Here is a 72,089-nt window from a genome sequence, read left to right on the forward strand (position 1 = left end):
TGGAACCTTGGAAATGTAGATTGAAAATCTTAAATCAGTGTCTCAATCTCGACCCTTCTTTATATGCTAAAAATGTATATTGAAAAACTTAAATCTTGACTGTCCTTTATGTGTCCCAAATGTAGATAACCGTCCATATGGAAAAACAACATTGTCCCTTATAGTATACTAGGATATCACGGCACGGGCTTTGGCATGTTCTTGCTACCTGGTTTCACGTATGCATCTTAAATGAATCCAAATTTTGTACGCCCTACTATTCTAGAAAAAAAATACTATCAGTTTGGCTTGTTTTTAGGATAAAATGAAAAGAGATAACATCTCTTTTCAATTTCCAACAAAAGAGTTACTATCAATTCAGCTTGCTTTTACGATAAAATGAAGAAAAAAATGATATTATTTCTTTTCCGTTTCCAGAGATACTATCAGTTTATCTTGTTTTTTTTGGATAAAATGAAAAGTGATACTATCTCTTTTCGGTTTTCCGAAAAACGAAGGGAGTAACTTGTACCTGGTTTCACTTATGCATCTTAGAGGAAAATTTGTTGTTGTATCTTGTCTAGCCCAGCCAATCAAGGGCCTGTTAACTCTCCGAACCGTGTACATCCTACGTGGGATCATAATTTTTGGGGCAAGCATAATATGGAAGTCGGTCTCTATGTCCACTATTCGGTAAAGCATTCCATATATATTCACTGTTCCTTCCTGCATTTTATTAATGATAAGTTTCTAACGCACATTTTCGTAATAACCTAGAAAAATAAACCTTCTAAGATAATATTATACAATTATCTGCTTTATTTTGAGTATTGATTCTGAAGTCCAGTGGACTAAATTCTCCACTAGTTCACCAGACGCTTCGAACCATGTTTTTCCATAGTCGTTCTCGACCTCCATCCAATCCATAATCTGTATATATTAAGTGATCGTTAGTGTTATACTTGAAGTCTATAATTATAATGTGCGAACTGCAACATATACCACAACAAGTGATAATGTATTTTCTTGGCAGATTAGACTATAGTGATCGGCATCCATGTACTTAACTCCGGAGCAACATATACCACAACAAGTGTGGCAGAACTTGTTTTCGAATTTCCATATTCTCGCCGGTATAGTGTAGATTTCAGTCTCCTGCTAGCTAACTTTTTCTTTCTCTAACTCCATGATGTTTCTCCTTTGTGTATTTTCTGCTCCATAAACGGATGATGGTTTTGCAAGGTAACTTTCGCATAATGTCTCTGCACGGTAAACACAACTTATGATCTGGTTTGATATTTTTTGAGATAGAGATGTTTAATTTGCTATATGAATCTTCTTCTAGTTTTTATTGATTTCAACTATATAGTGTGATTTTCAAATTTCACAATCATTGTAGGTGGAAGAAAGCACACCATGCTCGCAAATCTGAAATGAAATTTGTTATTTTTAAAATACATTTGGGTGCAAGGGAGAAATCGCAAGTAACATCTGGAGGACGTATAACCCTACAAACATCTCATTTACTCAGATTAGAAGAAAATACATCAACATCGAGTGTGCTTCTCTCCCATTGGCACAGTTTCGCATTTTTTTTTGTTGATAAAGAATGTCCCTGATGTTACTTGAAATATCTCCTTTACTTGAGTCCGAACCAAACAAAGTGGGATAAGCCTAAAGTAGGGCTTGAAAAACAATACTTGGTATCTGAGTAAAAGACGTAGAGCACAGCAGTAGGTGTGGTCACCAAAGATAATTGTGGTATTGTATTGTTTTAGTTTGTGAATGAGAAATATGAGAAACGAATGTGATCAGAAGGGAAACTATCGTAAGTTTTATATAAGCCAAACCTTAGGAGTTAGCTATCAATTATCATAAATATAAATATTTTAGTAAATCTTGGGAATCTTTAATGGGTATGAATGATTTTTGCTAGTGAATTTGTAACGGTTCTCATAATATTTGTAACCGTTCTCATAATACATGAGAATCTGTAACGGTTTTAGCATTAAAGTTGAATATTAACTCCAGAAGAAGAAAATTTGTTTTAAAATTGTGCGATCTCATCGTGACCGTCCTTTATGTGCCTAAACTGTATATCTCAAAACACATATTAGTTATTCCATCTTGACCGTCCTTTGTGTGTCCAAACTGGTGAGAACCGTCGATACAGGAAAACACCATTGTCCCTTATAATATATATATATATATATATATATATATATATATATATATATATATATATATATATTACTATAGAAATTAATCAGTATAACGAAAGTAAAATGTGAAAAACTGGCTAAAATAAAGACTTTTTTTGGAAAAATGCATGAAATATGATGTATTGTGCTGTATTTTCTGCATGATTTGGCGTGCTGTTCCGCGTGCTTTCACGTGCCACATGATGTGCCATGCTGATGTGCCTATTTGTCTGGCACAACACAACCTATTAAGCTAACATGCTATGATGTGTCGTGTTGTGCTCGAATTTTAACGTGTCGTGTTGTGCGATAAACGTGCTGGCCCGTCCCAGTTTACACCTCCACGGCTACCTAAAAAATGCCTTAAAATGATTTCATCATTGGTTGTTTACATAGTCAGAACAGTACTTTCCCCCATGTTCCAAAACATTATCTGCTTAACTGTAACACAGTCTTGATCAATCAACTTCCACCAATACCGTACTGTTGACTACGTACACCTTACCTACCAAGTTATAAACTATATATATGTTTTGAAGGAGTTGGCTGCTCGTCTTGGAATGTTTACTCTTGCATTGTTGTGTTTAGCTCATCTGTTAGATGTAGAGCTGCACAAGACCCGTCCAAGTTACCCGATTTCGTCCGTATCCGTTAAACCATGGGTTTTTAATCCAAACCCGTCTGTTGTGGGTGCAGAGTTAATTATGAAAATAAGAACCTGTTGTTTGTCAGTGTAAGGTTGGAATTAGCTAGAACCCGTCCGAACCCGCCATAAAAACCCGCTAAATATACACCATTGGTTAAACTAATCCTAACCGTCCGTTATTAAAATCCTAGTAGTACTAGTAGATTGTAGATAAGATAGATAACCCTCTTTCTCTCTTCTTCTCTGTTCGGTGCCTCCTCAGTTCTTCTTCTTCCTAGTTCCTCAGTTCTCTTCACCTATGACAACAACAACAACTGCTTCGACTCGTCACCAACAATCGACAACAATCGAACAACAGTTAATCTAAAGAACTTAAGTAAGAAGTATGTATGTTTAAACTTTAAAACATGTGCGCGTGATGATCATTGAACTACAGTTGAAAAACTTGCAGAAAATATTGAATTGTAACTTGAAGCGGGTTTTAGTGGGTATAAACCCGAACCTGACCGACCCGTAACGGGTGGGTAAAAAAACCCGCCCGGTACTTATGGGTTCGGAATTGGTTATGAAAATAAAAACCCACTGTTTACGGGTGCGAGGTTAATATTAGCTAAAACCCGATCCGTCCCATCCATGTGCAGAACTAGTTAGATGTATTATAGTTACCCTTTGGTTCAATATACCTTCTCTCTAAAAGTTTTATAGCTAAAATTTTTGTACAATGCCATAATTATGGGTAATTCCGTTGCATGTTTACGTGGTATTGCATCTTAACAACCTGTTACTTGTGATTTAACATTTTCGTACTGAAACGTAGACGATAAGTCTCTTTCAAAAGACCGTAATTCCTCTTTATATCGTCTGCAGACTCGACACCCTCACATGTGTTCTGAGTTGGACCATTTTATCCTTTACCTAACCCGACAATTCAACTATGATTAAATTAACTAAGAAGCTATTTTTTAATCACAACTACATGACAGGCACAGCACTTCCAGTGCGATACATTCAAACAGTTTACTAAGTTTTCAACTCAATGGTGGTACTATAAATACATGATGAATTGTTGTCATCTTAATCATCATCATAACCAGCATTTCATTTCACTGCATTCCATTGAGGAGTTTTTACCTACCTCCTTGAGCATCAAGCAGTCATGGGTAGCACTCTAAAGTGTCTGTCACTTTTGGTTCTTGTTTTTCTTGTCATAGACACAACTAACGGGCAGGGACTGAAATTGGGTTTCTACGGAAAGTCATGCCCCAAGGCAGAGTCTATTATTCACAAAACTGTGGCTAAATATGTTTCCTTTAATCCTACATTCCCTGCTGCGTTATTGAGGATGCATTTCCATGATTGCTTCGTCAGGGTATGCACTTATAATATGTTAACGCGTAATTTGTTTGCGGCTACCTTTGATATTATGAATATGAGTTAATTATCATGTGCGTTCATAATGAAACATTCATGTGTGTTTATATACAGGGTTGTGATGGTTCAGTTCTTCTTAATTCGACAAGCACAAATCAAACTGAAAAAGCCGCAATTCCTAATTTATCCCTTAGAGGCTTCAATATTATCGACGCTGCAAAGGCTGCAGTTGAAAAAGTGTGCCCCGGAGTTGTTTCATGTGCAGATATTCTTGCATTGTCTGCAAGAGATTCAATATCTATGGTAACTAATCGACTAATTTCTTAACAATACTGGACAGATTATCCATATGCATAGTCTAAATGGTTTTTCTTTGAACTAATCTACGCAGATTAAAGGACCGTGGTGGAAGGTACCCACTGGACGAAGAGATGGACGAATATCTACTATTGGAGATGCTTTTATCCATCTACCACCACCATTCTTCAATGTCACTCAATTGAAGGCATCATTTGCATCAAAGGGGTTGAATGCGAAAGACCTTGCAGTCTTATCAGGTGCATATGCATAATTTAATTTGTAAATGACTTGGTGGGGTAAAATCTAGCTAACACCGGTATTCATGAAGTTTAAGGTCAAAAAACTAATTACTTTTGTATGCATATATGTATCAACAGGTGGGCATACAATTGGTATTGCCAATTGTGCAGGATTTTCACAAAGGTTGTACAACTTCACCGGCAAAGGAGATTCAGACCCAGCACTGGACAGCAGATATAAACTACGATTGAAGAGCAAATGTAAGCCAAACGATTTCGTGACTACAGCCGAGATGGATCCAGGAAGCTTCAAAACATTCGACTCAAGTTACTACAAGCTTATTGCTAAGAGAAGAGGATTATTTACATCTGATGCAACTCTTCTAGACGACCCTGTGACGAAGGCTTACGTTAGGAGTCAAGCAACAACCAACGGACCAACTTTCTTCAAGGATTTTGCTGTGTCTATGCAGAAAATGAATGCTATTGAAGTTATCACTGGTAAAGCCGGTGAAATCAGGAAACACTGTGCCTTAATCAACTAAGTAGCATATTTGTGACTCCTGAGATGATATTGTTGTGATATGATTTAACTATTTTTGAAATGGTTGTGATTTATGATTCAGTTTTTCTGTTATAGTTTGAACTGTAACTATTTGTACCTTATGAGTATTATTTTGCATTTGTATTACTTGTAATGTATTAATTTACTTTTTAAATGAGTTGTAATCTCCACTTCATTTTTACAAAGTCAGTTGTATGCTCCATATATCCCTTTTGTGTCTAAGGTATGGAACGTAGGAATTGCATTTATAACTGCCTCCCTCGCAAAAAAAAAAAATACAACACTTGAGAAGTGGTTTTTGAGTTCCATGCAACTTTCATTTTGATATTGTCTACCGCATCATCCTGTGACATTCTTTGGTTATACCGACCATTCTTCCCATCACAGTTTTAGCTAATCATCGGTGTAGGAGTGAAATATCGCACATTCATTATATATGCGAAGTAAAGATCATCTAATATAAGCGAGGACCATCACTCATGGCTAAATTGAGACGACGTACTTAGTGATGTCGGCACAGTTACGGGTAAAGGGTGAAGATCTATGTGAAGTATAAAGTGTGCGAAGTCCAGCGAATGTATATGAGCGATAGTAACGCACAGTGATTCCGAAAATAGGGGATCTGTTAGCTGTCATCCATTATGTAAACACCTATATAAAGGGGAGAGTAACCATGTAATAGGAGGCATCTTTAGAGTGTGTTAGACAAGAAATTAGGAGAGAGAAAGTTTATTTGGAGAGCAAGTTAAGTCTTTGTATAATCTTGTATCAAATTCTAATGAATAAATGAATGATTTCCACCATGATTTCTTAGAATATAATCTAGATTCTTGTATGGATGTGGTTGTAGGATTTCCTGCAACTACATTTTGGCGCTAGAAACAGGGACGAGTGATATACCTTGTTGGTGAATTCGTTTAGAAATCAAATTTCCAGAATTTTAGATCTAGCATTTTTCTTTAAACATTTGAGATTTTCATCATCAAAGCCCTTCAATTCTTTTAAAAGTAGTTTTTCCTTTGTTAATAGAAGAAACTAATGGTAAGAATCGGATCTACTGTTGAACAAGCGGCGGCAGCCAGAAGGTGTATAAGAATTGCTGAAAGAAGAAGAGGTGCAATTCCTGAACAACCAGAGGTAGGAGAAAGAGAATATCAAAGAAATGAAGTTGCAATTGGACCTCAGCGAGCACAAGAGTAGAACAATGATATTGATTACGAAAGAGTGAGTATTCATACTGCACATACGAATTCTACCGAAGAAGAGGTACAAAGAACTGGAGAGGCAGGAAGAATTGAAGGAAACGAAGAGAATATGAGAATTGAAGAACTTAGACAAAGATTGATTGCAGAACGACGAAGAGAGGATGAAGAGCGTGCGAACTTGATACATCAGAATGATGATTTAAGAGAGGAGAATCTCAGATTGCAAGAACAGAGATCAAGAAGCGCTACACGATCAAGGTCAAGGACAAGCAGAAGGTCATCAAGACAAAGTCAATCTAATCAAAGAGATGCAAGGCGAGAGCAACGTTTCGGTAATATTGAAGAGAACTTACAAGTATATGATAATCTACAAGATCAACACGATGAGAGACGCATAGAATACGACTGATACAAGCAACCGCGCGAACATCATCTCCGACAAGAAGGTCAAAGGAACAACAGACGTCAAAATGCAGGAAAACGTCATCGCACTCACCATGAGTCAGATAATGATGAAGAAAATTATCCAGAACAAGGGAGAATTATATTGCATGGTAGAGAAATATTGAGAGATCAATATGCACGCGAAGAAGAGGATGAAAGAAATAAATCCATTCGTGAACGTGCGAGAGATGAAAGAGAAAGGCGTGGGAGAAGAAGAGAAGAAGCTGAAGAAAGAGAGATACAAGAGGCCATGCGTCAGAATAATCATGAGAATAGATTGAGGCAAGCGAGATTAAAAAGACCTATGCGACATGACTTCGATCAGACGATGAGTAAAGAAAATCTTAAAGAAATGACAGAATTAAGAGAAATGATGATTGCGCGAAGAAATGGTGGAAGGAGACAGTTAGAGGAAGCAGTAGAGGAAGCTGGAAAAACACCCTTTGCAAGGAAAATTCAAATTGCAATAATATCTCCTAAGTGAAATTTACCATTATTCACTAGTATATTTGATGGAAGCACATGTGCAGTATGGTAGGTAAGGAAACCTACAATAATATACTGCAAGTGCACAGCGTCTAACTAGTAGACAATGGCAAGTACAGGTCGTTCCCACGAAGAGTGTGAAATACTTTACAAACTAATACCAAAAATTAAGTAATCAACAAGATAATGTTTTAAGTATTTTTAGAAATTCGGAACAAAATGAAATGATAAATAATTTATAGATAAACAAAATGAGAATGGGTTATTAGGGTTTTCGGTTTCCACCAATTAATTATGCAAATTCTACTATTCGTTAAAAATAAATTCCATGCATTTTCAAATATTGTTTCTCCGCTATAGTTTTCTTCGCTTCATGGATAGCGATTCTAAAGCATTACCTATCAATCCTAAAGCATATCACGTCAAGGGATTTAACCAAAGCACGCCATATCAATTGAAAAACATAAATAATTAATGAAATCACATGAACAATAAAATACCAAGCTATATGAAGAAAAACTACTAGTCATTCAAATCACTATTGAGCATATGAATATAGAGTTTACACAATTTATTGGTTTATCCCTAAACTCTAACATAACACTAGCTAGAAATGGCTTTCCCAAAAGCCATAAAGATATTAAAATTAAACTCTAGCTAATGAAAAATGAAGAATCGAAAACAAAACTTCAAAACCCTTCCTTTGTTGCGGCACTGTGGCCGGGTGCCCCCCATTTTCATTTATCCGACATCTTTCTTATACACCTTCCCTTTCTTTTATTTCATTAAACAAAGTATAAAAAAAATTATTCTATGAAATACTTGCACACAAGTTGATGTCGTCATCAGTATCTTTCCCCAAATAGTATTGCCACCTCGTTCTTCCAATGAAATAATAAACTCTCCTTATTTCCAAAATCTCCCAAATGAAGAAAGAATTATTTTATTTCCAAAATAATCTCACGTGTAAATATTCCTCAATTAATTCTTCACGTGGCAAATAAATTATCTTTCCCGGTGGAATATATTTGTAATAAAGTAAGAAAGATAAAATGCTTCTCATTTTCAGTTCGCATGTGCCAACCCCATTTTGATTTCAATTCCTTTGTTGTGTTTGTGCCTCGCCTATGAAACAATTTTATGCTGCTGATATATATGGAGATACCATGAAAGCTACATTTTATCATTTTTTTCATTGTGGTTGCTGAGGAAATACCAGGCCAACCATATTTTTCCATTTTCGTCGAAAACACCATTAAGTCTCACATTTTGCTGTTTATTCGTTGGATGATCAGATTCACTTGTACTTTCTACAAAAGCACTAAAATAGTATTAGTAACTAAAATATTGTATCATAGCTAATATAAATATGAGTATAAAATGTAGCATATACATGCTTATCACAGTACAACACATAAAAGCTTACAGGCGATCTCTATTTCAATGGGAAAAGAATGATGCAGTGTTGTGTAAATATTTTCCTGCGAGCTTGACAGGGGAGGCTCTGCAATGGTTTGAAGGGTTGCCAGTAGGGACCATTAGATCATTTCATCATCTATATAACGTCTTTTTAGGACAATATATCAGCAGTAATATGTCAAAACCAGGGATTGAGATGACATTTGGGATTCGCAGAAGGATCAATGAGAGTTTGCGTCATCTAACCACGCGTTTGAGAACCATGTGTAGTGAAATGGCAGGATGAGTAGATGAACGAAATCTTATATTAAGTCCGCGAACCGATGGTAGGTTTCGTCCGAGAATTTCTGCTTGAGTTTGTGAACTCCTTCCGTGAACTTAAGTCCGCGAACCCAGTCCGCGAACTTGAGTAGGTTATATCTAAAGATGATGAACGTGAACTAATACTTATAAAGACTAAGGAATGCAGTATGAAAACCGTGGCTATAAAGTTCATGAACCGGTTCAAGTGAATCACATCATCTTTGCTTCAATTGTGTCTTGTGTAGTACATGAGATTTCCTTGCAATTGAAAACTCTCTAACTAGTTCATCTGAAGCCATTTGAACTAGTTATGGTGAAGAAGAACATGGTTGATATGAAATGCTCATATGTATAAACATTTGGTTAACTATTGTTGAACCAACAAATGTACACGTTTGGGTACGGTTACACAAACCTAGAAATGTACATGTAATTTGTGTGTAACAAGCTAAGTTTTCGATCTAACGGTTGAAAGATATTAGCTTGAATCTAAATCAGGTTTTCATCTAACGGTGAATATTGATTTCTTTGTTACTAAGCTAACATTGATTGTAAACCCTGATTTGAAAGACTATATAAAGGAGACATCTAGCATTGTGAAAAACTAATCCCCACACCTTACGTGTGATACTAGTTTGTGTGCTAGAGTCGACTCTCCTTTAACCTTTGGTTTTCTTCTTCTAAAACCAGGTTAACGACTTAAAGACTTCATTGGGATTGTGAAGCCAGACCGATACTACTTTTATCGTAGTTGTGTGATCTAATCTTGCGTCTTCTATTGTACAAGTACGATCAAATTGATTGGCTTGAGATTAATATCTCCAATAGGCAAGATAAAAAAGTAATCACAAACATCGTCTCATGGTTTGTGATTCCGCAACATCTTTTTTCGTTACCATATGATTAAGATTGTTGTGAGGTGATTGATAACTCTAGGCTGTTCTTCGGGAATATAAGACCGAATTATCAATTGGTTCCTGTTCACCTTGATTATTATCAAAAGACGGAACAAAAACCTTTAGGGTTTATCTGTGGGAGACAGATTGATCCTTTGATCGACTTGTCTGTGTGAGACAGATTTGTTTAATATCAAGTCTTCTACTTTGGGTCGTAGCAACTCTTAGTTGTGGGGGAGATCAGCTAAGGGAATCAAGTGCGCGGTATCCTGCTGGGATCAGAGGCGTAGGGAGTAAAATTGTACCTTGGATCAGTGGGAGACTGATTGGGGTTCATCTACAGTCCAGTCCGAAGTTAGCTTGAAGTAGGCTAGTGTCTGTAGCGGCTTAATACAATGTGTATTCAATCTGGATTAGGTCCCGGGGTTTTTCTGCATGTGCGGTTTCCTCGTTAACAAAATTCTGGTGTCTGTGTTATTTCTATTTCCGCATTATATTGTTTTATCTTTATAATTAAAATAATATTGTTTTTGCCTTTAGATCATCAATTCGTATATCCAACATTTGGTAGTTGATTAAGTTGATTGATCCTTGGATATTGGTCTTTGGTACCATCCAAGTTATTCCTTGTGTTTCATTAAAGACTCACTGATTTCTATTAGCTCGAGTAAATCAAAACAAGAGACAAATATTAACTCCTTATGATACTTTTACCTAGATTGAGTCTGATTGTCTAGTTGATTCTCTAGAAAGTATTTAGGGGTTAGTCCATACAGATTGCTAAGCAAAATATTGGGTGGTGTTCTTAGACCTCTGCTTTTTCAATTGATATCAGAGCAGGCAAACACGTTTAAGACCTTACAATTCTTGTTTTTAGCAATATGAGTCTGAGGACAGAATCTCTTACGCATAGCAATATGCCTCCTAAAGCTTTCAACTATGTCAATTGTCTCGGGAATACCTTAAAGGATTATTCCTTAGATGATTCTTCCGAATCCCGAGGTAGGAAGATTGTTTCAAATCCTTTGGTAGGATAATTGTTTAAAGAAGAATTACGGTGTTCTAAGAGAATTTCCTCACCAGGAAGGTTAGATGCCTCATCAGAAAGGTTATAAATATCTGCGAATATAGAAGAGTAAGAAGTGCGAATTACCACATAAAGCAAGGAGAATGAGAATATTTAAGATTACGTACCAATAAGTTCATCATTGCTTTCTTGAGTCTTGCGGATTAAGTTTGGTATTTTCTTTAGCTTTAAGTTTGGTATTTTCTTTCTCCAGCTTGAGAAGTTTCCTTTGGTAATCTCATAAGAGAAACGAGCTACCTGTGAAAATATAAAGAAAGAATTATGTAATGATAAGAAATAATAGAAATAATATTAAAGAAAGTGCAAATATATGAATATTACCAATGAGCCAATTGCATATTGGAAACTTGGATTTATTGAAGAAGCAGCTCCGCGAAGAGATGAATCATCCAAAATGGGATCATCGCAGACTTTTAAGATCATCCCAAAAGTGTGATGTAGTTCATTATATTAATAGGTGATATTGGATCGGAGAAAAGGTTGGATAATTCTTTCATTGAAGAGGAGATTGATGGATCTTCAGAAGCAAGAATATCGTCATCACTGGATTCAGGACTTGAAGAAGTGTAGAATTATTTACGCTTCTTGGAAAGGTACGAGGAAGAAGTTTTGGATACATATTTAGACACGGGTTTCTTGGGTTGCTTCTTGATTTTCCCTGTAGTCTTAACACCCAAAGTTTCAACCTGCGTGAATAATTAAGATAAGAAACTGAGACAAGAATATTGTTTATTAGAGAATTAATGTTTCTTACTTCATTATCCTGCGAGGATAACACATCATGTGATGTCTTAGCTCTCTTAGATGTATTCTTTGGCTTGACAACCTGGAATCGAAAGAATGAGAAAATAAGAAATAAATAAAATAAAGTTATGAGAAATTTAGAGCATTTCTGCGAAGATCTCATACCACTTTTTTATTCTCATTTTCGGACAGAGCAAATTTCCAAGGTTGGTAAGAAGAAAATTTCTCAGGAAGGGGAAGATCGGAACTGTCAGCAGCTTTTCCAGACACATAAGGACCCTCTAAAATAACAGGACAATTAAGCCAGCACGAAACATTAGACCTCCGAGCAGTGCTATTGGATTTGTCGTTCCAATCAACATCTCGCATAATCTTCTCGTCTTCAGAAATACCATCTTTCCTTTTTAAGCGAATGGCCCATTTAGTTGATTATTTTTTCGTGATTGCAACGTAGTAGTGTTTGAAGAATTTATCAAGATTATACTCAACAAGGTTGATGGCTTTATCATGGTATGTTTCATTCACACTTCATAGGAATAAGAAGTTCTTAATCCTGTTGCACGACGAGAATATTCCAAAGCTATTCTAGTAGCATCACCACTCAATTGAAATATACCCCTTGCAAATCGATCATCAGATAGAATTTCGTAGAATAAGGGGATTTCTGGATTATATAATGGGATAGGAAGATTGTTCAGAACTTGTCCTAATGAAACAATGATCTTCTGATTAGTCCATTGTTTGGAATTAATCAACTCAAGATTGAGTTTGGATGAATAATCATATTCGGAAGGAAGAGAAAGTGAATAGCCTCTTGCGTCAAATTCTTCCTTTAATTTAGTGAACTCTGTTTCCATCTTTTTACCAGCTGGAGCCATTATAAGAATGGAAATGACAGATGTATAAGTAAAAAAAAAATGTTTTAATTTTGATCAAGATAAAATTAATAAGATTATGATCAGATCAATGAAATAACAGTTAAGGTGCAGTAGTAGTGGAAAAGAAAGAAGAAGGTAACAAGAAGAAAGAAGAAGATAAAGAAAGATATATAAGAAAAATTCACTCTCGTTTTCCGATATTTTATCTCATTAATGCGTAGAACGAATGGATAGAAATAGGCGGTTATAAGGACGTGTCAGATAACGAGTGGTCAAAAAGACACGCGTAAGTTAGGAAAGCTCAAATTCTGGAAGTGTGTCGGCAAAAAACAATATGAAAAGATGAGCATGTGCGATGTTATAGGATGGAGATTTCTCATATTGCTCACTCTATAAAGGGAACGACATGGGAAGAGGCAAAATGTAGGAGTGAAATATCGCACATTCATTATGTATGCGAAGTAAAGGTCATCTATTATAACAGAGGACCATTGCTCATGGCTAAATTGAGATGACGTACTTAATGATGTCAGCACAGTCACGGGTAAAGTGCGAAGATCTATGCGAAGTATAAAGTGTGCGAAGTTGAGCGAATGTATGTGAGTGATAGTAAAGCACAATGATTCCAAAAATAGGAGATATGTTAGCTGTCATCCACTATGTAAACACCTATATAAAGGGGAGAGTAACCATGTAATAGGAGGCATCTTTCGAGTGTGTTAGACAAGAAATTAGGAAAGAGATAGTTTATTTGGAGAGTATTAGAATATAACACGGATGCTACAAGTCAAGGTGACCACGAAGAGAAGCTCACCGAGATGTCCGTGCAGTGTACGTGAAGAGAATAACAATTAAAATTGCAGGATAAAAATATTGGATGTAATATTTTAGTTTCCATAATAAGCATATACTAATGTTAATTAGTAATATATTTTCATCCTATCAACTCTATAAATAGAGTGTAATTGTAGTTGTAATCTCATCCTAGAATGATCGCACCCTTAGGGGTTTTTCCGTGGACGTAGGTCGAATTGACCAAACCACGTATATCGTCTGTCTCCTATTTCATTTTGGTATGTGGAATTATTTATTTTGTTATCTCGGTCCTTAGACGGATGATGGTAGAGATTTAAAACCTGCTGATATCCTTGTTCTTAACTGGGAAAATGGGAAAGACGTTTGTATGGATGTTACGGGTGTCTCTCCATTCACTGACGATGGTATTCGCTCCTTCGCTCCCGGTAAGGCTATTTCTGGTGCGGTTTCACGTAAACGTACCAAATACTCGGACAAATGTGCTGCACATGGTTATGGTTTGGGTGTTTTAGCTTTCTCTACTTTAGGGGAACTTGGTGACGATACTCTTGTTTTTTTCAAGCGTCTTAGGAATTGTTTGGTTCGTAATGACGCTAGTAGTGGCTTAATTAGTTTTATTTTTTATCGATTAGGCGTCGCAATTCAAAGAGGAGTTGGGGCCCAGCTTGTCGCTAGGTTACCAACCAAAAGCTTTGTGTAATTTTCTCTATAAGGTAAAAAAAATAATGAAATAAAAAAATAAAATTATATATTTGTTGTTTGTCAAATCAATGATATCCATGTTAGTTTTTCTTCTACATTTACAGAATCTAACATGGTGATAGACACATTTTTGTGTCTACGTTGTCCTTAATTTCATGTATTGTTGGTACTCGATTTTTTGTACTTATTATGGTATTTTATGTGTTTTTAGGTATTTTTGGAAATAAACATTCTTGAAAAAATCGGCTCGAAAAGTCGTCTAAAGCACCGGAAGGAACGTGTTATTCAGACTCTCACTTGCGGATAAGGGGCGCCCAAATGATAAGGGTTACCCAAAGGATATTTGCACCCAAGCAGCTGATCAGAGACACCCCTCATGGAATCTGCTATTCGAACCCCAAGACCGGATAGGGGGCACCCATCTTCTTCTTCATGGGAAAGATATTTGGCGGGAAAAGAATTCTCAACTGTGTGAGATTCTGGTCATGATATTATGGGGATATTTGTGTCTTTAAGACATGATTATCTTCTTACCATGATAGTAAGATTTTGTACATGTCTTGAATGGAAGGAAATCGTATACTTTTGGATATTTTCGAAAACAGGGAAGGAATTATTCACGGAATTAATTGAAGATATTCTCTTCATTATTTGGCTCAATTAAATGAGAAGATTTGGATATACCATACGACTCAGAAGACGTGTGAAAATGGAGAGGAAATATTCCCGTGAAATACTTTCATTAACTGCAAAGATCTTTTGGAGTAATTGAGATGATTGTCGACCTAAGATTGGCTTCACAGTATAAATAAGAGTGTCTTGGGTATCAGTGAGGAGATAAAGAGTTTGGGAGAGTTACAGAGCATCACAGAGCCGAAAAATCGAGTTGCAGAGAACACCATTTCTGCTGCTGCAGAACTGAAGAACACGAAGAACAGACTCGCAAAGACAGTCGTTTATCAACAGTGATAACGACACAGAGGCGGGGGTCGTAGAAGCTGAACAGCGACAGTTAGCTTTTATCGTTTTATGTAACAGTGTTTTGCAACGATTAAAAACGTTGCAAACACCCGATTTTTTTCATCATTTTCTCTCCATTTTATCTTTGTAAACAATTTTTGAAGCAATGAACAAATATTTTGAGCGCGTTTCCACAATGATGAGCTAAACCCAATCCTTAGGGCTATGGAGGAAGCCGTTGTTTCGGTAAAAGTGATATATTTTTATTAATTAATTACAACAACTCTATTATGATTTTTGCATTGAACTAAAAATTGTTTATATGATTTTGATTAGTTAGGTGTATTTTCTCTTGATAGAATATGCTTGCTTTAGGGTTTTGATATTCTATGCTTGGATTAACATCTATTCTTTTGGAAATCTACATGTCTAGGCAATACTATTCGAATCACTTTGAATGTTGGGTTGAATAATTATTGTTTTATTAAATCACTAATATCAACCAATGGTGGAATCCTAGTCCCATTCTTTCCATAATTTTCATAACATCTTTTTAATTTAGGTCGCTATTTTTATTTATTAAAAAATCTAAAAATCCGCTTTCACAAGTCTTGAACGAATCATATTACTACAACAACTTTGAAAACACATTAAATTTTTGGCGCCGCCGACGCGGACTTCTCTTTAGGCTAGAGTTTTTAGATTTTTTTTTTAGGTTTTTATTTTTATTTGTTCTTCTTTACGTTTTTGGGTTTTTGTCCTTTTCTTTCAGATTTTGGAATTTGGAGCGAAAGAAAATTTTGCCAAAGCTTTTGGTGAATACTTAAAGACTGGAGTAAAAGGCAAAGCGAAAAGAGCGAAAGAAGAAATTTTTTTTTTATAAAAAAAAAAGAGACATTTTTATTTTTGTAGATTTTTATTTTTTTTAGACTTTCTTTTTCTTTTGCACTTTATATTTTTGGACTTTGGACTTTAAATTTTGAGACATTATTTTTAAGCCCTACGGAAGGGTAGTTTAAATATAAATTGTTTGCAGAGAATGACGGTGATTACGATATCACCTCGGCCCCTAGGATTCGTACATGACATAGGAGTCGTGGCCCGAGTCGACTACAAAGGTTCATCTCCCGTCTGGTACGGGAGGTAAGTTTGTCGAAACACTCGGGAATCCCCTTTCAGCGAGTTACTGTCTTCCTTCGTATGCATATATGTTGAGGACTAGAAAACGGCTGCTTTAATTTCCTACTAAAGGGAAAGGACAGGACATACAAGATAAGGGTTCGAATTTCATCACCGTTCTCTTCTTGCCCGCCTTAGGAAAACGACATCAAACGCGAACCTAAGCCTAAAATTTTAACTAGAACGAGACCGATAGGGTAACGAGCTTAACAGGAAAGTCATTCGAAAAATATTGGTTACTCTTTTAAGCATACTTCGAAGTTCTTGACGGTTTCTGTAAGTTGAATGCGTGATTGCGCCGCCTTGTAATACCGGTGAGGCCTTGGGTATCAAAGTTCCACCGAGCTTCCCTCGCCTCTATTCAACTTACTTTAAATCGGATTGATTCCAGAGGGGTTTTCTTAAATTGTAATGAATTCCCGTTCGAAGAATTAGAAGCTGGTCTAGAAACAATCTAAGTGGAGCCATCATGCTTTTTGTTTGCTATAAATCAGTAGGTTTGCTGTGGTGGAGTCAGCCTTGTTTGTGTTTGCATAGAACATCCCTTCCTTTTTAGGGCTTTTCTTTTTGATTTTGTTTTTCTAGTGTATGCCCGAAGTTTTTAAACGGGCTTGGAAAAGAAACACTCTAGGTCGTTTGATTAGTGAAAAACCTAGTAGTTCTTCTTGTGAAGACGGGGAGCTCGAAGACTCTTCTTTTGAGAGCCCCGTTTTTGGAAACTTCAGTTTTGAGAATCTGTCTCTTTGTGAGGAAAGTACCCCTGGTAATCCTAGTCCTTTGGTACTGCAAGAAATGGCAACTTTGAAAGCTTTGCTAAACCCAACTAGGACCTCTCGTCCGTCTTGTATCAAGTTAGCTGAAACCGAGGCAAATTATGAACTGAAACCTGGGACTTTACAGATGCTTCTAATGTTTTTAGGGAAGGAGAATGAGAACCCCTATTTTCATGTTAGGGAATTTGAGAAAGTTTGTAATACTCTGAAAATTAAAAACCTAAGTGATGATGCGCTGAAACTTAGGTTATTACCCTTTTCCTTAAAAGATAAAGCCAAATCTTGGCTGTATAATTTGGACTCTGAGTCAATTGAAACCTATGACCAACTTACTTCTGCCTTTATACATAAGTTTTTCCCAAGGCATAAAACATCGTCTATTAGGACACAAATATGTACTTTTGCCCAACAAGAGGGAGAATCTTTATATAGGTACTTAGAAAGGTTAAATGACTTGATATCTCAATGTCCTCATCATGTTTTGGAGAAGGTTAGGTTAGTTCAGATCCTCTACGAGGGTTTAGATTATTCAATAACAACCATGGTTGAGTCCTTATGCACAGGTGGGTTTGAGAATAAAACTGTTGATGAAGCGATGACATTTTTGAATGAAATCACCGATAAGACCCAACAATGGGAAAATAATACGGAACCCCAGAAAAAAATTCTTCTAAGAAGATGAAAAGTTAATAGGGTAGAAGGATCTTATGAGTCAGATGCCAAAATAGCAGCTATAGCCAAAAGGTTATAAGCCTTAGAATTAGGTCATTCTAGTGGTAGTAGTGGAAGAAATGAGCCTTTTTGGGAAGGCCATGCTGTTGAAGAGCAAGCCAATTCTCTTTATAACAACACTAGGTTTGATAACCAACAGAAGTTTGACCTATATTCAGAAACCTATAACCCTGGATGGAGAAACCATCCAAACCTTTCTTGGTCCAAGGGCCAGAATCAAGGTCAGTCTAGTAATGCTCAGGTTCCCCCAGGTTTTGGCTATACTAAGAATCCTTTAGCTCCGGCATAGTTTCAGAACCCTTCGGATAAGAAGATTATGAGTTTAGAAGAGTCTCTTGCTTTGTTAACTCGTAAAACTGTGCAGTTTCAGCAATCTGTTGCTCAAGGTTTAGAAGAAAATAAGAGAATAGGTCAGGCTAACTCTCAGGCTATTTCCGAGTTGAAAAACCAGGTTAGTCAGATAAATGAGACACATTGAGAGAAAAAGGAAAGTTTCCTAGTCAACCACAACCCAACCCTAGGGGAGTCCATCAAATATCTTTAGCTGGTGAGAAATCATCAAACCATGTGAACTCGATAACAACCCTTACGAGTGGTAAACGGTAGAAAATAAGGTAGACATGCCTAGTGACATACTGTAGTTCCACCTTCTACTTCCCAAGAGGAGCCCGTAGACGAGGAAACTGAAACAGTCTCTAAGGATTCCCAAGAAATTCTTGATAGGTCTACTTTTGTGCCTAGATCCCCATATCCACATTTGTTAGCCCCAACAAAGGAGTCGACTTTCAACGAGATAATGGAAACATTTAAGAAGGTAAACATCAACATTCCGCTATTAGAAGCAATTAGGCAGATGCCTTCTTATGCCATGTTCCTTAAAGATCTTTGTACATGAAAGCGTAAGCTTAATGTCCATAATAAAGCTTTTTTAGCTGGTCAGGTAAGTTCCATTCTTCTGAATCACATGATATCAGAGCAGAAATGCTCTCGATCCAGTCGCTTCTGCAATTTACTTTATTTCCTCGTTCAAATTTTATCGATCGGTTGTTCCTATTTCTGTTTCGATATCAATAAACTCAAATATCTCTCTACTTGGATCCTTATCTAAAATTGTTTTCATCTTGCTCTTATATTTACGAGCGATCGATTTTCGTGAACGTCCTTATCTTCAATCAAGGATTTCTAAGTTTACATCTATCTTTTGTTCTTGTTTTCAAGAATATTCTCAATTACGAGTATCTACATCATTTTCAAATGCTGTACCAATTATGGTAGGCATCAATTTTTCGGCATCATTTTCTGTAATGAGAAGCATTTTATATATCTCAAAATCATATATTTGTCCCAAATATAAAGAAAAAATCTCGAAAATGTGCTTGTTTATTGCATGGGTCATTAATTTTGTCTCGATCTCTTATCCGAGATTCTACTATCACTTACCGAAATAAAATAATCAATAGTTGTTTTCTGAAAACCTACTATCCCATGTTTATTTGTTTGTGAAATTTTCTCGCAACATCAATTATTTTCTAGTCTCTATAGTTATTTTCTTTCCGAAAATACCTACTATCTTTGTTATTATGTCAACAAGGGTCTCATGTTTCACATCAAGATGAATTAGCTAGTCTAGGTAATTTCTTATTTGTATTCCACTTTCATCAATTGGCTTTCTTCACATCGTTGACTGCGTTGTCATTTTTGAACCCCAATATATCCTCACTTCTGTGAAGGGGTGCATCAAATTTTAATTCTCGAGTTCAACAGCAACTTGTGGGCATGAAGTCATTTTATTACTTTGCTATATTACTATAGAGCATCATTCAAACTGATTCCATCCATATTTTTCATATCTTGTTAATCATGTGCATATATATTATCTTCGTATTCCATTCATGGATTTTATCTTTAAGATACGAGTTATCCTGGTTAATTATCTAACTATCAAATCCGGAAATATCACCTATTTTTTTAATCTTGAAAATATTATCAAGATTTTCAAAAATCATCAAATTATTTTCCATATTTATCTTGAAAGATTTTTTCATATCAATTCAAGATATTTTCTATCTTTATGGTAATATATTTTACTAATCAAACCCCATGGATACGTTTTATACATAATCCATTGTCTAATGAATTCTCATCCACATTCCAATTTCGGAATATTCTGCATTCAAGTAAAGAGAAAATAAGTTAAGATTCAAGTCTTGCAGTGATTATTTTTTAAGTGAACGAAAAGTTATGATATCCCATGTAAAAGAAAAAGTGGGATGAGGTTTAAACAAGTCCAAGCCAAAGCATACCTACGTACTACGAGTACATAAATTTTAAGTTTGTGGTAAATGACGATTCTTGATAAAAGGTTCTCTTAGTTCAAGTTGCACACTCCAATTCTCTCCGCGTCCAACTTGAGGGGGTATTATAATATAACACGGATGCTACAAGCCAAGGTGACCACGAAGAGAAGCTCACCGAGATGTCTGTACAATGTAGTGAAGAGAATAATAATTAAAGATTGGAGGATAAGAATATTGCATGTAATCTTTTAGTTTCCTTAATAAGCATATACTAATGTTAATTAGTAATATATTTTCATCCTCTCAACTCTATAAATAGAGTGGAATTGTTATTATAAATTTCATCCCAGAATGATCACACTCTGGGGATCAACATAAAGGGGTTTCTCCGTGGACGTAGGTCGAATTGACCGATCGTCTGTCTCTTATTTTATTTTGGTATGTAGATTTATTTATTTTGTTATTTTATCATTGATTAATATATTTGATGTTTGTTAAATCAATGATATCCATGTTAGTTTTGATCTACATATCAAAATCTAACAGAGAACAAGCTAAGTCTTTGTATAATCTTGTATCAAATTCTAATGAATAAATGAATGATTTCCACCATGATTTCTTACAATATAATCTAGATTCTTGTATGGATGTGGTTGTAGGGTTTCCTGCAACTACAATCGATTTGTTCAGACCATGTGGAGAATGTCAAATTTGGTTAGCAATCTAATCACTTATTCCGCTTGTATCTAATCCCATGCCAAATTCGTTGTAACACTGATAATAACTTGTAAAGATTATATTGCACCAATATTCTTGGCCATTAGATGAATACAAAATGTTATGTTGGAGTAACTGATAATAACTTGTAAATATTCTTGGCCATTATATGAATACAAAATGAGTAGATGAATACAAAATGAATACAAAATTCGTTCAAATGTGATGTTGGAGTAAATTGGTGAATACAAAATGTTGCTGGTAATTTAACCAAGGGCATGAACAAATACAACCTCTTAAACTTCGGTGGGGTCTGAAAATTTTATGGGATGTAGAGGATTTTCGGATCTCAATATGTTATTAAGAATTTGTAAAAATTCAGCTGCTCATAAGCTAGCTATGCTAGTCCAATTCCGCTGGTCAGAGTAATGCTGAATTCCAAAGCCAGCACACATGCCCGAAAGGGAAAAGTATAACAAAAAAAAAAACGCTAACGTACAAGACCACATGATGAATGCATTAATAGTGCGTTCGAAATATTAACCAGTCAACTGGACTCATGTTTAATGGTCAACAACACTCAACACTAAAGAGTCAATGGTCGACATTATATTTTCGAGTGTCCAGTTAGAGTGCACCCGCTATGTCGACCGTCAATGTTACGTTTTGGGTAGGAAACAAGATCCAAGGAGTCCTCATTTGACCAAAACAATCGCTAAAAGTCTATTTTGAGAGGCAAAAAAGAATATAACAGTTGCTAAAATCCAAAAGGTAGGAATATCCGATCAACCAGCCCATGTAATTAAGACCTATTGCATCCCAAAGTATCCCCGCGACTAAGTTTATGGAATGTCCCAAAATTTTACCTCGTTAACCAGAAATTCCCAGAGTCCCTCCACAGCTCAAAATTGATAGGTCTAGGTCGGATGGACCTCGATTACTGCTTAGAAGGCCCATGGGACTTGGCCCATTACTATAAAAAAAGAGGGATTTACTGTTTAGTCCAGAAAACCCGACCCGGGTTACTGGCTATTCCAGCGTCAAAAAATATTTATTCCCTAGTCCAAAAAAGTTTTGAAAAGAGTAAAATTACTCTACTAACCCTAGTATATAACATTACGTATAATAATACATATGTTACTACATATTACATATGTAGTATACTAGTTACTACTAGTATACTAGTATATACATATGTAGTAATTAGTAATAACTAGTATGTAGTAATAACATATGTAGTATGTAGTATACTAGTAGTAACTAGTATACTAGTAGTAATATGTTATGTATTGATAATACATATTGATATGTAGGATGTTATGTATGGATACTACATATTGATATGTAGTATGTTTGATATGTAGTATGTTATATATTGATATGTAGTATGTTTGATATGTGGTATGTTATATATTGATACTACATATGTTATGTATTGATACCACATATCAAAAAAATTTGTTATGTATTGATACTACATATTTTACTACTAGTACTAGTTACTACTAGTTTACTAGTATACTATACTATAGTAGTATACTAGTATACTAGTTTAGTATAGTAAAGTAGTTACATAATTTACTAGTAACAATAAAGTATGTAGTAATATCATATGTAGTATACTAGTAGTAACTAGTATACTAGTATACCAGTAGTAATATGTTATTACTGATACTACATATTGATATGTAGTATGTTATGTATTGATGCTACATATTGACATGTAGTATGTTATATATTGATATGTAGTATGTTTGATATGTAGTATGTTATGTATTGATACTACATATTGATATGTAGTATGTAGTATGTTTGATATGTAGTATGTTATATATTAATACTACATATTGATATGTAGTATGTTATGTATTGGTACTACATATAAAAAAACATTGTTATGTATTGATACTACATATTTTACTACTAGTACTAGTTACTACTAGTTTACTATTATACTATACTATAGTAGTATACTAGTATACTAGTTTAGTATAGTAAAGTAGTTACATAATTTACTAGTAACAATAAGATATTTTTGTTACTACTAGTACAATACATATTAATATGTAGTATCACCGTATTGATACTACTAGTATGTAGTAACATATTACTAGTAACATTTACATGTGTTGATACTAATTAGACCTGGAAGGGTGTTTTAGGAATTTATAAAATACACTTTATAGTCTCCACGAAGTTTTTGGACTGGAGGGTAAATAATTTAGTCCAAAAACATGTTTTTGGACTGGAGAGTAAATTTTTTCCACGGATGGACTAGCCATTAACTGGGTCTGGTAGAACTGGACTAGCCAGTAATTCCTACATAAAAAAATGGAATCTCATTTTTTGTATTTCAAACGGACCAAACCTCATTCCATGTAATAGACTAGGATATGAGCCGTGCCGTAACAGCACGAGGCTATGAGTTGTCTTTGTGTTGTTTCGATTTTTTTTCTTGTGAGACTACCAAGAGCTGAGCGTGGGAAACTTGGGGGAATTGTAATCTTTCTCAAACTGAATTCGAAAGTTTAATCGATATTATTAACATCAACCGGATCGATTCTTGTTAAATGGCGATTAGGATGTCCACATGGATGTACACTGACATATATACAGTTGAAAGTATTTTTTTGGTGATTAAGATATCCAATCTAAGTGTGTACACTGGGATCTGCATCCGATTTCATTTATGGTAATTGAAATAACCCACCATTCATAGTTGTTGCAAATGATACCAACAAACTTGAAAACCTAATGTCCCGAGAGGGAACACATCGAAATTCCAGGTTTGAATAAAAGTAACTTGTTGATTGAATTCCAAATTATAAATGCAGTTCAGTCATCATTTAAATAGATTATCATTTTGTGCTAAAAAAATTTAATAATTTTTTTTCGAAATTCAAAAAGTTGAATCTGTGTTGGGAATCCTTCTTTCATATCCTTAAGAAGTGTTATATCTACATTAATTTTCGGAACCGCTGATAGTTTTAAAATACGAATATTGACTTTGTGCTTGTATCAATTTACAATTGGCATGGTTACACATTAGTAATACCCGAACCCATGGTAAAAAAAATTAATTGGTTGGGCTAATATAATTTATGGCCAGTCATTTTACGTCCGTTAAACGTCATCATTCCCTACAATATTCTAGGTTTGATAGACGTTATAGTGTAAGATGAAATCTCTTGATAAAAGAATGATAACTATACATTTATGGTTTAAACTAACATATGAAAAACGCCCAGCTTACACTGTCATAAAAAATTAAAAATAAATAAATAAATAAAATGTAAAACATTAAATCCTACAACATTCTCTTGGATATCAGTGATATGAAGCGTCCTTGAATCTTTCTTAGCAGTGAAAAATGACGCGCCTGATGATACTGCATATATCATATGCCAAATATGTTTTTCCTTGAAAATTAATAATACAATCTTATTGTCTTAACTAAGTAGTGAAAGACTCGCATTCAATAAAATTGCATATCCAAACAAAAGAAATTTCCCCCTCTAATACGATACATGTATAAGAGAGTTTCTCTTTATCAGCATATGCGTTTGAGACCTAGAAGTAAATAAGAGACCTAGTCCAAATATCAATGGTATGAAAACTTGCAAATGGAACTGATATTACACCTTGACCTAAGAGTACATAAGAGACCTAAAACATCCATAATTTTATAATTTTCTAGCATAAAATGAACATGACTGTACAATTAAATATTAAAATATTTTCTAAATCAACTTTTATAAAGTGTAAGATATTTATACCGACTTTGGTTAGGTTGTATCTTCAATTAAATAAAAGAATCTCAAGTATTAGATGATATCCACATAGTAAAAGATAGGTAATGGATCAAGTATTAGTCATGGTATCTATAGATGCAAAATGCAGATGGGTTCATATGCACTAAGCTCTCTTAAACAAAGATAATCTTTAAAAAACTCGAAAATTTAGTCAACGCAATCACATATGTGCATAGGAACCACATCTTCTATCAAAAATTAGACTTGTACCTTTCTGGAATACCAAAAATTCTTCATTTGCATCAATGATAAAATGCATGCAATGAAAACTTGTGTAGTTCCGACACATATATATATATATAGTGACGCATCCCACAGAAGAAAAAAAATTATATTGCTCCCTAAACCGCTTTCTTCATTCCTTAAAAACATTCTTTGGAAATCAGAAAATGAAAGATTATAGGTGAATTTCAATAAGCCAGTTCCACGTTGCTTGTTTTTGAGGCTTCTCAAATTTCAGTATTAGCAAGATGGTTGCCTATGTATAAAGAGTTTAAGATGATCTTCTAAGAGAATAACTATTTTTAGATGTCAACTGCATATAACCATTATTTGACTATGCATGAAGAATTAAAGATAAAAAAATACTCACTTTGTAAACCATCAAAAGGTTATAAATACGTTGAAATGTAATTTCAAGCGTCACATGATACAAAAACATAATCAAAAAACTTTAATCCATTTGATACCAACATGTACACGACTCTAATCCAACAAAGAGTATGAACTCTCTAACAGCAGTAGCAATGCAGTAAAAAAATGATATTTACCGACCCAAGTTAAGTGGATAACAACGGAACCATCGTTTTCTTCGTCATTTATTTTAACTCAATGTAAATACTCTGATTTTGGCCCGAAAAAGTCAAAGTCTAATTGGACAATTTCATGTCCAGAGAAAAATAAAAAAATTAGTATAAAAAAATAGACCAAACCGAACCATTTACTAATGGATTGGTTATGGTGTAGAAAGTGGAAAACCGATAGTGTTGGTTTTGGTTTGGTTTGACCTCTAAAACCGAACCAAAAACCATTGGAAAACCGGTTAATTTTTAAACTTAGTTTCTACCTTGATTTACAAGTATTAGATTCTATCCATTGATTTAGAGGATAAATAGAAACCCTATTTCTAAAATTTCATTATGATACTCTCCCTCTTTCTCTTTCTCCTTCTCTCAGTCGCCTCCCTTCTCCACCCCTAACTACAGCCACTGCTGCTACTATCGGCAGTAACTAAATTAAAATATATTATATATCTTCTTTTGATCTCTAGATTTAGAGTAAACTTTAACTATTCTTGATTTTTTTTTTGTCTGTAAATTTGTGTAAACCAGTACTATCAGCAGCTACGATTTTTTTTATCTGTAAGTTTGTGTATTTTTTTTTGTTTGAGTCGTTTGACATAATTATTGGTTAACCAAAAATCACTGGGACAAACCGAAACCGGCTGGAACCATTTGGAAACCGAACCAATGGTTAATGGAATGGTTTGGTTTAGATTTTTAGAAACCGATAGTATTGGTTTCGGTTTTGGTTTGGATAGAAATCGAACCAAAACCGACCATAAACAACCCAACCTGGGATGGTCAAATCTGATAAATTTCATCTTCAATTCATCCGAATGATAAAATCAGGTCCAACTCTAGTAATCTTTGAACCTGTGATGGTCAAATCTGATAAATTTCATCTTCAGTTCACCCGAATGAGAAACTCAGGTCCAACTCTAGTAATCTTTGAACCGGGGATGGTCAAATCTAATAAATTTCATCTTCAGTTCACCCGAAATAGCTTGTAACAGTAATAATTAAATCTAATTATATCGTTTATTAACTTCGACAAGCACATTTACACATGAAAAAAATCTCACTCAAAAAAACGAGGACAAATTATAACTCGAACTTATTAGAATAGGCAGTTTGGATTTTCTGAAAATCCATGCACATAATTATCCCTGATTCTTTAAGGAAATGTCGTTAGTAAAGTAATAAATCATAATGTAGTTAAATTTGTTGAAGGTTGCGTATTGAGGATATATAAAAGAATGGGCATAATCACTTTGTACCGATAATAATATCAAATTGGACGAAAACTTTTTCCATCCTAAATTCGATTTCCATGCTGGTGTCACAATAGCATAGTGGTAAAATTACTTGGTGATGATATTAGTAATTTGAGTACGAAATTGGTTGGCACCAAAAATCTTTATCGATAAAATAAAATCGGTTTCTATTCGTTAAAAGTTTAGTGAATTTTATTGAGATTGGAAAGAAAATAATTCCATTTTTCTTTTATTTTATGAGGCACCAAATTGTATGATTATTGAAATTAAAATATTAGTATCAACTATCAAATGTAATCGAATTCAAGAGAACGACACTAGTGCTTCCAAAAATTTTATGTTAAGAATTTTAGTGCTATTAAATTTGTAGGTTCCTTCAAAAAAAAAAATTAAATTTGTAGGGTTTGGCAGCTTTGGCTAGAACGATGCCGGTCAACGAAGACCAAAAAAAAAAAAGGCACACCCAACTATACACTATCAAGTACTTCGTATGCAATTAAACCTTCACATGGTCCCAAGATTGGAGACACAGATTGTAGAAAATCTTAGTCAAACTTATCAGCATCTGTACGTGTTTAATGATTAGTAATTAAATATCAAAAATGGATGTAATTTATATAACACAAAATTAAGATATAAAACATTCATACCCACCGAACCCTATTCTTGAGTCTCTAACTCAATCGGCCTCCTCTTCCCTTCTTCTCTAGAAATGCCTCCTTCTTTCTCTGCAACTCTTTCTCTCTCTTAAAATCATATCAATGAATCTGTAATGATAATTGGAGGGTGTAGATTCTGATTTTCTTTTCTTTCATTTTCACTTTAATCATATCATTTAATCTGCGATGATAATTGGAGGGTGTAGATTCTGATTTTTTTTCATCTTTTACTTTAATCATTCAATTCTATTTACATGAAATTAGTTCTCAGATCTAGTGATTTTTCATAAGATTTTGTATTTTAAACCCAATAATGGGTATTTTTTATTTTTGTAATTTGTTTGTTGTTAAGGAAATACAAGGTTTAGATCTTGAGTTTTGGTTTTATTTATCCGGTTGGGTTTCCTCAAAACTTGTTATCCTGGTTTAAGATGTTTCTGGTAGTAACCTTATTCATGGATTAAGGAGCTATTTTGACCAATCTTTGGACGGTAACTGAAATTTGTTTATATCTGGTCTTTTTCTGTGATGATAATACAAGGATTAAAGTTATGATTGCTATTCATTTTCACTGTATTTATTCAATTCTATTTACTTGAAATTAGCATTCAGTTCTCTTTACATAAAATTAGTATTCAGATTTTGGGATTTTTCAATAAATTTTGTTTTTCAACTCAATAATGGCTGTTTCTGATCTCTTTAATTTGTTTGTTGTTACCAAAACTAATACAAATGATTCAGAATTTCATATCTTGAATGTTGGCTTTATTTATCCGGTTGGGTTTCCTCAAAACTTTCTTGGTTTGCAATGATTGTGGTAGTAACCTTATTCATGGATTAAGACGTTATTTTTGACCAAGATTCGGAAGTAATTGAAGATTATATCGATTTTATGAAGATCTTTTTTTTGGTCAGATTGTATAAATTCTTGTATTTCTTTGATTTTTGTAAAGGGTCTGAAAATTTATGTTATCTGGATTTGTTCTAATGAACAAATCTGGTTTGAAGAATGTGTTTGAAAATTGTCAAATATCAGGTATTGTTGTTTTGCTTCTTGATTCTTTTGTTAATATTACTTGAGTATCCGTTTCTAGGTTTAATGCTATTTTTGTTTTAATTTGATTTTCTTATTCTTCATAGCAATAATCTTCTGTGTTTATTTGGGTGTTTTTGTAAATGCAGGACCCGGTTTTTATCATTTTAGGGAGGGAGGAACGAGATCCCAATGATGAGAAAAGAAATTTAAACGCATTCATGGGTGATTCAAAGTAGAAAGCGTTCTTTATCTTTTGTTTTAAAACTGTGGAGATTGTAATTTTTTTTCTTAAGGAATTGATTAGATTTGTATTTTTTTTCTTTTTTTTTCTTTTCTGTAAAGACTATAATTTACTTAAGAAATGATGTAAAATGAATTCTCTGATATAATAAAATTTAATTATTTTCTTAATTTGGTTCCTCATTTGTTGTAGTTATTAATTTTAAATAATAATTACAATTTTGGATTGTAAAATCATCATCGGCGTTTGGGGAGGCAAAAATTTGCTAGCTTAGATACTTAAGCAACCAACTTCAAGCCAGTTGCTCCATGTATCTATGGACTCGGTATTCTAATTGCTCGTTGGGTGGTTGGTCTAGCTTTTAAGCGATGGGTAGTCTACTTGCTCTAGGATGGTTGGTCTAACTATGGAGGCATTGGTGTTTAACTTGCTCTAGAACGGTTGGTCTAGCTTTAAAGTGATGTTATTTTGCTTGCTCTAAGTAGGTCGGTCTAGCTATGAAGCGATGAACAAAGAAGACGCTACATGATAGTTGGTTGATTATTAAAGCAATTGCCTAGCTGCTCTAGACCTATAGAGATCCCACCTTTTGCAACTCAAGAGCGAGAGCCAAATTAAATCGCTTTAAGGATTAGAGCGACTCAATATGGGCTTTTGCAACCAAAACTGCTTGGTTGCTTAATCCAGTTTTTCTTGTAGTGAAGAAACCCATCGTCTCAGCAGAATTTATCAGTTTGATATCAAATACTAATACTAATAATCTATGTTATTTGATGAGTCATTCTTTTGTTGGTCGATATAAACCACAGTAGTTTCACCATTGAAGGTCTTACGGTAGTTTTAAAAAACTTTATGCAGTTTTATCTCATTTATGTTTTTGATACCTTTCACTACTTACTGATCAAAAACCTATTACTAGTTGTTGCTATCAGCACTGAGAGATTAAAGTGATAAGCATATTTGATTTTTGCTAATTATTGATTGATTTTTAATTTAGTTATCAGCTTCCAATCATTCATATGTGTATGTGAGATGATTTTGTCTCTATTTTTTCTTTTGATCGGTGTTTTGGTCGGTATGGTTTCATCTCTGTTCATATTAAAATACTCCAGTTACCAAAAATACGGCGTACGTTTAGAAACCCAAATACATAAGTTCATGACTGCAGTTAAGTCATGATGTCATATCTGCAACATCCAACGGTTGTGATTCTGCGAAATCCTTTTTGTACTCAATAACACTGCGAGTTCAAAACTTTTCCCCTTTTTCTCCCCTCAAATAAATCCTAACGTAATAACATTGAAATTAAATTAACTTTGAATGCCATGTTGAAGCCATTCACCAGTTTTGCCTGACCGTTTACTGTTTTCGAAAGTTTTGGAGAAGTTTGTCTCCCCATTAGTTGTAATGGGATGATATTTTAACATTGTTTTCATGTCTTATGTATGCAGACTCAATTTACATGCTATATTGTTAATGATAAGAAAAATAGATAAAAAAATTTATTTGATATGATGAATAACACAATCAACTTCTTTATCATGGTCAAAGATTGTTGATTAAATTCGTGAGACTATCACTGAACATGTATAAGCGGTGGGATATTCATTATGATTCGCTTATTTACGAAGATAACATCATATGTAAGAGATTATCTTTTTGAGTTTATACTCAATACCAACCGTTATAATGCAAAAGAGAAAGTACAAAATAGTACTAATGACTTGAGTTTTAAACTCGCCAACACTAAATTTTTTGCCGATCAAAAGAAAAGAAAGTATCAAAGTGAAAAAAAACATTTGTGATGTTGGGGAAAATTAATATGCAAGCCCGATACAAGAGAACATAAATGAATCATAGGGGTAATCCCCATGCTAAAGGAACACTACGGAGATAGTATACACAAATAATGAGAACTCCTCAAATCTCTTCCCTCAGTGGACCAAACTCATAGTGAATCAGACTTTGTTTTCTATCCGACGAGTGGAACATGCATTTGGTCAAAAGTAAGTTCATCCCAGTTATAGACGTTTTGTTAATTTTCTTGCTGAAATTAAAAACTGTCTACAATTTAGAAAATGATATTATCCTCCCTCTAACCAACGTGGAATATCTCAGTTAGTTAAGGGTTTAATTCTCAAGTTATATGTTAAGAGTTCAGAATCTCGTGTTGTCCGTATCAAAAAGAATGAAAAATTTGTCCTTCCTTATTTCCTCCCAGTCTGATTTATCTAAAAGCGATCACCATAAAAGTTAAACTATTGATATAATATCCAAAAGCACATTGTTCAATAAGAAAAATGGGATCTTGAACAATTGAATATATTCACGTCTTCCAGAATTCCATTCTAAATCTAAATCATCGTGCAGATTTGTATCATGATTTTTGCGTAGATTCCTTGCTTCTAATAGTCTCAAAGCCATCAACGTAATTTGCAGGTTTCATCATGTTAAGATTATTAGTCCCACATTGTTTGGCATATCTAAGATCATGCGATTCATAATCCTTAGGGACACTTCACACATTCAAAAATTGGTTTTTCGTCGGATGTTCATATTCTAATAGGGTGCCAGCGCAGGTTAGTTTTGTCGAGTCATTTGACCGTACCTTTACTCCGCTTCACCGGATTTATTATCCACGTGTTGGACCCAACAAGGATACATGTGAGGAGGCGTGTTGAGATTATTAGTCCCATGTTGTCTGAATTATCTATATCCTGCAGTTCCTAATCCTTAGGGCCACTCTACTCATTTGTCAACTAGTTTTGTCCAGGTTGCTCCATAATGCTATTGTAGTGGAATTGAGATGAAAGAAACAAGTGCACTAGAACAGGTGGCCTATAGGGTTATCTGATAAAAGAAACAATTGTTATTACAATGGAATTGAGATACTGCGTTGCAACTAAAATAAGAGAGGAGGAGCTGTAAGTGTTGCAGTAGTTGGGATTTTTGTTTGTTGGTTCTGCAATGAAAGAATGAGGTTGTTATTGAAGCGTTAGCGAATTTCGGTTGATTTTTAATTGAATCATCATATGAGGAAGAGTCCTTTTGTTAATTTTGTTGGTTGCAGATCTTACTTAAAAACTCATAACAAATTATTATCATGTGTTGGATCGTAATTAATATTGGATCTATTGATGAAATACACAAGACGCACCTGGGTGCATAATGAATATTATGACAGAAAAATATTTTTTTGTCAGGATGCACCGGAGTGCATCATGTATTTTTGAATGTAGTTCCTCTTAATAATAAGATGATTCGACTGTAGGTGATTATGCAGGTGTATCTGTCTTTGAACTTTACAAAGACATCAAGGAGAATTTAGTTGTGTATAATAAATTACTGGTGATTAATATGTTAAACCTAGATTTATCCACGAAATACATAAGATGCAATTGAGTGCATAATGTAATACTGATAGAAAAATAGGTTTTGGTTTAGATGCACCCGAGTGCATGATGTACCTTTTTTTATTCTTATAGGTAAATTTTTTGGCCAGTATGCACCTGGATGCAGTAATGCATATTTATATATATATGAAATAAATTTTGGCCAAGTTGCACCTGGGTGTATAATATAAATTTTTATAGGAAATAAATTTTGATTAGGTTGCACCTAAGTGCATAATGTAAATTTTTATACGAATTTTTTTTGGCCAGGTTGCATCTGAGTGCAAAATGTATCCTAGGTTTGGTTTAAAAAAATCGAATTTTTATCAATAATGGATCTTATTTTGTAGAGATTTTCGAGACCTTTCCAAATATATAAATTTTAGTAAAATTCGACTTGTATTTTGGAAACTAAGACCCATTAATTTTAAATTAAAGTGAAAAAATAAATGGGAGTTAGGAAAATGATATCATAAAGAATAAAGTGCAAAGTAAAAGGTATATATGACTAAGTTTTTTTTGTGTCTTTTTCGCCCAAGACGCTAGACCAAAAACCCTAATTTATAACGGATATTTTTGTTGCAAATAATTTCAGCAACACTTATGTACATTACACACGATGTCACAAATTTCTTGGTTCTAGCAACAACAACAAAAAAAAAATGAAAAAGAAAAAAGGCCTATATAGCTAGAACCAATAACCCACAGCATTTGAATACACCAGCACTCCAATTTCATTCAATATGTAGTACCACTGTGACAGAGCTGAGCTTAGCTGAAGTTAAAGTTCATATATGTTTGGGTCATGTGAAATATCTCCGACTTACCAGAACTTAAAGTAAACGTAATATAAAAACCTAAAATGGAGTAAAATCACAGTGGAAGCACAAAATATTTAAGTACCATGTGCATGATGGCTAATTGAACTACACCTCAAATATTCAGGAAAGAGAAAACTGATAATACATAAACATTGGCAAAGGGTTTTGGAGAATACTTCCTGAAAGTCTAAAATAACGACACTGACATATTGTACTTACGATAATGATATATGACGCCCATATTTCCTGCACCCAGTGCACCCATCATTAGGTGGCATGTTCGCAGAACACAAACTAAATTACAACTGTTAGGTTACTGTTCATCTGTTTCACTGCTATTAATTTCATGATTATTATCGCATCCATCTCTTCATTTTCATCTTTAGGATAATTGATCTAATCAGCACTTGTAAATTAATATTGTCAACGAGAAATCTAGTTACATCTTAATCTCCAAACTAGCAAAATCTTATTTTTGATCATATCAATCACCTAGTAAAGTGCGTTTGGATCTTGATATATAATCATGGTTAAACCCATAATTCTATTTCAAAAGTTTGGACCATTCAACCAGGCATCATATAGTCTAATTGGGATGGCCATCAAACTCAAAGATAAAAAGAATATGAAACCTCAAAAGAATATGGGATGGCCATCAACCAGGCATCAGCTTAAGAGGTGGTGGTATCCAGTTTGGTCCTTATCCCTTTCGCTTTGAGAACTTCTTGTTGAAAGATGAAGATTTTTTGGTGCACTTGAAAGATTGGTGGCCCAATATGAATTTTTCTGGTTCTGCTAGTTTTGTCTTCTCAAAAAAACTTCAAGAGCTAAAAGCTCATCTCAAGTGCTGGTGCAAGAGTAAGTATGGTCAGTTGGATGATCAAATACGAAGGCTCAGCTTGGCAATTGAGATGATAGACAAAAAAGAAGAGAACATTAGTGAGACAGAATTTTCGGAGCGATTGAAGTTAAGGAGTGAATACTCTAAACTTGCCACTGTGAAGGAAAGAAAGTTGAAGCAACGTGCAAAGAATAATTGGGTCAAAGATGGCGAAAGAAATACCAAAATGTTTCATAAAATAGTGAACGCAAAGAAAAGGAAAAACACAATTTTCAAGCTTCAGGTTCGAGGAGAAGATGTTACAGATCCGGTGCAAATTAAAAAAGAAATAGTGAGCTACTACGAGCAGCTATACACTGAAGAAAATGCAGATCGACCAAGGGGGGATGGTTTAGAATTTACGAAGATCAGCATTGAGGATAAGTGTTGGTTAGAGAGGGACATACAAGAGGAGGAAGTCACTGAGGCAATAAACACTACCGGTCTCGATAAGTCCCCGGGACCGGATGGTTACACAAATGAGTTCTTTAAAGCATGCTGGAGTATCATTAGAATTGACTTCCTGAAAGTGATAAATGAGTTCAACAAGGAAGGTCGTTTGGATTGGCGGATGAAATGTACTTTTATCTCTTTACTTCCAAAGAAAACAGAAGCTACAATGTTAAAAGATTTTAGGCCGATAAGTCTTGTCGCGGGTGTTTATAAGATAATTGCAAAAGTTCTTGCAAATAGGCTTAAGACAGTCCTTCCCAAGGTCATATCTCAAGAGCAAGGGGCATTTCTTCATGAGCGGCAAATTTTGGATGGTATTTTGATCGCATCTGAATGTATAGACTCGCGAATAAAAGACAACAAACCAGGGATTATTTGTAAAATAGATATGGAGAAAGCTTACGACCATGTAAACTGGAAAATAATTGAGGTCATTGGTCACAAAATGGGGTTCGGCTGGAGGTGGATTAGATGGATGAAAATGTGCTATGAGGATACGCGGTTCTCGGTTCTTGTCAATGGGGCAGCGTCGGGTTTCTTTAAGGGATCAAGAGGCCTTCGGCAAGGAGACCCGCTCTCTCCGTTCTTATTTCTAATGGTGGCAGAGGTATTCTCAGTTCTTATGAAGAAGGCAGAGATTAGTGGGTTAATAAGCGGTTTCAGCGTCAAAAGCAACGGAACACAAATAACACACTTACAATTTGCAGACGATACAATTTTATTTCTTGATGCAAATCCAGCACAATTTACGGTATTAAAACAAATCCTACTTGAGCTACAACAAATTACTGGTTTGAATATCAATTTTGGATAAGTCTTCAGTCATTGGGGTAGGAGATGGCGTTAACAACTGTGGAGAATGTGCTAGAGTGCTGGGGTGTGAAGTTGGAAGCTTGCCAATTACATATCTTGGACTGCCAATAGGAAATTCTTCAAGAATGATAAGTATTTGGGATCCAGTTATTGACAGGATAAAGAAACGACTAGCGCCATGGAAACGATGGTATTTGTCAAAAGGAGGGAGGTTGAGCCTTATAAAGGATGTCTTAAGCTCGATGTCTATATACTATCTATCCTTATTTACAATTCCAACTTCAGTAGCAAACACATTGGAGAAAATCATGCGTGGATTTCTGTGGGGGGACTCGGAAAATGGAAAGAAGCTACATTGGGTCTCATGGCTGAAGATGCGCAAGTCAAAAAAAGAAGGTGGTCTAGGCATAAAGTCTGTAAGAACAATGAACCAAGCACTTTTAACTAAGTGGCTATGGAGATACGGAAAAGAAAAAGCTAGTCTTTGGCGTACTATCATTCATGAAAAATTTGGAGGAGATGAAGGGGCATGGAATGCTCCACAGACAAATCAGAATCAAGGTTGTGGTTTATGGAAAAATATCCTCAAGCAATCAAAAATCTTAAAAAAAGGGACAAAACAAGTAGTTTCGGCTGGAAAAAATGTACATTTTTGGGAGGATTGTTGGAAAACAGCGCAACCTTTGAAAGATCTTTTTCCTAAAATTTGGAGAAAATCGAGTAAGAAAGGAAAAGTGATAAGAAAAATGGTGATCAACAATGGGTCTCAACCTCCAAACCTCCAGCATGGGATTTGGGTTTTAAATCTAGTTTTAGAGAAGAAGAAATGAGTAGTGTTGCTGCCTTCATTGAAACAATTGGGGATCCTGCGAATTTTGGGGATGAAGAGGACACGAGGTCATGGATTGGAGGGACTAATGGGGACTTCTCAGTTTCTTCATGCTATGAAATGATTGACGTACAACTACAACAACAAGGACAAGCTCAAGAGAGACAAAGAAAAATTCCGTCAAAGTATGTATGGAATTCAGCCATCCCACCAAAAGTGTCATTCCTAGTTTGGGCTGCAGCAATGAATGGTTTACCAACTGTTGATCGTCTTCTTCGAAGAGGTATGGCAATTACAAACATCAATTGTTGTCTGTGTCACCAAGAACCCGAAACAATTTCACACATATTTATCCATTGTGTATTTGCAAAGAAATTGTGGGAGCATTTCCTAAACCTATTGGAGTCAAGATGGCGACCGCCGGATTCATGTATGGAGCTTCTTATCTCATGGCAGTTGAAACTCAACATTGAACCTATTGAATTCCTAAAATTTTGCCTGCCTTTTGCTTTATGGCAACAAATTTGGAAAGAAAGGAACGAAAGAATCTTCCGTAACAAAGAAAAATCAGTGGAGCGGATTATCCTTCAGGTGAAAGCTTCTCTATTCAGTTGGGCAAGTGTTCATATTTCCTTTAAGCATTTCAAGTTTGCAGATTTCATCCATGATTGGCGGGCTTTTAAACGATAATGGATGGTATCTTGTAATAGGGAAAAACTTTTATGTGTCTTTTTAGTTTCTAGCATGCTGTTGTTGTAAGTTTTTAGTGCTTTCTCAGCACTTTCTTCAATGAATTTTATCTTTTCCAAAAAAAAAGAATATGAAACCTCAAATAAATCAGTCCAAGTGTTGATTTCTTCTTGATCAAGATGATATAACCGATCAAAATAAAATGATATAAGAAAACTAGCCATTCAACTTTATTTATTAAACCATCATAATCCCCGAATCAGTAAAGAGTCCTCCATTGAATTCATTGAACAATATTTGAAGAGATTGAACTTTTATCATAAATCAAATATGATTATATGTTGAAGTTTTCAGAATTTAGTTCTCATGCCACAATGATTAATTCTCTAGATTTATTTGATTTTCGTTTAGGTTGTTTACTGAATTGAGTAAATAAGAAAGTCAACCGACGAGTATAGGAAGGGATGATGGTTTAGATTCCGATGTAGATGACACCTAATGTTGTGTGCACTCGGTGTACGGAAACTGGGTGCCATATATCACGGTTGACTTACTTAATAGTAAATGACCCTTTCTATTAAGTGATCATAAGAAGAAATTGAGGGTAAGAGCAATAATTTTTTTTCCTCAATGATCAAAACAAGAAATTGAGGGTAAGAGCAATAGTTAAATTGCTTCCTCAATTGTCAAAGAAAAGGATGGCAGGCATGTTTTTCACGAGAATTCTAATTTCTACTCGTGACCAAAGAAAAAAAAAACATGTTTGTTGGGAAAAAGAAACCTCTGAACCCTCTAATTTGTTAAGTTTCATAAAATATCTAACGCCAAAAAAAATCGTCTTGAGGCGGAACCTCTCAACTAGCTAAGTGGTAAAGTTTCATAAGAGCCCGACGCGAAGATGAACGATTAAAGGAGAAGCCTATGAATCTTCGATGGTCAAGCTTCGTACAGGAAAGGAGATCTCTACAACAACAAGCTAGAAAAACTAATACTAAAGCTAGCTAGAAAAGAGAATCAGAATACAAGCGATGGAGACTGCAATTGGAGGATTTCTGAAGACACTACGAGCGAGCAAGAGAAAGCTACACGAGCAGGGAACATAAGACTAATGTGAGGTTTGGTGACGATCGTAAATATGACCGTAATGGAGATTACAAATTACGGGGGGTGTTGTATAGTCTAATTTGTAATCTAGATTATGTTTTGTAACTGTGAATAAAGTTCAGTAAAACAAGGTAAAAGAAATTTCTAGAGAGTCCAGAAATATCCAAGTCTTGTGAAAGTGTTGTCATGTGAACAAGGCAGTTTAAGGATAAGAAAATAAATCTCCAGAAAACCTGGAGTTGTCTAAATTCGGTCAAAAAGATACGGCAGTTAGGGTTCTCTAGAGATAACTAGATAAAGTAAAAGTAGGTTGGTTGTAAGGCCTATAAATAGGCAGGATGTCGTCGTTTGTAGTAGGAGCTCTAAATGAGCAACTAACCAATATCCTCATATATCTCCAGAAATAAAATCAAGAGAATTTCAAAAATCAAATTTTTATCATGATATCAGAGTTTGTTTTCGATCCATATAGGCGTTAAAGTTTCCTCTGTGATTGCAAATGTTTAAGGATCAAAGATGATCATAAGATGAAGGTTAAGGAGATGAGAAGTTACAATGGATTCTCCTTTGCAGGATGTTTTAAGGATTTGATGAGAAGATCTTGTATATGGTGGCTTCTTTTAACCAAACCACTATTTGTCATTTTGAATGAGTGCTTCTTTTACTTCAATTAATGTTTCCCACTTTAATTTTCAAGTTTCATCACCAAATGGATTAATTAATGGTTACTGTCGGATTTTAAGCAAGAGCTAGCAAATACATCTTCGTTTTTTATTTCAGGAGGTTGAGGTTTTAATCTGATTATGGAAATGAGTAGCTGAGTGAGTGCGAGAAGTGAGTGCGGAGAGTGTGAATGTCCATGAATCCATAATCTCGATGTTCACCGTCTAAGAACATTTCCAAAAAATGTAGTATTTGGTGGTCATATTTGCGGTGATGATGTCGATGGCAGATTCTTGCATGGATATCCGGAAGTTAGAGGAAGAAGTGGCTGATCTAGGCCTAAACATACAAAGTAGAGAGAATAATACACAAGGTTGAAGCTGTGACGGGTGAATTAAATGATCACCAAAAGATAAACAAGAAATAGTATAATAACGCCCAATTGTCTTCTAAAACGATTTCTCTCATGATCAGACCCGGGCGTGACTTCTTTTTTTTATTTTTATTGTAAGTTTTGGCAACCAGTCGAATGGAAGTCGATATGCTAGGGAATATACCTATGCCAACTGTTGGAAACACTGAACAAATGATCATATCGAATCTCAAACAACTGAGTCGCGGACTAGGTCGCTATCTTTAAGGTGTTTCGCCAGTGTCTTTTGATTGTGCTTCCAGTCAAAACTTGTCGAAAATCTCATGGGATAAAACAACTGATAACTCTTTTTTCGATTTCTACGCACTATGAGAAATCGAACCACAATACTCCTACACTTGCTCAGTACTCAAAATAGATGCAAACTTATATGTATTCATCTTCTCCAGAAGCTGTTCTTTTATATCTCAAAGCTATCAATACGGTTTTTAATGAAAACAAATTTTGCAATTAGTGATCGCTGAAAATCCTCCATAACAGTCATAAAACGGTAACAATATAATTACAAAAAATTAATATAGTTAATTAGAGAATATTAAGTATAAAAACCGTTTTGGAAATCAAAAGTTAAATCTGCAAAAAATCAGTTTCTCAATCACCAGACCTCCAAGGCCCCGCTCTCCCGGATTTATTTAAGTAATATATATATATATAATACACCTAGTCAAATGTATGGAGTGAGACTTGAACCCAAGTCTATAGTGTGGGAGGCCAAAGTAATACCACACACCATCTCTCTAAGTTTGATGTAATATTACAAAACTATGTTTTTAAATATATATATATATATATATATCTCCCAACAATCCCCCACTTATATTTTAAAAACATTGAGCAAGTGTTGTATACTTGTGCATCTGCAAAGGTGCCTTTCGACTTGAACCTCTGCATAGTGTTAAACTTTCTAAGTACCCGATGACTAGAGTGACTTGCGTCTTGAACTCTAACTAATATTAGATTATTTAACACACACAACTGTATCTAGAGTAAAGTCCTTAAGTTCGCACATTAAGGCCATGTGCTTATCCCTTTTTTAACAAATGATCTAGAGAAATGCCAAATTTCTCATAGAAGGCGGACACACCTTTACATTCGTATAGGTGAGTCTATCAAGAATATTCCTGTGTATCCCACTCTAGCTTAAGAGCTATGGACATCATTAAGAGTTAAAAAACTCAACTTGTTTCCCACTTCAGGATATGATGCTATGGGAATGCATGACTCTATCGTAACATTTGTAACTTGTCTAGTCACTTTGAACCTATTTTTGGGTTGGGTATCCATTACAAATGACTCAACTCCTCACGGGTAAAAGTCCCATATTTTTAGAGGTATTCCATACCTTTTCTCTTGCTAATCCTTTCGTCAAACTATCAGTTGTATTTCTTTCAGACCTTACATGATCTACTCTAACAACACCAGTTATGAGAAATTTTCTAACTTTGTCGTGCTTTCGACGTATCTGTCGATTCTTACTGTTATTGTAATAGTTCTCTACTACTCCTATAGCCGCGGTACTATCGCAGTGAATCAAAGTGGCTGGTATTGGTTTTTCCCATACAGAAATGTCTGACAAAAATTTTTTCATCCAACCCGCCTCTTCACTAGCTGCTGCTAGTGCCATCAATTCATCCTCCATCGAAGACTGGGTTATGATTGTCTGTTTCTTTGATATCCAAGATACAGCACCCCCAGCAATAGTAAAAACATATCCACTGATGGCCTTGGAATCATCTGAAAGAGTGTTCCAATTAGCATCGCTAAATCCTTCAAGGAGTATGGGATACCTCTTATAGTGTAATCATAGGTTTTTGGTTCTTTTCAGATACCGCATAACCCTCACAATAGTATCCCAGTGTGCCAAACTTGGATTACTGGTAAACCTGCACACAACTCCCACTACATATGCAATGTCTGGTCTAGTACAATCAGTTGCATAACGCAGACTTCAATTTATACTAGCATATTCAGATTGTCTAACACTTTCTCCAGTATTCTTAAACAATTTCACATTAGGATCAAACGGAGTACAAGAAGGTTTACAATCAAAATATTCATACTTCCTCAGAATTTTTTCAATGTAGTGAGATTGATCTAAACAAATACCACTACTAGTTCTAGTTATTTTGATTCCCAAGGTTGCAGTAGCCTCACCCAAATCTTTCATATCACAATTCGAACTAAGCATGCTTTTAATTTCATTGACAACAGATAAATTGGAACTAAATATCAGCAAATCATCTACATACAAGCAAACAATCACACACACATCATTTTCAGATTTATAGTAGATGAATTTGTCACCCTCATTTATTCTGAAGTTATTTGAAATCATTAAATTATCAAATTTCTCATGCCATTGTTTACGAGCTTGTTTCATACCATAAAGAGATTTTTCTAGCTTACATACTTTTTGTTTTTGTCTAGTAATTACAAAACCTTCAGGTTGTTCCATGTAAATTTCCTCTTCTAGTTCACCATTCAAAACAACAGTTTTAACATCCATTTGATGAATAACAAGATTATGAGCAGCAACAACAAAAATCAAAACACGTATAGATGTTAATCTAGTAACAGGAGAATAAGTATCAAAAAAGTCTACATTTTCTCGTTGCCTAAATCCTTTAGCAACCAGTCTAGCCTTGTGCTTATCTACTGTTCCATCAGGTTTGAGTTTCCTTTTCAAAACCCATTTGCAACCTATAGGCTTACAACCAGGAGGTAAATCAACTATACGCCAAGTTCCATTAGACATATGAGAATCCCATTCGTTATCTACAACTTCTTGCCAGAAACTAGACTCTTCAGAACTAAACTCCTCTTGTAGATTATAAGGTTCTTCCTTTACGGCATAAAATTCAAAATCAGGATCTCTTGTGTCAGTCCTATCCCTTTTACTTCGTCTATGTTCAAATTCAGTGATCCTAGTTTCTGCACTTCTAGGTTCTTCTAATCTAGGTTCAGAATCAGCACTAGGTAAAACACTAGGTAAAGAACCCTCACTGTTACCCCCACTATTTCTAGATTTAAAAGGAAATCTCTCTTCAAATAAATCAACGTCAATAGACTCAATGATAACTTTATTATTAATATTACAAAATCTATAAGCTTTACTGTTTTTAGCATAACCAATAAAAACACATTCATAAGCTCTACTTTCTAACTTATGTCTTTTAGGATCAGGTTTCCTAACAAAAGCCAAACAACCCCAAACTCTAAAATAAGAGACATTAGGTTTTCTATCTCTCCAGATTTCATAAGGAGATATCTTGGTTTTATTATTGGGAATGCGATTCAAAACATGGAGAACGGTCAACAAACATTCACCCCACCGATGAGATACATCACCAGAACTAAGCAAACAAGCAACATTAAGTTAAGTGTACGGTTCTTTCTTTCAGATTTTCCATTCATTTGATGATTATATGGAGCAGTTCTTTCATGTATAATGCCATTAGTTTGATAAATATCAGTAAAAGTAGCAGAATCATATTCAATGCCTCTATCACTACGAAACCTCTTAATTTTTCTATCAAATTGATTTTCAGTTTCAACAATAAAGATCTTAAAATTTTCAATAGCTTCATTCTTATGGCTCAAAAAATAAACATAAGTATAATTAGAACAATCATCAATGAACGTCATGATATACCTCTTGTCATTTCTAGTTAGGATACCTTCATATTCACACAAATCAGGAGGTATTAAGTCTAGTGGTTTGGATTCTCTTACAATAGATTTATGTGAAGTCTTGGTTATTTTTGCTTGTCTACATTATTTACATTTTTCAAATTCATTTTCAGAAAATTCAGGGAGGACACCTAACTTTATCATGTTATTTACTAACTTTTTACCCACATGACAAATCCTACCATGCCAAACATTAAAATTGCAAACCATATAAGCAGAAGATTCAATTTTATTCATAACATCAACATTAAGCTTAAACATTCCATCAGTAGCATAATCCTTTCCTACAAAACTCTTATTCTTAGTTATAGTGGAAATATCAAACCCTATAGTTTGATACAACCTATCCTTGTTGAGAAGATAACCGGAAACAAGGTTCTTTCTCATTTCTGGAGTGTGAAGCAAACTTCAACTCTACCGTACCAGAACCTTTCACCATAGTGCTGTGAGAGTCTCCCAACAACACTTTCTTATCCTTGGTTTCAACATAAGTCTTAAACATGGACCTATCAAAAAAACAATGACGCGGAGCACCACTGTCTGTCCACCACCCATCGGATCCACCAACAATGTAGAACTTTGGATCAGAGACCATGGAAATTATAAGGTCACCCACAACATTAGCTTGTGCGTTATTCTTTTCCTTGTTAAACCTGCAATTTCTAACCACGTGGTTTGGTTTACCACACATATAACAAAGAAACTCAGAATTGGAATGCTGTCCATTTTTTGATGGGTGTTGGTTCTTGTTTTGATTATGCATTCCTCCTTTCTTCTGGTTTGGTTTAGGTTTCATATCCCATTTTTTAGGTTTCAAACTCGGATGAGTCTTATTGTTAAAAAAAAATGAGAATCTCTTCCTTCTTATCTTGTTTCCGAGCTTCTTCCTCAACCCTGAGCTCAGGGGAGGAGCCAAGGGTTTACTAACCCTGGCTCTGGCCTCCCCTAAAATCAATAAAACCATGAAAACACGCTTGTAATTATGTGTCATTTCCTATTTAGCCCACCAAATATTTTAATTTTAGTCCACAAAAGTCCAATCAAACTTTCAAGAGAAAATTCTATAGTCTTATGACGCAAAGAGTTACGAAAATATTTCCAGCTAGGTGGTAACTTGTCAATCATTACAGAAACTTGAAATTGTTCATCCGTTTTCATACCTTCAGTCAGAATTTCATGGGAAATTTTTTGAAGTTCATGAGCTTGTGCAACAACTGATCTATCATCCACCATTTGGTATCTCAAATACCGTCTCACAACATACTTCTTTGAACCAACTTCCTCGGTGTCATATTTTTTCTGTAATGCATCCCATTCATCTTTAGCAGTTTCAAAAGTTGAATAATACTCATATAACTCATCAGATAATGCATTCAGAATGTAGTTTTTGCAATCAAAGTCATCATCTACCCATTTGTCAATGGCCTTTTGTTTCTCCTCAGGAGTTTGAGAAACAACTTCTTTGATACCACCGGTAGGAGGTGGATCAGTAGAAGCAGCACCAGCAGTAGTCTTATCAACAACAACAGTATTATCAGCAGCAAGTTCCAATGTTCTAGGATGAACACTCGACACAATCATATGAAGCTTCATCAGTTTGAGATAAAAGAACATCTTCAGCTTCCATCTTCTAAAATGCATCCCTTCAAATTTGAAAGGCTTGTTGGTATCATCAACGCGCTTCTTTTCAACATCAATAGCAAAATCGAATCACCTTAAAATTGTTGGAAACAGGTAACAAATAACCAAACCGAATCTCAAACAGCTGAGTCGCGGACTAGGCCGCTATCTTTAAGGTGTTTCGTGACTCTGCCTCTTGATTGTTCTTGCAGTCAAAACTTGTCGATAACCTTATGGGGTTAAAGAGTTGATAACTCTCTTTTTCGATTTCTCTGCACTATGAGAAATCGAACCATAATACTCTTTCTACACTTGCTCAGTACTCAAAATAGATGAAAACTTATGTGTTCATCTTCTCCAGAAACTGTTCTTTTATATATCAAAGCTATCAATACGGTTTTTAATGAAAACAAATTTTGTAATTAGTGCTCACTGGAAATCCTCCATAACAGTCATAAAACCGAAACAATATAATTTCCAAAAATTAATAGAGTTTATTAGAGAATATTAAGTATAAAAACCGTTTTGGAAATCAAAAGTTAAATCTGTAAAAAATCAGTTTATGAATCACCAGACCTCCAAGGTCCCCAAGGCCCCGCTTTCCCAGATTTGTTTAAGTAATATAGATATATAATATACCTAGTCAAATATATGGGGTGAGACTTGAAACCAAGTCCATAATGTGGGAATGTAGTACTAAACCCCAACACCAACCCAATTAACCTAGAAACTAAACCCCCTGAATGGATTTTCAATGAACACGGCTGACTCCCCCTCCCCAGCGGGTTCATAGTTGATTATATGTATGAAACCCGGTATAGATGTGTTGATAGTTGGTTATGATTTAAAACCCGCCCAAACCTATAAAAAAACTCAATAAATACAATGCGTTGATAGAAAGTTTACAAACTAATCCTTGCTCTCCAATTAATAACATGATAATGCATGTAAATTGGATAGGTGGGCGCATTATTTATCAGGGGTTACGGAAGATGAAACGAATGGACGAAATTATAATTGAGGATCACCATCGTCATTAACTAGCTGAGAATGAGATAGTGTTGTATTGATTTAAACAACAATTTTAACGGATTTTGTACCAAAAAGAAAAAAAGTCTAACGGATGAAGCAGAAAATAAGATATAATCAACTTTGCAAGTAGTAAATGGATCAAAGTCGATATTTTAATGTTTAATTAAATCTATATTATTTAAATCATTGGTAATGCATGATTGAGAATATCATTATCAACACACGCATTATGTTTGTGAGTAATAAATGCATAAACATCTAATGCAAAAAAACGATTCCTTAAACCTTATCTACGCACACATGTTCTGTTGCTATTGTTTTCCCTAAACCCCCTCCCCTCCCCCCCTCCTTTTCCTGCGAAACCCCACCAAGTCCGTATTTCACCCTTGCAGAAATTGAAAAGAAAAATTTAGTCCACCAATCCTTATCGATTTAGTCTACCAAGCAAATAAATTTAGTCTACCAAGAAGATCAGAGAAACAAAAGAGAGGGAGAGTTAGCTACTTGAGTGAAATTGAATGGAATTGTTGTTCACCAGATCAGTTAACTTCAAGTATTAGGTAAGGATTTTCTTCTATGCGTCTTAGTATCATCCATAAGAACAATACCTAAATAGTTATAATTTTTATTTCATGTCAATTAGTTAGGTTCTACAGAATATTTGCTTTCAAGGTCGAATTGTTGGAGATGTTTCGTTGATGTGCCCTGAATTCATGCAATGTAAGTGAGGGTTTTTATCTTTGGCATGCATTTTCCGTGGGTATAAGGCTATAACTTAATTTGCACTTTATCTAATGTTCTTTTTCTTCTTGCAGTCCTTCTTGGCTGGTTTATCTTTCTATGGTGTTCTAATTTCTGCCTTAAGGTTGATAACAAAAGCAGCTTTCAAAAAATTTAAAGACGGTCTTCTCAAAGAGCTACTGTGTAAACTTCAATCTTTTATGAACATTTCTTTCGAATACAAAGGGAGATTAATACTTATTATGTGCACCTATTTAAACATATTGCAGTGATATTCTTTGCAATCTCTGCATTGTGTGAGAAACTAAGTTTACTTCTTTATGTGTATATCTTCCCTAAATTTCCTACTGTTATGTACTATAGGTAGGGTGCGAAAGCAACTCGTAAGGATCTAAACTGTTTCTTGGGAATCTTTCAGGTACGCCGCTTGTTTTAATTGCAGGTACGTCGCTTGTATTAATTGCAACGTGTAACATATACTAGTAGAAAAATCAACGTAGGTGACATTTCAGAACTGTCACCATATCAATTTCATGACAATTCAGGTGAAATTTGAAAGTGTCAGCAAAGGCAGTGTCACTGTAGGGGTCATCTTATACTGACGCTTCGGAACCGTCACCAATTAACCTTCAAAACTGTCATGAAGTATCTTAAACTCTCATTGTAACAGCCATCCAGGACAGTTTCTTATTAAAAACATCAGCTTAACGATGTTATGGTGACTGCTTTTCCGACAAACCGTCATTATAATGTTGAAAAGCGACAGCATAAATAATATTTCTAGCCATTTCCCTGACGTTTTTGTTTACAAACTGTCACTTTAACATTATTATATTGGTTGTTCTATAGAAAACTGTCATGACATCTGTTATTTAGGTGACGTTTTCCTTCCATAACTGTCATAATTAGTGGGTTTTATAAGTGTCTGATATTTAAATTTGTTGGTTATCTAATGAGATATGAATCAAGTTGAATTAAATCGAAATCATGCTAATAGTTTAAAATTTACAAATAACCTGAAAGAAAAAATTACAAAATTTATTGAATACTAAAATATTCATTCGAAAGAAAAAAAAAATACAAAAAAATATAAATTGTACATAACTAATCTATCCTATTACTAATACACTGGTACAATAATTTGAGATTCTTATTTTCCGACAGCCTTTCTCCCGTTTTCGACCAATTAACTATATATCATATTTTTTTTCAAAGTAGCTGATCCATTCCTTCTTCACGTCCATGATATCATCGTCGTCATATGTATGTTTCCCAAATTTCAGAATCAATGATCAATGATATAATGTGTCATAAAAAACCAACAACATAATACTCGTAATGATAATATTTATTCTAACATATAAACTTACCAGTATACTTAATTTTGTTGTTTTTCGATAATCTCATGACATAAAATCCACATTCCTAACCACCAGGTTATTTTGGGACATGTTGTATGCATTCAACAATTTTATGTATGTTAAAAATGTTTAGCTTAACGAATTTTTGAGTTGATTCACTTACTGGTGGTGAATACCAAGACAGCCTTGTCACGTCTGTCGTAGCTTTACGGGACTGTGTATAAATTATTAAAAATGAAAACAAGTAAGAGTTTAGGGAACCATATAAAAGAACTATATATATTTAACCTTTACCAACCTCAACATGATTTCATCTATATTGTCCCTCGGCCTTTCACCGGTTGAATCTAATTGCAATATTAACATCCATCAAATTCACTCGCAGTAATAAGAATATAATTACTCAGTTTTCCTTTGAATTCTACAAACATAAAACAATTTGAAAAATATAAACTCAAAATCTAGCTAATACTCACCCATAAAGCACCCAGAAAGTACCGAGCATCATCATATTGCTCCAATTTACAGTTAATGCCTTGTGCGTTGGCCGTTGGGACTTTGGCTGTCAACATATAGATGTTTTTTTGGTACCTAAAAAAGAAAGCAACCAACTTATTCAGCCATAATAGTGTTGGTGATTCAGTACATAACAGATGCAGAAAACAATACAATGTTCAATGCTATGTGGGGTAGACGTCAATACCAAGCTCGTAGCTTGAAATCTGTATATCTGATCAATCAACTAAGTTCGTAAAATATATCGAAGCAAATAGCTTAACAGTAACTAAGTTCATCAATGAGTATATAAGCTAGTTGGAAACATCCACTCTAGCTGTGCATGCATAGGTGAATTCGATAAAGTAAAGATACTTTACCCTCTTCAGGATCAACAATTCTTTTGTGGCCATTGTTGTCCACTGTTGCGGAGATCTTCGATTGAAAAGTAATCAAACTGTCTATAGATCAGTTCATTTCATATAGCAAAATAAGAGTCCGACAAAAATAAAATTTATTTGAATAGCGTAAAGTGGATAACCTTGTTCCTCGTCTATCAATTCTAAAGTTTCTGGATCAGAACTGGGATGGCGAGGCCTGCTTTCCCATTGCTTGTTTCAAATCTAAAGGGAGGAAGACTGCAACTAATTAGATTTTGCTCCTAGGGCCTTGACGCATCAATGAGGGCACTGATAAAACCAACATTGATGATAATTGAAGCTTGCATAAAAAATCGCGGTTTATCTGCTAATTGAATAGATCAGGATGACGGATATTCATTGAGCCTAATAGGAGCTGCAAACACTGAAAAAAAATCAAGTTCATTCAAAAATAAAGAACACCAAGCACTTGAAATAAAAACAATAAAAAGGGATAACAAATATCATATTCCAAAAATGGCTGACGAAATTAAGTCTTCAATAGAGGAACGAATACGAGATACAGGAGTAAATCTAAGAACACATTAATACTTTTAGCAGAGAAAGTGAGGGAGAAGGAGATAAGAAGTGGAGAGAGCCTGAGCGGCGGAGAACTAGAAGATAAAATTAGGGTTTCAATTTTATGGGTACAAGCGAATCTTTTTATGTGCAATCACCAGGATGATCTCAATAATCTTAGGGTCCGGATTTATTATACATGCGTTTCGCACACGTTCCAAAATATGATTTTAATTTACTGCCGTTAAATAAGTAACAAAATAAATATTTTTGCCGGTAGACTTTCTAGTTGGCGTTTTAGTAAACAACCGTCAATATACATTTGAGATATTATGACGGGTTATTATCTGAGCCATTACGATATAGAGAATATACATAACAGTTTATAAGCATCACCGTATGGTAGGTTTACTGCAACAGTTTTTGATCAACTGTCACGGTAGCATCAATTAGTGACGGTTTCCCTGGGTACCGTCACCTACTTCTGACCAACAATAAACTATGACAGACCTAGTGATATGGGATCTGATTAGTAGTTACATTCCTTTGATCGAGTGCTTGAAGTTGGAATCACGAAACGTCTCCTCTCGTTTCTCTAGTTTCTACTTCACGGTGCTCGTCGTCAGGTGCAGTGCTTCTTATGCAGCATACGTACGTACACCCGTCAATGTGCAGGTCGAATATCCAGTAAATTCACGTACATCGCGAGGGTGCAGTTTCACTTCTATGTTAACTATCCAAACGAAAAAACTAAACACTGATCATTTAGGTGCATGGAAAAAAAAATTTAGCCCCCCATTTTGAAATCCTGGTTCCGCCACTGTATGTGGCTCCACCGCTGAATCATCCTGCACCGGTTTCTTCATCTCTTGAATAGTATCTGCAACCGTTAGAGCTTCTTAACCAATAGAGGTAATACTATTTATTTTTACATTATTTGAAGCTCCATGGTACTTTTTTTCTGTCAGATGTAGTGAATGAATTTGGTTCTTCTCTTATTCATGAATCAAGAGGATAGATGTATTTTACATCTTAACACAACTGATAATATGCCATAGCATGAAAGAAAAACGCCAACTGCCAGAAATCCCCATATAATAAAAAATTAGCAGAAAAATCGAAAATTAAGACTGTTAACTCTAGGGTTACATTTGATGTATTTTGTATTTTCGTATTCATAGTTTTTTTTTAATAAGAATTCTGTAACCACCATAGAATTTTGGTAACCTTAGTTACATGCTAATCCACCTAGCTTTGACTGCCCACAAAAACTTTGCAGAACACTCTTAGACACCGAGATATACCATTACATTCTTTTGTCCATCTGCACCCATTCCAGAGCTATAAATAATAGCCATTGTCTCAGCAACAATTAGTCTGACTGGCAACCCAAACCAGCACAGTAACTTTGAGAAATTTATAATACTTTTTTAGCAATAAGGAGCTCAACCCAACAAGTGCTGCACTAGCTCCCAGGGCCCTCTCACTACTGGATCCAGAGAGTAAAATGAATGCAATCGGAGTAGGTAATAATGTAATTGCAAACTTCCCCGTCCTTGCAAAATGAGTATTATCGCGCAAGAAGTCAGGGGCAGCACAGAGCAACCGACCGAAGAAGGAGCATGCGGAATAAAGCATAAGGGGCTCAGTAGTTTTAGAAGCTAACCCAAGGGCAAGAGACTGCGAAACTTGGCCTAAATTATTACTGTAAACTAATCAAATTGTACCTCCGCAGAAGTAAGCAACATATATTATCACCAAAAATCCAATTTGCTAACTAGGTCTCTGGCAGGGTGTTCTTCTCTCGGAACCAACAATCGATTCTTTACAGTCACCTTGGTTTGTGATTAACATCTCATTATCCACTCGATCAAAACTTATCCGATTTGTGCCATTGATTAGAAAGAATAATTACAGTTTATCATGTTTTAGGTAGCAAAATTTCGTAATATTGTTTTATTTAAATAAAATACGGTATAATCCATGTGAATTGCGCAATTTGTAAAATAGTAAAAATTGGTAATATATACTCTCTCCGTCCCACTGTTAAGTGACCTAGTTTAAGTTTGCACAATTTTTAAGGCAAGCAAGGAAAAAGAGTATATTTAAACATTTTTTTACAATTATACCCTTATAGGTAATAACTAGTGAAATTTTGAAATGATTTATCTCTCAAATTACACCACGGATGTTCGCAAACTTCATACTATTGAAAAGCATTTTAAAACACCTATGTAACGAATATAAACATGCCTATCAAATTATGCATATTTCTTATATTTCTTATAATCAATTAAAAGGATAATTTTAGAAATATCTCTTGTTTAGTGATATATGTCACTTAATTGTGGGCAAAATCTAAAAGTAAATAGATCATTTAATGGTGGGACGGAGGGAGTATATGACTTTCCTAGAACATCCTGTTAATTAGTGTTCATTGTGCCTTGAGTTATTGCATTATGGACACTTTGATCTAACATATTCGTGTGTGTTAGATGAATGTATTTACCACACGCACGGGCACAAATCTAGTTAAACTTATAGTCGCACATATTTTGTGGTTACGTGACGATTTTATTAATTTTTCCTTTTATTTTCTTAGATATTTAATTTTTACTTTTATTTTCGTGTGAAACATGTGGTTTTTTTTTTCTTTTTTATGTACTACTCCCTCCGTTCTTTTTTAATAGGCCAGTTTTTATAAATAAAAGTTTCAAAAAAATAGGCCAGTTTCCTAATTGGGAAAGTCAAATGTTATTTTATTTTTTGGGACAACTTTTCTCTTAACCTCTTTTGATGACAAGTGTCATGTGGACCACTTCACTTTACTTCTTTTGCTAACAAGTGTCATGGGGACCATTTCACTTCACTTCTTTTATTGACAAGTGTCATGAGGACCACTTTCAATGATTAGTTCTCTTAATTTCCTTAAATTTCGCTAAAAACAAAACTGGCCTATTAAAAAAGAACGGAGGGTGTACATATTAAGTTGAAAAAAGAGTCATAATATGGTAGGTAATCGACTTTCGAATCGAATTTGGACCTGCATAAAATTCCAACACAAGTTAAGTTAAGTTTTTTCCTTATAGATTTGTAATTTTTAAACCAATTACACATTGCCAAATGTCTTCTCAAAACGTTTGTTTCACAAAACTCAAAAACGGTTTTTTTCGGTCAACATTAAGCGAGGATTTCCTCACCGTCCAATATGAGAACTTTGTTCGTCTACGATATTAAATCTTTATATAATCGGCGAAAGATAAAATAATATTTTTCACCCATTTTTGACACCACCTATAATATTTGGAGTGGCTATAGTAGATTGATGATGGCCCAATTGTGTTTTGATTTCCACCCACCTCCCAGCGAGTGTGATATAAATGTTATGTTCCCCTTGCCCCCTTTCAAACAGCTTACAGCATGTTTACACCGTTCCGTATTCGGTGAGGTAAATTAAGAAATCATTGCCTATCACAAAGTTTCAAGAGAAAGGAAACAGAACCAGTCTAGAGGTTTTTAGACCTTCAGCCTCGGGGTTTAAGAAGATGAAGGCGATGGAGTTGAGGTTATATTGAAGAGTTAAATCAGAATCCTAAATTTATCAATGGAAGAAGCAATTCATTCCGGGTTTCTTCGTAGGAGACCTCATCTGGGGAGTAAAACAGTCGATACTCTTCTCAAAATCATGTCTTTATGTGCTGATGATCAGGAGTCTCAGAATTCTAATCCCATCGTATTTGATGCCCGAAATTCAGGTATTTGAATCAGACCCTTTTTTTTTTTTCTTATATTTAATTTCACTTTAGTAATTTTAATTTAGTCCAGTTTTGCTTGTAATTAGTTTAATTTTGCTAGATTTTTATAAGGGTTTCTGTTGTTGAATTTAATTTTTTTTTTTTTGCTATCCAGGTGTTCGAAGAAATGACTCAGAGAATGAATTGGTAAAAGATAAAAGCACTGAGGTGGTTTTAGGTGAGGGTGAAAGTTTGTATATTGAGAATGATATAAGTATTGATGATTATTTAATTGAGAATGTGGATTGCTGGATTCAGAATAACTTATTAACTGATAAAAATATTGAACTTTTAGGAGTTGAAAATTTGATGATTCTAGATGATGAGGTTGGTTCTTTGGTAGTTAAGGAACCACAGCAAGGGAATGTTGATGAGGCCAAAGTTGTTGATGAGCATGTAAGGAATGAAATTCTGGAACCAATTAGACATCCAGAAGATATGCAAGTGCAAAGTTCTTCTTCTGAGCAGAATGTTGGGAATGAAGTGGCAGGTGATCATCAGCGAGAAGAGACGTGTTTGACGGAGCCAGTTAATTTAAATTCTGCTGCTTCTTTACTCACTGATATGGACATTGAAGATGGTGAAATTCCCGATGGTTTAGGTCTCTATAATGAATTAGTAGATTTGATAAATGAGGATCTTGCATCGAATGAAGAAAAGACTGGTGGCGAAGACCAGATTCATCTTGAAGTTAATAAGGAGAGCAATATCGAGGCTCAACGAGAGGAAGATAGGGCGGCAGTTGAAAAATATATGTCTTCAGCTTGCACCCAGGAAGAAATTAAGATGAAAAAGAACAAGAGGAAACTTGATAGAGATTGCGCCGTTGGTGTTGGTAATAGAAATCTCAAACGGGGTTATGAGGATGATTTGCTTCCAGGAGCGGGAAATGGTGGAAAGGAAATTGATGAAGCCAATGTGGATGCACCAGCAAAAAAGCCATGTTTGAGTGATAGAATTCTCGAACAAAGTTATGGGGATGATTTGTTGCAAGAAGCAGGGAGTAGTGGAAGGGAAAGTAGTGAAGCCAAAGTGCCTGCAATAACAAAAGAGGCAGGGTTTTGTAATAGACAGCTTGAACGGGGTTATGATGATGATTTGCTGCGAGATGCAGGAACTAGTGGGAAGGATAATGGTGAAGCCGAAATGGCTGAAACAACAAAGAAGGTACAGTCATATGATCTTTACCACATGCATCTGATTGGTTTGCTCTTCATTTTTCGTAGTTTATTAATCTGTTTTGTGATAGTAATCTGTCCTTACTTAAATAATGCATTTGATGTTGTTTATTTGTTGCAGAACACTAAAGCAGGTGAAAAAAGATCAGGAGTTCCTAGTAAAGAAAGAAAAGCTAAGAAAAGGGTATCTAATTTTCTCTTTTACTATACGTATTTTTTGTATATACATATAGTGTGAACCGATCTCCAGATTACCTGCACAGGCTAAATCAGTTTCATATCATTGAACTTGACACAATTTGCTTTGATATCTTATGCTAATTCTTTTTACTATATTCTGAAATATAGATGAATGAGAGAAAAAAGAGAGCACAAACACGGAGAGAACAAGGAGTCAAGAGGTTGAGAATTGAACCACAAATTTCAAAACCAAAACCACCAAAGTATTGCGAATTTTATCTTAAAGGAAGATGTCAGAAGGTAGTCATCATTTTCTATTGTTTTTCTCTTCACGTATCTTTCCTATGTCGTCTAACATTTTTTTCAACTGTTTTTATATCAGGGTTATTCCTGCAAATTTTCACATGATACAACTCCATTGACGAAGTCCCAGGTACAATCATCTCAGTCTCCTACGAATTTCCTTTTAATAGTAAATTTCAAGCAATCTGTCCTATCAAATATTTGTCTTAGAGAGACCTTGATTGCATGTTATTACTCTTCTTCACCTACTAATTTTTTTGTCCGTTTTCTGACTCATTGTTTATTTCTCACAGCCATGCAAGTTTTTGCCACTCCAACAGTGCTTGAAAGGTGATGACTGTCCATTTGATCACCAACTCTCTAAGTATCCATGTAACAACTACGTCTCCAATGGTTCTTGCAACAGAGGAGATAAATGCTTGTTCTCGCACAAGGTATGTTAATCTTCTACTAGTTTTAACTTGTAAATGCGTCTAAGATACTAAGTTCCCTATATTTTAATTGGCCTTTTCTCTTCAAGGCTTTGCTGGCTTATTCTGAGATCAGTTGATTGATGTTGGATCATCCTCTTGTGTGTCTCTGCAGTGCTAGGGGTTAGCTTTAGGGGCATCTTGAGACTTGAACTGAGATCAAGTGTCCCTCTTCTGCACATAAGTGTGTTTTCATTCCGTCACTTACTTTTTTACTGATTATTATCCTCATTCATAACAGATCTTGGAAACTCCTAAACTATCTGACGTTAGCCCAACAGAAGCAGTGTCTCAGCCTTCACCGAATAACTTAAATACAAAGAGAAGTCAAAACACAAAAAACATTTCTCCTTGTATACTCAACAACATATCAAGTGGGGCGTCTCTGAAGACCCCGTCAACAACAGGATCCCATGTCCACAAGAACCCTGAGCAGAGCGTGCTGGAAAAAATGAGATCGCCTGCACAACCACCTAAAGGAGTTACATTACTCTCATTCGGCAATTCACCTTCGAATAACTCCAGTGTGAGACCACCTGCACAACCGCCTAAAGGAGTAACATTACTCTCATTCGGCAATTCGCCTCCCAATAACTCCAGTATGAGACCACCTGCACAACCACCTAAAGGAGTAAAATTGCTGTCATTCGGAATTTCGCCTCTGAATAACTCCAGTAATAAGACGAACTCGAATGGCACAGAAGCAAGCAGTCAAATAGATCAAGAGACATTGAAAACGGCCCAAAGTTCGAATCAGCTGTTCCAGAAGACTACACCGTCAACATCAGCTTCTGCAAGTCAAGGATCACAAAACTCATCACAGAACCTGCAAAACAAGAATCCAGCTCAAAGAGCACCGTCCTCAACCTTATCTTTTGCAGCCAAGTACGAATCAGAAATGATGAAGAACCGGTCAAAAATTCCCACCGGCTTGAGCACCACCGCCAACAGTAGTAAGACACCGAGCAGCAGCACTGCCGCCAGTTCAAGCATTGATAACATCCAAAATCGATTGCTGAAAGCTTCTCCTTTGCTTCAAGAATTCCTCTTCGGTTTTGGTGGAACTGATGGTAAACTGTAAATTGTAACATATGAAAAAGAAAAAAAAAAAAAACCATTTCATTCATAGTTCTCACTTTGTACTATCTTGCAGTATCAATCAAAATTTTGTAGATTTGCTGTAATTTATGCCAGTTAAGACCTGACTTAAGTCAATCTACTTTGACCTGACGTTTTCAATTTTATTTATTCCATAAGTTCTGAGAATTTTATTTCAACTCAAATTCTCAAAATTCTAGGGATTACTCTGGTTTTCCCACATTCTCCTCCTCTTTCTTCTTCTTCTGTTGAATGAAATTGAAAATGTTTAGATCCTTGTTCTGTAGATTGGGAGCAAATCTCAGAAGAACAACAGCAACAACCATCAATGGAGGATCATTCTCATCATCATCGTCAACAGAAACTAGGTATTTCCTCTTCACATTGCAGAATCCAGATGTTCTGGTTATAAATAGGGCTAGTTCCATGTTCTGTTCCTGCTCTGCTACTAGTAATAGTTTCAGTTCATCTTCTGATTCTTCATTTGTGGTTAGTTTTCTAATAAATTCATGTGGATTATCTGAATCTGAATCTCTTACTGTATCTAAGAAAATCAAATTCAATCCCAAATACCAACCTGATTTAGTTGTAAAATTATTTCAAAAGTATGGTTTCCCTAAACCCCAGATTTCAAAACTCATCACTAGGCGTCCAGTATGTTTGTTATCAAATCCTCTTAAAACCCTAAAACCCAAATTGGATTTTTTCAAATCGAGAGGGTTACATGGAATTGAACTCATTGTAACTGACCCAATTGTTCTGACATGGAGTTTAAAAGACACTATTATCCCTACCTTTGATATCCTTAAGAGCATTCTTCGTACTGACAGAAACATTATTGAATTCCTTAAGAGGACAGTTTCTCAGATGTTTAGTAGAAACCTAGCTAAGACATTGGTGGTCAACCTAGAGCGTTTAAGATATGAAGGTGTTCCTCAATCTTATATTTCTAAGTATCTACTCGAACGACCTATATATATTGGAGATGCTGATAAATTTGAAGAGGCTGTTGAGAAGGTTAAAGAGATGGGTTTCGACCCTTTGAAAACTACATTTCTTGTAGCTATCGAGGGATTAACAGTGAGTGAAGCCTCTTGGTACACTAAAGTGGATGCTTACAAGAGATGGGGTTGGTCTGATAATCAAATTCAAAAGGCATTTAGGCAAAGTCCTCGTTGTATGATGTATTCCGTGAAGAAGATTACATCAGTTATGGATTTCCTTGTGAATGAAATGGGTTATGACTCATCGAGTATTGAGGAAGCCCCGATGATTTTAAATAATAGCTTGAAGGAGGGGATTATCCCTAGGTGCTCTGTTGTTAGAATTTTAGTCTCCAATGGTCTGATTAAAGAAAAACTTTCTCCTCGGGTAATTTCAAGAATGACAGATAAATCCTTTTCAGACAAGTTTGTGAAACCATATGAACACGAAGCTCCTGAACTAATGATGGTATTCCAAGGTCAGTTGAAGAGATGAATACAACTTACTGGTATGTAGTGTTTCCCCTTTCTATTTACTTGCTGCTTTTCTTTAAGGTTTTAGCTCTATGCTTGTTTTGTTAAAATTGTGTCACTTCTCATTTATGAACAACATGAAGATGCATGTCATGGTGTAGTTGTTATTTGGTTTATAGGCACTAAGCTAATCTTGAACAACTTGATGTGATGTCTGAATTCTGGCTGCCAAACAGAAGGAAATATATTTTGGGCATGGTATGTGTGGTTTCTTGGTTGATTTCTGAAAGTTTATGCATGGTATTGCCTCATAAGCAGAAGAATACAGTTAGTCACTTTTATGACACTTGTTAGTTCTTCGTTGGAAAGTCCTGTCTAATTAATCTCAGTGATAATATGACAAAGCATTTATCTCATTGGTGCAACTGAGATTGTTGTTAGATCTGTGAAACGCGTTCTCAAAGTGACTTACCGAACTTTGATTGCACCATGAAGCAGTAGTTCTCTTGCACATCTTCTTAGTTGACGGATTTTCTGTTTACAGTTTTGCTCCATATTTCTGAATTTTTCTCAAGTTAATACTGCTATTTTGAGTTTATACCCTGGAGGCGAATGGAATCCGGATATTTTTACCCAGATCTCTGATGGCTTTGGTTATTCATTGGGATTCCTGAATACCTCTTTGGGTCTCTATGTCTTACTTACATGTAACTATGAACTAAGGACTGGAGTTCGATAATCAGGTGTTTCTAAATGGATTATTAAGACTCTTAAGTTTGAGTAAAAGAAAAATGAATTTGGAACTAAATCATGTGGGTCAAGGCTTTGGTTACTATCCTTTTTTTTTTCAATGTAGGATTGGCCGGTCATCCGAACATGTTGCACATCATACAGTTCATTTTATTACTGATATTTCTTTCAAGAGAAGCTTTAGCTGAAACAGTAAATTTAGAATATCTGTGTTCTTTACAAATTCTCATCGCTACATGCTCAATGATAGTCAGACCTTACAGTATCATTTTACAATCTTGTTTCGGTATTTCAGGATCTTTTAAGAAACTCACAGAGTCACAGGATCATGACATAGGGCCAGCGATTTCGCATTTCTTCAATGTTTTTTTGGAAATGGTCGTCCCGGGGTCTTGAAAAATCCCAAAAGAAGGTAAAGAAGTTAAACTTGTTTATTTATTAAGAGCTTGAAACATAATTGTTGACACAATTGGCGGTGTGTAGGTGAATTTATTGGTATTAAGAGCTTACATAATTTATCTGCAATTGTGAAATGTGCAATTGCTAGGATGTCATGCTTAACTTCTTGGATGTTGTTGCTGCATTCTTAGAAACACAAAAAAATTTCGTTGATAAAAAAAAGCTGTAATTTTTTTTTATTCTAGTTTGGATACAAGCATTGCTTTTGTTTTGGTGGAATACCCGGCATTTTGTGCCTTTTGCAGTATTACTAAGATTTTTGTTTGAGGAGAGAAAAAATAGATCCGAGGAGAGAAAAATCACCCTGACTCGTCAACTCAAAGGTTTTTGATACTGAGTCAAGTTTTATGTTTATTTCGGACTAAAGTACCCCCATCTGGTTTTTGTATTGAGCAGAACACTGTAATTTCTTTTATTCAAGTCTAGTAGTTTATGATCAGCAAACGCTTCTTCAGCGTCTAAAGCAGGTGAGTCAATTATAAATTAATAAGTCTTTTAGATGGCAAGGTGAAAGTTCCGAGAGGGGAAATCAATGCCCATGCATAATCAGATCATGGTTTATGGATTCAAACGAAATTTTTTTTCTCTGCAAAATGGGGAAAATGAAATGGTATTGGATATAATGAATCAGATGCATGCTAATATATTTGCCAACTAGTCTCTCGTCCTGTATTAGCTATTCGTCTCACTGATCTCAGTCCATGTAAATTTCTTTTTCTCAGTCTGTCCGTTATCATTAGGGTTTTAATAAAGCTCTAGTTCTTTATCGTATTCTAAATTGGGTTGTTTTACTACTATTAATCTTCAGCGGCGGAAGGTTACTGGTCCAAAAAAATATTTAATTTCATCTTATTTAGGTTCAAATTGTGTTAGTGATATCAGCCAAGGTTAATAAGTTACAGTTCAAATTGGGTTTCTCTTTATTTGGTGGTATAAGTTAATCAAATCAGCATAGAGACTTTTTATATCAACATATTAAACTTTGATTCTTATCTTTCGTTTTTCTATTTGTTGGATCCAAGTATTGTACGTTTTTTATTGGTTCTATCAAGGATTGTGGTCTTAGAAGATGTAATGGAGGCATAGAGATGATGGAGGTACAGAGACGATGGAGATGAGTTTAGTTAGTTGGCGTGCAAAGAGAGCGGGTGTAACTGAGGGTATTTTAGTCCTTGTCATACTAAATCATCAAATCTATTACTAATAATTGATAGATTAGAAGCTCAACTTATCTGAGATTGAAAAGAGTTAATTATTTGTTGAAGAAAATTTAGACCATTCAAAATCCTCAATAGCATCGTACCCCGGTTCAATGACCTCCCCCACCACATAGGACTTCAACGTCTGAAGCCAACCTAGCATTTATCTTCATCCGTCATGCATGTACAAAATGTTTCAACATTGACCAGTTCAAAATATCTAGAATATGCTTGCATCTTTATACTACTTGTGAAACTCCCAAGTTTATGCACCATGATGGTTCATGAGGTCATGTCAATATGGTATACTATTTATACATGTGGATATGGCTGCCAAAATATACATGTGGATATGACTGCCAAAATATAAAATTTGTGTGAAGATAACGATCCATTCTTCTTAAATCAAACGCATGGCTCTCTCTTTTCTTTTCTCTTTTCCACGGCCGGCCAGAACTATTTTTAAAACCCTAACTAAGCTTAAAAGGGTTTCGTGGATTATTTCAACAGTCTCCCGTTAGAGATTATATTAGATATTTTAACTCGACTATCCATGGAATCAGTTCTCGAATGCAAATTAGTATGCGCCACTTGGAGAAGTATTATTGCTCATAATCCATCATTTTCGAAGATGCACTTGCATCATCTCAATTATCCTTCTACTGACGATGATCCTGGTAAGTTTAGTTTATTTTGCTATGACTTATGATAGCAAAGTTCACCATATTGAATATTATGAGCATCATGATGAGTCAACAAACCCCATTCAGAGAATTACAAGGGTTAATTTTACCTCTCCATCTAGGAATACTACACTCTTTGTTGGCTCATGTGATGGGTTGATCTGTTTTGCTATGTACCGAACGCCAGCTGTAACATAAAAGAGGTTTTGATGAACTCGTTATTCATTCTCAAGAACTTGATAGATAAGTTATCTTTGGGGATGTCGTTAATCCTGGACAACCAATATCTATTATTGGAAATATTGAAGGAATATCTCTCCCTACTCTTCTTATTTGTAAATGAGATGCTATTGTCGGAGACACATGTAGAGGGTCACCAAATTCCACAGGGGACTACTAAGTTTCACGGGGAATTATCAAAATAGTGGTTTTTGTTGAATATTCGTAATCCCAGTAGATTGACAACTTTGTACTTGTAACAGTCTTATAGATTTCTCACCACTGATGGTGTTTTTCCATATAATTTAACATTTTCCTGGCAAAGAAAGAAAATAGAAACTATAATTGAAAGTCTGAGTTATCACTTGGTATAGAGAACGTCGTCTACTGATTCCAAAAATTTCCTAAATTTTGAGTTCTGAAATTTTTCTAGGCTATGTCTAGTGGAGCTTCAAGATCCACCTTCAAGTTAAGATCCAAGTCAGCTTTAAAGATGTACTCAGTTTTAGTGGTTTGAAGTTATTATTGAAGAGATAATTAAGTGCGAAACTAAGGAAATAAGGGCCAAGCACGGAATCGTTCAGAGCATGATCAGTTAACCAAGGTCAATGCGCGGAACCGTATGGCACAGAACCTAAAACCCTTAAAACTTCCAACTTCTAAGAGATGGAGTTCTCCATCGTTCTCTATTTCTTGTTTCTTCTTCTTTAATGTTAATACAACTGATTAAATATAAATTTGATTTGTCACTCATAATGTACATAGTTAATCAAAATTTACTTTAAGTTATTTTCGATGTTCAATGAATAGTTTCACTGCCATTCCAAATTATTCTCAAATTTATCGTTTTTCTCAAACATACTATCTTTTTAGAAATTTTGGAGGAATTTATGTGATTACCATTTGTTATTGGGATGATGTTCTACAACTATTGCTTATGTTTTACGAACATTCATTTCATATATATGATAGGCATGTTGTTGCATTACAAATTAGTTATGGATTATTTTGTTGTTTATCTATACAGATGGCATCTTTTTACGGTCAAACACTCTCCATGAGAATTAAGTGCCCATGTTTTTACGATGAAAAAGTCATTATCATCTTGTTTAAAGTCCTCCGCTTTTTGGCGAAATAACACCATATTTAAATGATTTTCCATATGAGTTTATATTTACTATAATTTATATTAACACCAGTAATACAGGCATAATACATTTGTACAGGCATAATTTGGTTCGATGAAAGTGAACTACCAAAGAAATCATTTGTGATGTTGGAGTAAACTAGTATGTGAACTAGATAAAAGTGAAGATCACTGGAACACTTCAGGGATGATTAAAACACAATACTTGCGAGAGCCAAACCCCTTGTTAAAGGATAAAGCAGCAAAATTGAAATTATGAATAAAAGTCGGATCAGTATGAGTTAGACAACGATTTTATTACTACTGAAATAAACTCTTAGTAGTCCTCAAGAAAATCTTTGACTCTGAGTTTCCCTTCGGATGCAGGATTCTTTTCGTATTAAGAATAAAAAGTTTGCATTCAACGAGGAAAAATCTCTTAGTCAAAAGTTAGCATATGCCAACTTCTTATTATATATCTTGCTCTAGCTAAATGCTGTTATCGGTTTCGGTTTCAAGAACAATTAACTTGTGAGTTCCTACTTTTGTATTCTTGATGGGCTTAAAATGTACTTTACTATAAGTCGAGTTCTCAATAAATAACAATCGTTACAATCGTGATATCTCGCACTATTAGAAATGTAGAAAAGATCAGTGTTCACTTTAGTGAAAACAGTTCCTTCCCAAATTATACGTGCAATATAAAATCCAGCATTTAATAAGCCTTTGCAAGCTGATTTTTCGAAGCCAGTTAAGCTCATGAACTTTAATACTTTATCAGGTCCATTGTTAGCCTGTTAGGTTTCTTTTGATGGTAAATCAGATTTTTAATATAAATATTTCTATGCTGGAAAGTAACTAAAGAGCAATTTAAGTTCAATCTGAAAAAAAAAAACAACACAAAAGGCTATATTGTAAAAAGCGAAAGATAGGCGCACTAAGCGTAGGGCCAGCGACCGGTAAAAAAAGGCTCCCAGGCGCTAGACCATGAACATTTTTTCATTTTATTTTTTTCTGGGTACCTTTGGCGCATTAGGAGCGCTAGGCGAGGCGAGGCGAGGCTATGAGTTTGGATAGAGGTGTAAAACGTGTCGGCCCGGCACAGTCCAGCCCATGAAGTTACGTGCTTAGCGTGCTACGTGTTGTGTTGTGTCGTGTTAAATGGCGTGTCGTATTGTGTTGTTCCAGAAGATTAATCGTGTTGTGTTGTACTGTGCTAGCCCACTTATTTTATGTTTTACAAAATAAATATTTTTCTGATATTGTAGTTAGTATATGTATTATTATAGAAATTAATCAGCATAAGGAAAATAGAATGCTAAGAACTGGATAAAATAATGACTTCTTTGTGAAATACGCATGAAATATAATGTAATACGTTGTATTTTATGCCTAATTTGACGTGCTTTCTTCGCGTGTCGTGCTGTGTCGTGCCATATGATTTCATGTGCCACGTGTTGTGCCGTATTGATGTGCCTATTTGTCTAGCGCATCACAACACATTAAACTAACGTGATGTTCCCGTGTTGTGTCGTGTTGTGCTCTAATTTTAACGTGATGTATTGTGCTATAAACGTGCTGGCCCGACCTAATTTACACCTCTAGGCTTGGCTACTTGCCTCGCCCAGCGTCTTTTACAACATCGACAAAAGGATTGCAATATATTGCATTTACCAATCTTTTTTTTTATCCATTAAAGAGAATAGATTAAAAAGCACACAAGCCACAAAAGAATAGTTTCTTAATTGTACAGGAATCCTATATTGCAGGGTTCTATGCATCGCAGTCCTCTCCAATTTGAACAGCTTAGTTACTGGTTCACGTTCTTACTGCATCAGAAATGATCTTTTTGGGTACAGAATTGAATCACCGATACTTGGAGATAAATTATGTTTTTGCACGGTCATTGTTGGAGATAAATCCTTGTAGACCTTCTGTAAGTAAGCTTCTTAAGTTCGTTAAATTGGTTTATTAGAAATTGTATATGACTTTTGAAATCGTAGACATAAATATTTGTCTTGTTGATTTGGAGATATCTATGGTCAAGGAAAAATGTTAAATCAGGTGATACATTGCAATTGGCTCCTACTGTGAGATGTCTTATCATATTAATAAAAGTGTAAGTCCTCAGTTTGCAGCGTCTTCGTTTTATTACAAATTGCAGTCAACTTTGCGGCAGCCCTATTAGTCATTCTGGTCACATTGTTCAAGCTAGAAATTTTAAAATCACAGTTGAGATTCTGGTCACTGGTTTCACTCAAGAACTTAGTGGTAAATCTTTTTTCAGGTGTTTCTTTTGGATGTGTTGTTTATTGAATATAAATTTTTCGTAAAATAGTTGGAATTACTAATAGTTAGGATGTAGTGTTTGAAAAGAATGTCAGGAATCAAATACTGAGATTTATTTGCAATTCACAGCAATCGGTTATAGAAAAATGCTAGGTTGTTGCTTGAGTCCAGTCATCTCATAATCTAATGTGCTTATGAAGTTTTTGTTAAGTTGTTGTTGTTGAAATCTTGCAACAATTAACGCACTTTAAATTATCAAAATAATATGTAAAGAACTGAATCAAAACAAACTACTGAAACAACTTGATGAGGGCATCAACAGGTTGTCCTTAAAAAATTAATTCGCGGGTATACTTAAGATGAGTAATGTTAAATCCCTCACAACGAAGATGTATCCAGGATAAAACTGTCTGATATAGCTTGTGTTAGCACAAAGCAAGCAACCTAGTCTTGAACTTAGCAACGTGGATTGGAAGAAAAACACGCCACGCAAAACACAAAAGATGAAGAAACAGAAGACAAAAAATAATTTGCTCTTCGTATGTATTTCTAGATATATAATAGTTCAGTTGTATAAGGTAAGGAAAAAACTCATAATTGGAAATAAAAGTAAGGAAACAACTCTCAGTTAAGAAACGCGGAGAATTAGTTTATTTTTAGAAATAAAAATTCACAATCCTAATCTTTGGTAACTATGAATTTTAGTTCAATTTCATCCCAAACCTTATAAAATCTTCAAATAAGTTTTAAATCATCACAAAGTAAACAAGGAACAACAAAAAGAAAAAAGAGAAAAAAAAAACAAGAATTCGATCAAATCGGATAACAAATATTTTCAATTTAAGTAGTAAATTAGACCAAAAATCATCAAATTATTCATTCTATATTCTCAACAACAAAAAAAAAAACATAATACCCACCATCAGATTTATGTCAGCACATTTTTCAATTTTAGATATCTTTTGAATTCTTCATCCCCCCCCCCCACAGAAATAACAATTCAATTTACAATTATTTCACTTCTATCCTTTTCAATTACACTCTAAAAATTAAAAACTAGTTTAACTATTGAAAAATCCGAAAAGAATGCATAAAATTAACTCAACTATTGCAATTTCTGCTTCAATTTTCCAAATAGTGACAAATTATAAGACTTTCAATTATAGTAGCAAAGAATACCCATATTCGACCACAACTATACTCTTGTTTTGCAGAAAGAATCATACAAAATAATAAAATTAAGAACAGATCCAAGTTATAAATATATTTACAAAATAGATGAAATTCCAAATTTTAAAAAATAGCATCACCAAACTCATTAATATATTCCTGTAAATTATATATTCTTCTCTGCGACCTGAAAGCTAAATCGACAATAGTGCATGTTCGAAAGGAGCAAAATGATGAGAAGCAACGGGCGCAAGGAGAATGATTGTGCTCTTTATCACGACACTCACTATATATCAAAATTTACGACCCAAAATCGTTGAATGAATTAGGAGAAGAATATACAAACATAATGGAGTTAATTATATTTGAGGATACAAACAATTGTGATTATTCTTTTGAGCAGTTCGAAGAGGATGCAAACCTTGAATAGTATACTTATAAACTTGTAATCTTCGTTGATTATTAGAAGTGATTATTTTATTGTGTTTTTGAAGTTTTTCTTACTCTGCTGTTTGATTAGTTGATTCTTCAGTCCAAACCATTGTTGTTAATATAAAGTGATTATATCACTATCCAAATACACTACTAACAAACAACTTGATTCACAATTGTAAAAACACATGTACTTTAGAGTTTACTAAAAAACAAAGATAGAGCCAGACGGAAAAATAAAATACAAGTCAACATATCGGTTCCCATCGATTCCCTCTTATTTTCGGTAGTTTTTATGGTCATTGCAGTTGATCAGAATCTCATATGTGTTTTTTTCCTATCCCCGTTGGAAATTGGTCTCAACACCTGTCTGGTTATATGCATCATATATAACCAATGAATTACCTGTGAGCTATGAGAATGGGGCAAATGCTCATATGAATTCTTGATAAATGTGTTAATTTGTGTAGTTGTTGAGCCGTTAAGATGATTCAAGGTAAGCAACGCATCAACGATCAGAAAGTCATAATCTGGTAGTTCATCGACCATTTCAATGTGAGCAGAAAAATAAAATATTACCAAACTTTTTTCTTTTTTCTTTTTTTCAAGAGAAAATTGAATTACTAGTTGTATTATCGAATGAATGAAGTTCTAGATATAGAATAGTTCTGTTGTATCAAGTAAGGAAACAACTTATAGTTGGAAACCAAAGAACAATTTTATTTTTGGAAATAAAAAACCACAATAATTTGGTAACTATGAATTTTAGTTTCAATTGCATCCCAAACTACACACTTTCTTATAAACTCTTCAAATAAGTTACAAATCATTACAAAGTAGACAAGCAACAACAAAAAGAAAAAAAAACACAATAATTTGATCGAATTAGATAACAAATATTTTCAATTTAGGTAAATTAGACTGAAAATTATCAAAATATTCATTTTATATTCTGAACCAAAAAAAAAAACACAAAATACCCGCCATCAAATTAGTGTCACCACATTTTTCAATTCTAAATATCTTCGAAATTCTTCAGTTTTTTTCCACCCAACTTCTGCTAATTAACCAACAAGAACAACAATTTACACTGATTTCACTGCTATCCCTTTCAATTAATCTCTACAAAAACAATAGTGTACGTTGAAATATCCGAAAATAATTCATCAAATTAACCCAACGAATGCAATTTGTGCTTCAATTTTCTAAGCAGTGGCAATTATAATACTTTCAACTACAGTAGCACAGAATACCCGTATTCGACCATAATCATACACTTGTTTTTCAGAAAAAATCATGCAAAATAAAAAGAATTAAGAACATATCCAATTTACAATATATTTACAAAACGACGAAATCCAAAGTTGTAAAAAAACAGCATCACACCATCACTAATACATCTCCAACAAATTATTCTTCTCTGCAACCTTACAGCTGAATCGACAATAATGAATTTTCGAGAGTAGCAAAACGATGAGCATCAACAGGCATAAGGAGAAGATTAAAAAAAAAAAAAAAACTTTGTGCGAAGTAAATATACCCCTTTATTTTTTCTTACTCCACCTGTTAAGCTCTGAAAAGATCTTCCTCCTTTCTCTAGAAAAGTTTTGTGCGGCTTGCATGTATAGGAAACCACATACCTGGCGCCTCATGTGTGGATGAGATGATTCTTTCTAACCATACTTATTACTGTGTTTTGCACTGTAGATCGGTGCAAAATTCAAATATAGATAACTCGGCGATTCTATCTTGAACTTGTTGCATAGTGTAGCCAAACTAGTTTGGAATTTGATTATGGATTTGTTCGTCCAAAGTAAACAACGCATCAACAATTAGAAAGTCATAATCTGGTAGTTGTTGGACCATTTTAATGTGAGATAAAAAATATAATATTATCGAATGAATGAAGTTCTAGTTATATAATAGTTCTGTTGTATCAAGTAAGGAAACAACTCATAATTCGAAGCCAAAGAAGTAAGGAAACAACTCTTAGTTAGGAAACATGGAGAACTAGTTTATTTTTGGAAATAAAGAACCGCAATGCTAACTTTTGGTAACTATGAATTTTTGGTTCAATTTCATCGCAAACTTATCAAATTCATCACACTTTCTATATAAACTCTTTAAATAAGTTTCAAATCATTACTAAGTAAACAAGCAACAAATGAAAGAAAAAAGAATAAAAAAAAACACATCAATTTGATTGAATCGGATAACAAATATTTTCTATTTAAGCAATAAATTAGACCGAAATTCATCAAAATCTTCATTTTATATTCTCAATAAATAAATAAATAAACATAAAATGCCCACCATCAGATTTGTGTGACCACATTATTCTTTTATGAATTCTCCAGCTTCCCCACCCCCCCAATCAACCAACAAGAACAACAATTTACAATGCTTTCGCTACAATCCCTTTTAATTATACTCTACGAATTGAACAATAGTGTAACAATTGAATAATTCAAAAACAATTCATCAAACTAACCCAACGAATGCCTTTTCTGCTTCAATTTTCTAAATAGTGAGAAATTATAAGACTTTCAATTACAGTAGCAGAGAACACCCATATTCAACCACAGTCATACCCTTGTTTTTCAAAAAAAATCATAAAATAAAAAATTTAAGAACAAATCCAAGTTCCAAATATATTTACAAAACATACGAAATCCCAAATTGAAAAAAAAAATAGCATCACCACAATCATTACTACATCTCCAACAAATTATTCTTCTCTGTAGCCTAACAACTGAATCAACAATAATGCATGTTCGAGATGAGCAAAACGATGAGCTGCGAGCAGAAGGATATGATTAAAAGAAAAAACTTTGTGCGATGTAAATATGCCCTTTATTTTTTTCTTCCTGCACCTGTTAAGCTCTGAGGAGATCTTCGTATACATGTGTACGCCGGACACTCGATTAATTTTTTTTCAACATAATGCTTTAAAAACAAGACCCCTCATAAAATCGGTAAACTTTTTGCTCTCACATCCCGAGTGCCTTTTTGGTCTAGCATGTTTATAACCATGAGATTTAGAAAAAAAATTTGATAAACAAGGAACCTTTTCATTGATGGAAATTCAAGGTTTCAATGAGTGAAAGATCGAAAATAAGATAATACAAAGTAACATAAAAATACTCTAAGCGTACAATACCGAGAAATATGACAAGAGTTAGAGAAGGATATCGAAGTAATACAAATACAAGTATACCGATTAAATTTGAGTAAGAATTGTTTTTCTCGGAAGTAAATCCCAACCATTTAATTTTTTTTCTTCTTTAGAAAGATATGCTTCCAAAATGTTTTTTTATAACCATGAGATTTAGTATGATGTGACATCATATAAAAATGAGTTAACCCTAAGAAGCTTGTAAGATCTCTTATTCCATCAAGATTACTTATCATGTACGTACCTGCTAGAGCATTGTTCGGTCGAACTCAAGTGTTTCTATCTCAAGGTCGTTGTCAAATTTAATTGATGAAAACTATATCTTGATTTCTACTCTATTGATAGTCATGTCTTGGATTAGGATAAAAGTGCATGGTTGAGCATTAGACATCACGGTGTTCACCATTTTAAGAAGAAGATCTACTGAAGACTTTCGAGGAACTTCAACAACAAAAGGTATGTGAAGACTAAAACTTTTTTTTTTCACTCAGATTTCTATTCAGTTCTATCTATTAAATGAGACTAAGTCGTATATCTATGTAAAATTTATATTATGTACACATTGATATTTCGAGTCGAGTTTATGTCTTTAATATAATTCTCGAAATACGAGTTTAAAGCTTAGAAGGATTCATTTATCTATTTGACAATGTTAGTTAAGAAAAATTCATTTTGTTGGAAACTAATTAATTAAGTCAAGATGATTATGTGAAAATTATCTTGAACATCTTACATGATATGTGTGAGATAGTCATTTTATGTTAACTCAGGATGTTTCGTACTGATTAAAAATTATTTAAAAATTATTTGAAGCTGGTGGTATGTGTAAAATTACCATTTTCGTTCTCCTAAGAATTTTTCAAATTGTATAAGTACTACCAAAGTATGGATACAACACAATATGCGTACCATGTATGCGAACTGTGAACCTAGTTTAGGTCCGGAAATCTTGTTTACGAAAGTTTACCTGTGACAGATCCGGAACTCTTGTTTGCAAACAAGTTAACCTATATAGGCCCGGAACTTTTTCTTGCGAACTGTGCTTGAAAATAGGTTCACCTGTGATGGGTATGGAGATGTATTTTGTGAACAGTATTTGCGAACAACAAAACTAGGTAAGGTCCGAAACTATGGTTTGCGAATTATGTTTGGGAACTAGTAGTTATGTTCTAAAATTGGCAGTTAAGACAACTTGTTCACAGACTCCGTATGCAAGCTAAATTCTATGAACTCGTGAACTCAGGATTGCGAACTAAGTTTGCGAACTAAAGTACTTGCATTTTAAATGCGTTAAAAGGTATGCATAATGTTCATGAATCAGTTATAATATATGTACTTTGTGCACTTATTAACCAAGTGTTTGATATTTAGCATTTGAAAAAATCTCTTAAAAAAATGTTAGATGCATTTAATACTCATCTAAATCATGATTGATTATCAAATTCAATCTACAAGTTTTTGATGATTATGGATAAGTTAAAACTATTGATATGGATAACTTCGGTTAACTATTATTGAGCCAACTTGTTATACATGTTTAGGTACAGTTCACCCATATCTAAATATAAGTTTATTTCATTTGTGTGTATCAAGGTATACCGTCTAATAGTGGAGATTGGTTTCTTTATATCTACGCCAACTTAGATTGAATATGAAATTAGGTTTTCATCTGACGGTGAATATTGATTATTTTGTTGCCAAGATACTTTTTCATTCTAAGGAAACTATGATTTGAAAGATTATATAAGGAGAACCATTAGCATCTTGGAAACCTAATCCTGACACTTATGTGTGTCCTAATTTCAAATTAGTGTTTATTCTCTCTTAACATAGGTTTTCATGTTCTTCTGAAAACTATTACTAGGTTTAGCGACTTAAAGACTTCGCTTAGGATTTTTGAATCCAGGTCCAACTATTTTCTCTGTAGTTTGTATCCTTTTCTTACACTTTTCTATTGTATTGCGTTTAATCTTCTATAAGATTATCTCGAGATTAATCTCTCATAGGTAAGATACAAAGAGATAACAAAGTTCTTTGTCTCTGACTTTGTGGTTCCATAATAAATTCTTATATCCAATTCATAGAATTAAGAGAGTCAATATGACCTCTCCATTCAACAATACCGTTATTGTTGGTTCATGTAATGGTTTGATATGTCTTGATGCCTACCACCACCCATATGTTTAGATTTGTAACCCCATCACCAATGAATGTGTTATGCTTCCAAAGCTCATTAGAGAATATTATTATGATATTGATGTGTTTCCAGTTTTGGTTATGCTTCTTCAACTAGTGAGTACAAAGTTGTAAGAATATATATGTCGAAAACCCATGTAGAAGTCCACATATACACTCTAGGAAGTGACAATGGATGGATATACATTGGAATGTCCAGTTCTCAACTGAGTGCCCATATTTGGGAAGTGGCAGGTACCTTTTTCAATGGAGCATTGATTTGGCAGATGATGAATTAAATATGATAAACACTTTTGATTTGGCTGAGGAAAAGTTTTGTCAACATATTTTAGCACCTCTTTTGCCACCAGACATTAATAGGTGTTATCGTGAAATTGGAGTTTGGTTTTTATATTATGCTGTCAGTCTACCTGTCGAAAACGTTGTATGTTATAAGGCGTGACTTCTAAATAAGAATAATGATATCATGAGATGAAGGATGGGGAGGAACATGGGCATTGGTTTGGAGTAAAGAGTTTAGGTTTGAAGATAGCAAATTGATAGTCATTGTGAAGAGTGATTGTGTTTTTACTAACGGTGGATACCATCTCAAAATTTACTTTCAAAAAACTTCATCCTCGAAAAAACTTGTGACGTGTAAGAATGGGTTTTCAAAGTATCAACTCACGACAACACCTTAGTTTCATTGAAATAATTAGGGGAAGAAGATATGAATTGAATGGAGACAGCTAAAATTGAGGATACAAAAAGACGTGATTATTCTTTGCAGCACCTTCAGAAGGATGGGAACCTTAAATTCATATACTTATGAGCGGGTAATATTCGTTGAGTATTGGAGGTGATATTCCTCTTTGTTTGAGTGTGAAAACTGTTTCTGCTGATTTTCGTAATTTCGGGTGTGTGGGAATCTAAACCCTAAAAAATGTATTTGACGAGAGTACTTTTGATTCGAGAGATCAATATGTACAATCCTATCCTAAAACAATAAATAGTCGTTCCAGGCTTGCTTCGGTCACAAATTGAAGGAGAAGGGTTGGTCTTAGGGAGGGAAGCGAAGAAAGTGTTGAGACAAGAATAGTTGATTCTGGAAGTGTGGGAGTTTTGTGACTTGTATCCGAAAGTTGAACTGGCTAGATGGATGAAAAAGCTACCAGATGATTTCAGGATGTTGTATTGTTCTCCTGACCAAAACATGTTGTTTGGTGTAAATAGG

The 72,089-nt window shown here is 34.6% G+C and overlaps 4 protein-coding genes and 1 long non-coding RNA gene across 6 annotated transcripts; all 5 read left to right on the forward strand.

The window, feature by feature from the left end:
• The first annotated feature begins 3,925 nt into the window (after positions 1-3,925).
• On the forward strand, positions 3,926-5,341 carry LOC113292749 (peroxidase 27-like). Its single transcript, XM_026541618.1, has 4 exons — positions 3,926-4,195; positions 4,312-4,500; positions 4,589-4,754; positions 4,875-5,341. The coding sequence occupies exons 1-4, from the start codon at positions 3,983-3,985 to the stop codon at positions 5,279-5,281; spliced, it is 975 nt and encodes a 324-aa protein (XP_026397403.1). The 5' UTR covers positions 3,926-3,982; the 3' UTR covers positions 5,282-5,341.
• A 22,156-nt stretch (positions 5,342-27,497) lies between these two features.
• LOC113300513 lies at positions 27,498-28,913 on the forward strand. Its single transcript, XR_003335817.1, has 2 exons — positions 27,498-28,502; positions 28,649-28,913. It is a non-coding gene; the product is annotated as an uncharacterized LOC113300513 (long non-coding RNA).
• A 7,015-nt stretch (positions 28,914-35,928) lies between these two features.
• Positions 35,929-36,621, forward strand: LOC113294106. The gene has a single exon (XM_026542525.1). It carries the CDS (start codon positions 35,929-35,931, stop codon positions 36,619-36,621), a length of 693 nt encoding a protein of 230 aa, XP_026398310.1.
• Positions 36,622-52,121: 15,500 nt separating this feature from the next.
• LOC113295579 (zinc finger CCCH domain-containing protein 65-like) lies at positions 52,122-55,844 on the forward strand. Its single transcript, XM_026543910.1, has 8 exons — positions 52,122-52,453; positions 52,608-52,670; positions 52,788-53,659; positions 53,792-53,854; positions 54,019-54,150; positions 54,233-54,283; positions 54,447-54,587; positions 54,865-55,844. Exons 1-8 carry the CDS (start codon positions 52,303-52,305, stop codon positions 55,702-55,704), a joined length of 2,313 nt encoding a protein of 770 aa, XP_026399695.1. The 5' UTR covers positions 52,122-52,302; the 3' UTR covers positions 55,705-55,844.
• Positions 55,845-55,927: 83 nt separating this feature from the next.
• On the forward strand, positions 55,928-59,656 carry LOC113300538. 2 transcript variants are annotated; one of them, XR_003335821.1, is made up of 3 exons: positions 55,928-57,213; positions 58,224-58,340; positions 59,410-59,656. XR_003335821.1 is itself a non-coding variant. In XM_026549748.1 (2 exons), exon 1 carries the CDS (start codon positions 55,974-55,976, stop codon positions 57,198-57,200), a length of 1,227 nt encoding a protein of 408 aa, XP_026405533.1. In that variant the 5' UTR covers positions 55,928-55,973; the 3' UTR covers positions 57,201-57,213; positions 58,224-58,754. The 2 variants fall into 2 exon arrangements, 1 of the variants encoding a protein (XP_026405533.1); XM_026549748.1 differs by lacking the exon at positions 59,410-59,656 and having other exon boundaries at positions 58,224-58,754.
• The last annotated feature ends 12,433 nt before the right edge of the window (positions 59,657-72,089 follow it).

The sequence above is a fragment of the Papaver somniferum genome, chromosome 7 (assembly GCF_003573695.1).
Source record: "Papaver somniferum cultivar HN1 chromosome 7, ASM357369v1, whole genome shotgun sequence".
Taxonomy (NCBI): domain Eukaryota; kingdom Viridiplantae; phylum Streptophyta; class Magnoliopsida; order Ranunculales; family Papaveraceae; genus Papaver; species Papaver somniferum.

Coding starts and splice junctions, on each gene's coding strand:
- LOC113300538 (XM_026549748.1), top strand. CDS start 55,974: ATGAAATTGAAAATGTTTAGATCCTTGTTCTGTAGATTGGGAGCAAAT.
- LOC113292749 (XM_026541618.1), top strand. CDS start 3,983: ATGGGTAGCACTCTAAAGTGTCTGTCACTTTTGGTTCTTGTTTTTCTT. Junction 4,196..4,311: donor TCCATGATTGCTTCGTCAGG/GTATGCACTTAT, acceptor GTTTATATACAG/GGTTGTGATGGTTCAGTTCT. Junction 4,501..4,588: donor CAAGAGATTCAATATCTATG/GTAACTAATCGA, acceptor TAATCTACGCAG/ATTAAAGGACCGTGGTGGAA.
- LOC113295579 (XM_026543910.1), top strand. CDS start 52,303: ATGGAAGAAGCAATTCATTCCGGGTTTCTTCGTAGGAGACCTCATCTG. Junction 53,855..54,018: donor AAAGAAAAGCTAAGAAAAGG/GTATCTAATTTT, acceptor TCTGAAATATAG/ATGAATGAGAGAAAAAAGAG. Junction 54,151..54,232: donor TTAAAGGAAGATGTCAGAAG/GTAGTCATCATT, acceptor TTTTTATATCAG/GGTTATTCCTGCAAATTTTC.
- LOC113294106 (XM_026542525.1), top strand. CDS start 35,929: ATGAGTAGTGTTGCTGCCTTCATTGAAACAATTGGGGATCCTGCGAAT.